The 60,948-nt window shown below is 56.8% G+C and overlaps 1 protein-coding gene across 1 annotated transcript; it reads left to right on the top strand.

Moving 5' to 3' along the window:
* Positions 1 to 7,338: 7,338 nt before the first annotated feature.
* HS3ST6 (heparan sulfate-glucosamine 3-sulfotransferase 6) lies at positions 7,339 to 48,779 on the top strand. Its single transcript, XM_072878097.1, has 2 exons — positions 7,339 to 7,742; positions 47,941 to 48,779. Exons 1-2 carry the CDS (start codon positions 7,375 to 7,377, stop codon positions 48,557 to 48,559), a joined length of 987 nt encoding a protein of 328 aa, XP_072734198.1. The 5' UTR covers positions 7,339 to 7,374; the 3' UTR covers positions 48,560 to 48,779.
* Positions 48,780 to 60,948: the final 12,169 nt, after the last annotated feature.

Here is a 60,948-nt window from a genome sequence, read left to right on the forward strand (position 1 = left end):
CTTTTGCCTTCTGCAAAAGAAGGATGCTGTTTGGTCGCCCGCACCGCTGCGGGAAGGTGCGTCGTGCCGTGCAGCCACGTCCTGCTGTCCCGTGGGGAGTTTTGCAAGGCTGCAGCCAGCGCCCGATGCTGGGGCATCGCTTCCCCTGCTGAAACCCTCGCTCCCGGGATGCTGCTCCCTTCCCCAGACGGGCAGGAGAGCAGCTTTGCCCTGGTGCACGCAGTCTCCGCGTGGCTCGGCCCCCAAATCCCAGCGAACACCAGGCTGGAGCGGGGAGCTAAGGTGGCCGAACGTCCCGGCAGTGGCAGGGGACAGCAGGCTGCTTGGAGTTGGTGGGTGTTTTTGTTGTACAAATGCCTCGCCTTCTCCCCGAGCGGGGCTGTCTCCAGCTCGCTGGTATTGCTATAGCTACGGGCAATTTTCTGTGTTCAAGTTTTGCAAAACCATATTAAGAAAAATCTCGCCCTGGTGCTGCTGGCTCTCCTCCAGGCTGGAAATTGCATTCCCCTGCTTGAAATTCCTCCCGGAGTTTCAGATGGAGAATGTACAACTTCACTTTCCATCTTGAGCTGCTGTCACACATTTTAATAACAGGGGCTGTGCTACACCCCAGAGGTGGCTGCACGCCAGGATTTTGAAGCGAACCCGTTGGAGCGGTTGCGGTGAGGATTTGGACGGCCGCGAAGGCACTGGAGCTGCCGCTCAGCCCCGGCCCTTCCTGCCCCCCAAGCCTGGCTCAGCCTCTTGGACCAAGGATGGAGTTCGCGGGTTAAATTTTCATCCTCTGTGTGAGCACGGTGATGAGTTTGTTGGTGTCTCTTTTGCCCCAGATGATGGGAACCCCCCGGGTCTGGAGGGGATCGGCTCTTTTTGCTGCACCGCAGCGCCTGTGATCCCGGTTAGAGGGAGACACCATTCATTCCTCCTTTGTGCTGGTATCCATCCCAGCTCGGCTGGCCCTGGTGAGCTCTGGCAAAGCCCCGAAGGTCCCGTCTGGGTTTCTCCCTCTGTAAAACCTGCCTCTCCCCACTGGCAGGATCAGAGTAAATCACCCCGCAACATTATGTTGAGGATGGGGTTTTTTTTCAATACCCAGTGGGTAAACCTCAAAGCTTGCCAGGTCTCTGGGGAAAGGTAATGCCACAGACCAGGTGAGCTGGGTGACAAGGGGTGGCCTTTGCTGAGACCCTGGAGGGGACTACAGAGGGGTAGCACTGACAGGGACCTCGGTGGCATCCCCTGTCCAGATGACCCCAGGGCCCCAGCTCCTGGTGGGGACCAGAGCTCAGAGATCCTGTCCCCTCGGCTGGCGGGGCTGTGCCGCTTTAGGGAAGGTCACAGGGCTGCTCTTCCAGCGAGCATCACCGTGCCTGGGGCTCAGGCATCCCATCCCCATCCCCTGTGGTACCCGCATCCCTGGGGATGGGGACGGGGTTTGCCTCCCCTGGCTGCAGGCGCTGGCTTGCCTCTTACCGAGCTCCCTTTTATGGATTGCTCTTTGAACCCAAGGAGTTGTGCTGTATTTGTAAAACACACCACCGTAATCAGGGAAACAGCCTTCCTAATTGGATTGGAACGGCCCGGAGTAATTGGCTGCTTGGGAGCAGCCGTTTCAAATCAAGCTGTGTGCGCCTTAATAAGTTTGCTTGCCTTTATCAGCTTGGCAAACTCCGCTGTGGAAGTGACCTGTTAAATGATCTCCCGTGTTTCTAAAGCATTTTTCATCCCCACTGATCCCTTGAGCCCTTTTCTTTCTTTCTTTGTAATAACAAACTTTGGGAAATCCCAGAGCACCCACGCTGCGGCTCCTGCCTGCTGCGGCGGGCAGAGGGGAGGTCTCTGGAGGAGAGGCTGGGTCGTGGTGCTGGGGTGGCCAGTCGGGATGCTCTGGCTGGTTATCCAGGGTCCCATCCTGCTTAGATCTCCTGGTTTTGGGGTGGGGGAGAGGACGGACAAGGGGAGCGTCGAGCTCACATGGTGCTGTGCTGATATTGCTCTGTTTGGCCCTTGGTGGGACTTGTCACTCGGCTGTCCCAGATCAGGCGTGAACCTCACCTGCTTTGGGACCAGGATTTCAGTCCGTGGTGGGGCTGGCTAACCCCTCCGCTCCCGGTGAGCCCTGGGATGTGGCACGGGGAGTTTCGGGGATGGCTGCCCCGGGAGCCTGCTCTGTCCCAGCGCCTCCTCCCTCCAGGGCTGAGCCACCCCGAGGGAGGCTGGCAGGTACAGCCCTGCGTTCGGAGAGGAGAGGGCAATGCACTTGGCTGGAGGGAGCCCTCCCCCAAAAATAACCCAATTCAACCCAATTCAAACCACATGTATGTGCGCAACGACGTCTGGCATCGGGCTTTCGCCCCTGCGCAGACACACGTCCCTTTGAGATGGTCGCCAGACATTTCCAACTGATGCTCTGCCACAAGATCTGCCAAGGCAGGATCCGGTCCCAAACCCCACAGCCCCCGCTGCGGCGGGGGGCATCTGCAGCCTGGCCGGGAAGCTGCGCCCCGCCCCGAGGGGATGCGGGGGGCCAGGCGCAGCAGCCAGCACTACGGGACTGGGATGCACCCCTCGGAGAGGCGCTTCCCCGCGAGCCCCCATGCCACGCGGGCGTCCCTGCTCACCCCCTCGATGCTGCAGCGGCAGCGGCCGGTGGTTTGGAGGGAGAGCTCACGTCACCGCCGAGCCAGCCAAGCTGGGTAGGGCAGGAGGCAGCCCGCAGCCATCCCGGCCCTGGGGACCACACAGGCAGGCAGCCCCCGGCAGCACGGGGACCCTCGTCACCAAAGCAAGGCGGCCCTGAGGCAAACTGCAAATTTGGCATGGACGGAGCATCACCGTTGCTGAGCATCCCGCATGGGATGAGCGTACTGCTCATGGCTCCTTGGTGCCTCCTGCGAGCCCGGCAGTGCTGGCACCGGCCCGGGTCAGGCCTCTCTGTTGCTTTATTTTCCCCTTTTGCTGCTCACCCATCAGCGCTGGGCATCATTGCCATGGGAGCGCCCGGCCAGCTCGGCTGCTTCTTCTCACCTTTTCCCCTTGGCAGCAACCGAAAGCTCCTTTGGCACCTTCCTCCGCACGGCCGCTGTGCCCCGGCTGCCCCAGGGCTGCTGTAGCCCCCAGTCCCCAGGGAGCTGCCGAGCCGTCAGCCAGCTCACGGGGCTTCCAGGGACCCGCTCGCTCCTGCCGGGACCCCGGGGGGAAAAAACGACCCTTCTCGTCCTTCAGCGGACACAATTGTCTCCGAGGTTCAAAGCACCCTTGTCCCAGCCAGAGGGCTGAGGCAACAGTGATATAGTAAGTGAAACGGCCGGGACTTGCATCTCATCAATCAGGGGTCGGAAACACGGAGGCTCCCTCCACATCCGCAGTGTCTGCGTGCTGCTCCCCGCCAGCACTCGCAGCCCATCCATAATGCTGGTGACAGCCCCAAACACTTTCATCTGCCTCTGCCAGAGCAGCCCGGTGGTTCCTGTGTGCTGAGAGCAGCCCTGGGGACCAGCCATGCCGCAGAGGTGCCTGTGGGGCCGCTGCCCCCAGTCCCCCTGGGGCCGTGGGTGCCACCCAAGGGTGCAGAGCCCTGGTGCCAGGGCTTATGCAGCAATCCAGGGCAGGGACCGTGGTGTGCACCAGCCTTGGGAGCGAGCTGAGGTGTTGGGGTACAGGGCATGGCAGTGCCTGTCCCTGCTTTCCCCAGGGGCGAGGATAATTCCTCCCAACACCGTTCCCAGCCGTGCACTGCAAAGGACCGGCAAGCATGGCCAGCGTGCTGGCTGCACTGGCTCCGCTCCTTGCTGCTTGCTGCCCGCCCGGCTTCGGCTCCTTGATGCAAACACATCGATGCCCATCGCAGCGGCATTGCTGCTGCCCGGGGAAGGCAGCCCTGTCCCCTGACCGACACCAGCACCGCCGGCAGCCCAGCGAGCGGCTGCAGCGGGAGACCTTCCAACAGGATCACCGAACTCTCGGAAAGCTGCGCTCTCCAGTAGGTTCTTATCAGAGCCGCAGACGAAGACGTGCTAACAGAGAGGGAAGACACGCGGCAGACGGTGCGGCCAGGGGATCAGAGAGGCACCGGGCACCGGCCCCGCTGGCCCGCGTTCACATCCCACGTCCCGCACAGCCCTTCCTGGGCAGCCACGGAGACGTGAGGACAGCCGCTGCCTGCCAAGGGCACCGAGCACAGGGAACACCAGAGCTGCTCATTTCAGAACTCCTTTTTTTCAAACAAAATGTCCTAATTTTGCTTTAAAAATTGCACCTAAGTAAGTGCTTGTTGTCCTTAATTGCCTGAGCTGCGGGCAAGGCAGGGAGCCGGTCCTTGTCCGGTGGGGTCTCGGCTGAAGCCGGGGACCCTCCTGCAGGGCCACCCGCCAGCTCATCCGAACGCGGGGCTGGGGAAGCCTCGGGCACAGCCCAAGCGCTCGCAGCGTTCGATGCTTCCCCTCCTCGCTGCCGGGTGCCTGGCCACAGCAGTGAGCCCCGAGCTCACGTGTTAAGCCTTTTTCCCCAATTATGAAGGTGAGAAAGGAAAAGGCGCTGCTCCTCCGACCGTGCCCGAGCGGCGGCAAGCGCTGAGACACGGCAGCGCCCATGGCGCAGGGAGGGAGCTGGCAGTGCCGAAAGGCACCGCTGCACCAGCTCGCCGCGGGCAGCCCCAGCCCTGCACCCCGGAGGGATCCCCCTGCGCTGAGAATGAGGAGGATGGCGGTGCTGTGCTCCCCGCCTGCCTTTCCTGAGCCTCCCTGGCTGTGTTTTGACAGAAGTTTGTCAAAATGGATATATTCTTGCCAAACATTTCCATTTTGACAAATTGGCATTTTCCAACAACAACATCCCCCCCCCCCAACCCAAACAGGGAGCTGGAGCAGTTCCCACCCGCTCTCGCCCGGAGTGAAACAGTTCCTATTTCTAATCGCTTACGTAAACCCAACAAGAGCTGGCAAGTGCCGCGCGGCAGATTTTGGATGCGTTTTTATTTATCAAACTGCTCCCGATAACAGATTCACTTCCTCGTCATAATCTTTCCTCCTCGTTTTTCCCTGGGGAACCTTCGCGTTGCGAGTTGGAAGGGATCTCCAGTCGCACTCGCGCAGTTATTTCCTCTGGTTGAAAAGCTACCGTGCAGGATGGGCCAGGCAGCCCCGGCGCAGCCTCCTGCAAGCACCAGCCACGAGAGGGCACAAAGCCCCGTCCTGCTGCAGCCCTGCAGCCCTGCAGCCCTGCCACCCTGCAGCCCTGCCACCCTGCAGCCCTGCCACCCTGCAGCCGTGCTGTCACGCAGCCCTGCCACCCTGCAGCCCTGCCACCCTGCAGCCGTGCTGTCACGCAGCCCTGCCATCATGCAGCCTCGCCACCCTGCAGCCCTGCCATCCTGCAGCTGTGCTGTCATGCAGCCCTGCCACCCTGCAGCCCTGCCACCCTGCAGCCCTGACATCCTGCAGCCATGCCACCCTGCAGCCCTGCTGTCATGCAGCCGTGCCACCCTGCAGCCGTGCTGTCACGCAGCCCTGCCATCATGCAGCCTTGCCACCCTCCAGCCCTGCCATCCTGCAGCCTTGCCACCCTCCAGCCCTGCCACCCTGCAGCCCTGCTGTCATGCAGCCGTGCTGTCATGCAGCCTCGCCACCCTGCAGCCCTGCCACCATGCAGCCCTGCCATCCTGCAGTCCTGCCACCATGCAGCCATGCTGTCATGCAGCCCTGCCACCATGCAGCCTTGCCACCCTCAGGCTATGCCATCATGCAGCCTTGCCACCCTCCAGCCCTGCCACCCTGCAGCCCTGCCACCCTGCTGCTGTGCTGTCACGCAGCCCTGCCACCCTGCAGCCCTGCTGTCATGCAGCCTCACCACCCTGCAGCTGTGGCACCCGGCTGTCATGCAGCTGCGCTGTCACGCAGCCGGGCAGTCTTGCAACTGTGCCATCATTCAACTGTGCCAACTTGCAGCCATGCCATCGTACAAGCATGCAACGGTGCAGCTGCGGCACCACGCAGCCGTGCCGGAGCATCGCTGCCTCCCGACGCAGCTGTGTTTGCGCAGCTCTGCACCCGCTCCAGTCTCAGGCCTCGGATCTCCCCCTCCCCGCCATGCTCTATCTCTTGCAAGACTCGGGGGATCTAATTATAAAAAGAGCTAATTATATTAATAGGTTAATTAAGGCACTGCTGATTTCAGATACAAAAAAGGAAGGCTTTAGCACAAGACTGGAAATCAGCCTCAGTGTTTTGAGGTGTGGGGCAGGGTGGACCCTGGGAGAATTTCAATGAAGCCGCAGTGGGTCCCAGGCACGATGGCCTCGTGGGACCCCCCCGGCACGGGCACCCCGGGGCCGGGTCTCGGCTATTTTGCGTTCGGTGATGGCACATGGTGCCAGGAGGGCAGGAGCAAGCCGGGATGGTGCCATTGCTGCACGTGAAGCCCAGGCCTGGCCAGCGGTACCCGGCGATGCTGCCTGCACAGCCACCCACCGTGGGGTCCGGCTCCCACGTGTCACCGATGCTGCGGCACCCAGGACGCACCTTTGGGCCCCAGGGAATGGGGGTTCCCCAGCAGCAGCAGGAAAACCACCTCATCCCAGCCCGCCGTCCATCGCGCACCCGCGCTTTAAATCACACCACCTAAACTGCTGCTTTTGGGCTTATTTCGGAAGGCGCAGGGGCCTGGGTAGAAACCCAGGACTGTCCTTCCCACCCCCAACAATAAAAACACGCACACGGGGGTTGCGTTCCCACGCCTGCAGCCTAATTAGCGCTGCTTCTCCGGGTGCCTCTTGCTAATTGCGTGGCACCGGGTGACGGCTCTTTATTTCCAGCCTGGCACCCCGCACCGCCGCAGCCTCCCCTGCGCGGCCCTTGGCCTGGTGCGAGGGGCCGCACCCCCCCGCTGCAGCCCCAGAAATTATGAAAAGAGGGGGAAAAAAGCCCACGGGAGCACACGGGAAAACGCATCCTCCCCGCGCACCGGGGCCGGCGGAGTTTCCCTCCGCCGCGGCTCCTCGCAGGGGGCGGCCGGCCCGGGCTGGCACCCACGCGGGGGCTGCCCGCGGGGGCCGGGGGGTGCCCCGCTGCCCCGGGGTATCCCGGCGGCGCCCCACGCGTGTGCCGCACCCCCCCACCCCCACCCCCTCCGCCTCCGTCGGGGCGTTGCCGCCCCCACGCGCGTGTCGCGCGGCCTCCCCCGCCCCGCGGGTGGGCGTGGGGGGCGGCGCGCGAGGGGAGGGCCGGGCCGGGCCGGGCCGGGCCGGGTGTGCGCGGGGAGGGGTCGGGCCGGGTGTGCGCGGAGCGGCGCGGAGGGGAGCGCGGAGGGGAGCGGAGCGCGGGGGGCCCGGCGGCGGTGCGGGGATGCGCTGGCCGGCGGGGCCGGGAGCGGCCCCCGATGGGATGTAGCGGGCGGCTGCTGGGACCCGTCGGGGGCCGGCGCGCCTCGCTGCTCCTCACCATGATCCTCTTCTTCACCTACTTCTTCTGCTGCCTGCCGGGGCCCTGCGAGCCGCTGCCGCCCGCCCTGCTGCTGCCGCCGCCCGCCGCGCTGCCCGACGGCGCGGGGCCGGGGCCGGGGCCGGGGGCGGCGGGGGCCCCGGGCGGCGGCAGCCGGCGCTTCCCGCAGGCCATCATCGTGGGCGTGAAGAAGGGCGGGACGCGGGCGCTGCTGGAGTTCCTGCGGGCGCACCCCGGGGTGCGAGCCGTGGGCGCCGAGCCCCACTTCTTCGACAGGTGCTACGAGAAGGGGCTGCGCTGGTACAGGTAACGGCGGCGGCGGCGGCGGGGGGGGCGGGCCGGCCCCGCCGCTCGGGAATTAAGCGCCGAGCCGCGGTTGATTGCCCGCCGGGCCGCCGTGGGGTTGCTCTGCAACAGGCTGGTCCGAGCGCGGCGGCTCCCTGGGGAGACGGGGGGGCCCGGGGCTGAGGGGACAGGGAGCGGGGCATGGACGTCCCAGGCGGGGATGCGAAGGGAGCCGAGCAGGGGGTGGCGGCTCCCACCCTCCGCCGTGCCGGGGGGCGGGGGGGGGACTGTTTTTCGGGGTCACTGCTGAAGTTGGGAGGGGGAGAGCCGCCCCCCGTGTCCCCCCGTGTCCCCGTGTGTCCCCCCGTGTCCCCCCGTGTCCCCGTGTGCCCCATCCCGCAGCCCACCCGGCCGGGAGCAGCCCAGCCGGCAGCAGCAATTTGCCTTTTTTTTTCTTTTCTTTTTTTAATTATCCAGGCTTTGCCATTTTAACCTTTACCACTTGATTCTCAGCTGTCCCACAGTTTCCCCACCGGGTTCCTTTAGGAATTATTATTCTTATTATTTTTTTAATTCGAGTGGCTTATAAAAATAAAGGGAGCGAGGATCTCGGCTTGCAGGAGCGGGCTCGATCCTGGCTGTGCCTTACAGAGTGACCCGGGGAAGGGAAGGGTAAACCAGAACGGCCCGAATCCCTCGGTGGGTTCCTGTCAAAGGGCAGAACCGTATTGATTCAAGGGAGCTGTTTGGTTTTGAGGGTTTCAATGGAATTGAACTCTTGAGGCGATAAAAGCGTTGGGAAGAGCAGCTACTGTGCATGTGGTGTCTATTAAACTCCCATCTCCTGGGCCAACTCTGGAGCAGCCGGGCCAAGCGGAGTCGGAGCGCTCAGTCCCTTGAAGGCAAGTGAAAGAATCTGGTCCGTGAGTTTGAAGAGAGTCCAAATGTGGAGATTTATCAAAGCACTGCGGTGTTCTCAGGGAAACATCTGAAAATAATAAAAGGAGTAGCTCTCCCTGTCCTGCCCGCCTCTCCGTACTACTCGCCCCAAACCCCGCGGGAATACTCTTATTTCTTACGTGCTCTTAATGTTTCTCGATGTTTTGGGGGGAGGTTGCAACTTGGCAATCCTCGCCAAAATACCAACCTGTGAAAAGCGGCGATCTTTAATGGAAAGTGTAATTTTAGCGGTAATTTTACCCGCAGAGTTTCAGCTCTGTAAGACCACATCTGGACCGTAAAGTTATTGACTTAACGCACCTTCAAACGCAGTAAGTAGCGCACTTATTTTTATGACTGTATTAATACCACCGTGATTTATTAGCTCATTTCTCTGTTCCGCTTGTATCTACGCTGCTCTAGAAACAATCATGATGATAACTAATCTTTTTGGGTGAGGATTACAAGATAGATGTCACTTGGCAGAATGGGAGTTTAATGCCTGCGAGCACGTAATTAAAGTGCGGAAGATGGAACGCTTTCATATCGCTCGCCGTAGTCCGGCGAGATGTTTGCAGGGTGGACCACAGCGAGAGAAGAATAAATAAATCTTAGTTTTGGATCGCTGCGTAGCGAGTTTTTAGTGCTGTAAGTGCTTGCAGGGAGCCTGGCCTGGTACCAGCGCGAGGTTTTAAGATGGTTCTGCATATGGTTATGGTAAATTTGGAGAAAGAGAGCAGGGAAGGTTTTTGGGGCGGCCAGATGCATCGCAGGGATGCGTACGCTGTGCTGGGAAGAAGTTGCATCCTTTCTAGTGAGAAAAAAAATCAGTAGATGTTTTGCTTTAACTCTGCATAGAGCAAGCGTGTTTTCAATCACACGCCCAACTATTTTCCTTAGTTTCCTCTTCTCTTTGCCTCTCTCGTTTTGTCTTCTTACAAGACCTTGCTATACTGGGGTGTTTTGGGTTTTTTTTCCTGGGAAAGCCAGACAGAGCTAAATGTTTAAAGCTGGGGTGTGTTTGAGTGGAGGAAAATAGAAGTTGGACAGAAGTTCAGGTTTTTCCAATGAATATCTCAAAGTGGTGTAAACATTTTTAAAATATTTGAACTTGCTAGGAAACCAAAATTACACCAACTGCTTCTCATGCCAAGATATTTGGCCCGAAGGCACCTGTAGGTCGTTGCTTGTCTTAAGTAAATGTAAAAAGAAAAAAAAAAAAAATTCCCTTGGAAATATCGCCACAGAATTATTTTGCTCTTTTTTGGTAGTTCAGTCCCGTAGCGATTTCGCTCCCGTGGCAGGAGTATCTGCTTGTGGGTGCCGAGTAGTTTACATTGTAACGTAAGTCGCAGACTGAAACCATTTGTTCTTCCAGAGTGTTTTATTTTATTTAAATTTGAAATAGCCCGAAGTCCCTTTTTTGGAGTAGTTCTTTTTACTAGCGAAAAGAAAATGTTCTGCGAAAGGAGCAAGCATCTTGTATGAAATTCCTTGAGTTACTACAGGTTTAGCTAATTATAAGAAGTTTAAACACCTTTTCTAGACTGCAACATAAATTACCTAATGGATAATCCAAGCATGACGTGACACTTTATCCTAAAGCAAAACACTATTTTAATTTTTTTTGGCACTCAGTACTGCTTAAAGTAAACCTAAATAAAAAGAAGTGATGTTGGCGTGTCTACCCTGCTCACGCAGCGGCTCGGGGAGCGCGAGTGTCCTGTTTGGGAACCTTGCTGTCTGTCTGTCTGTCTGCTTTACGGGAGCGTAGGCGAAGGCCGACATAAGAACTTAATTGAATCGGAGACGTTTGCCGGTGATATTTAGAACTTCGTTGCAAAAACTTGAAGAGATGCTCAGCGCGATGGCACGGGGCCAAATCCTGCCCTTGCTTGTGGGAATTGAGGAAAAACTGCACTTGTGGGCTGGGGTGTAATGGGTGTAACCTCAGGGTGTAACGGGTGTAACCCCCTCGGTGTCTGCAGAGCAGCGCCCACTTTCAACCCAGGGACTTCTCGGTGCGAAGGGGACCGGAGTCGGGGTCACAGGCGGCATTTGGGGTGCTCAGGGCGTTTGCATTTCGTACGATGCCTGCGCAAGCGGGGCTGGGGGCTCTGGGCTCCGGCGGGCTCTCCAGCGGACGCCGCTCTGCCCTGCTTTGCTCTGCTGGTGACGTTTCGGGGACGTAGCTGAGACCTTTGCCCGGGATTGTTCCCTTTTTGGTTGCCAGAGCCGGGCTCGTTTCCCACGCGGCCGCCCGATGTTGCTCAGAGGTTTGGACCGCTCCGTCCGCCTTGCGCCGTAACTCGGCGCAGCCTCGGCAGTTCTGGTGCTGTGGGAAAAGGGCAGGAGAAGCGGTGGATAACGGCGGCTTTGGGGCACAGAGGTGGTGCAGGGAAGGGGCTCTGCAGATGCTGGCTTGCATAAAAGGGAGTTTTGGGGAATTCAGCCCGATGTAGCTTATCCAAAGAAGAGTTTCCTTGTCTCCATCCACTAAAACTTTGCAGCGACACCAGCTCAATACGACAGTTTTGCTCTGTCTTGTGTTTCCTCCTATGATCTATGATCCGTGTCCCTCTTTTCCGTCTCCTCTTCCTGCTTTTTCCCTATAGCTAAAGAAAGAGTTACACAGGAGCGGGGCTGGGCCAAGGCTCCCAGCGACCCTTCGCATCTGAGCGCAGCACACCACAAGAAAGCAGCCGTTGGGGTTGTGCTCTGTGAAACTGCGCCCTGGATTTAATAGGAATTGTAAAGAATTCCTTATTTTCTTGCAGTTTGGGCCAGAATTAGTAAAAAGTACTACGGGACGGCTAGTCACAGTTGGCCAGTGCTTCCTGGTGAGCGGCCAGGCTGGAGCTCCTCAGCCAGCTGCGGTGGCAACGCGGCGAGCGGGCATTGCTGCCGAGCGTCCGCCGGTGCTGCAGAGCCGTCCCAGAGCTCTGACTCTCTCGGAGGCTGAATTTAGCTTTTTGGTGTCATTTCCCCTTTTGAGCCGATGCAACGCATGCAGGTTTGCGTGCCGGGGGGGGAGGAGGAACTTTTCATATGGCTCGTCGTGCTTCCACGGTGTGCTTCTGTGCTGGGGGTGCCGGGGGGGTGTCCCAGCTTGGGAGCATGCGTGTGTCCCCAGGGGAGGTGGACGGTTAGCAGAGAGCTGCTACATGCGATGTGTTTTGGGGTTGTTTTTTTTGTTTTTTGTTTTCTTTCTGCCACCCCCCCCTTCAAACCCATTCATGGGAGCTAATAACGTTCTTGAAAGGCATCCAGGATTTCTTGAGCCAGACTTTGTTATCTCCGAACCTTGCAACCCTGAAGCCTTTGAGTGGCAGGGAAAGGACGCGGCTCCAGCGCTGCTCTTTTGACTTTTGCTGTGAGTATTATTGGCAGTTGAAAAGTAGAGCTAAGTAGATGCCTTGAGGGGTTTTTGTGTGTGTTGTGATTGTACAGACAGATCAAGACACTCTATAGCGCAAGCTGTTGAATAAAATCCGATGTTTCAGCTACTCTGGAGTCACCAGGCTGCGTTTTGGCATGGAGCTTGTATCCCCTTCCAGGGAGAGCTTTTCACAGGCACATTTAAGAAATACATAGGTGGGAACAGACAAAAGGATCTTGCGAGGAGTCAGATGGCGATGCACTGAGAGCTGCTCCAGGACATTATCTTTATTCATTGACACCAGCTAATCTGTTCTGATGGACTCCTGTTTCAGCGTTCCGCAGCTGAGAGTGGCCCTTGTTTGTCTTGGTGCATTTGCAGAAACTCAGTCCTGCAGCACGCTTCTTGGGTTTATTACTTTCTGATCTCTTCTTTCCTTTTTTTTAACTTTCGTTACAAAAATAGGGCCTTTCCGTATCGGCTTCCCCTATCCTCACCCCCAGGTTTGGAAAATAAATCCTAAAATGCAAAGGAAAAAATGCAGGAAACCTGAGAAAAAGCTGTAATTCTGTAACTATGAAGAAGATCTTTTAAAGCTTTTGTTTAATGCACAGTATTTTGGATTTGCTTTTATGCAATGTTTTAGTCCCAGCTCTACACTTAGGACAGGGCTTAAGCGCTGTGGGTGTCCGTGCCAGCCGGACAGGTCTCCCTGTGATGGCGTGCCCCCATTTTACTGCTCCCTAACACGCAGCACTGCCGGTCCTTAGGAAGCAATCTGTAATACGTGCAAAGTTTGCTCTTCTGCAAACTGCTTTCACGTGGGATTAAAAATAGGTTTTACTGCCACGATGAGGAATTAACATTTGAAACCGTTTAAAGGGATCCTGGGCAGATATTATGGAGGGCAGGCGAGAGGGGCTATGCCTGCCTTTTTTAGGGGGGTCTTTCCCACCGGCTCCAAGTTGGCGATGGGGCAAGGAGCATGACTCGGTCCTCCCGCCCCCCACTTCCACGCTGACGTTATTCCCTTGCTTTCACGTGGCAGTTCCCGAGTTTCGTTCCCGATCCAAAGCCCGCCGAAGCTTGTGACATGCTTCTTGCTGATACAAGCAGGTTTGTGAGTCTGAATTTTGGCCCGGCCCAGCCGCAAGGCAAAATTAACTCGGGTTATTCCATGTGTTGTTACGTCGACAGCGTCAGGCTAAAGTGATTAAAACTGCATGTTAGTGTTGGCTGTGATTTTTTTTCAGATAAAAGCTGTGACTTGCAGCGTTGAGACAAGTCGTGGTCTTCCCGACTGAGGAATGCTTTCTCTGTCACTGTCTCTTTTAAATAAATGGTGGTTTTATAGACAGGCTGTGCAGTGGGGTGTGCAGAAGTAACCTGAGTTTCTAAAGGGTTTCAAGTCTGCCAGTGTTGCTATCCCCGACTGCTTAAATAAATATATAAAGCTGGGCACCTAGAAATCAGGGGGCTGGTTTAAAAAATTAGTATTATGGGAATCAATACCTTTGGAAAATACTTCTTCGTTCATGCCCTTTTTCTTGTGCTCGCCTGGTTACTCTTTTGTAACCTCAGGGGCTGGAAATTTAAACATATAAACATGGACAGGTTTTTTATCACCTACATGTAACTCCAGAGAACTTCTGAAGAGATGTCAAATATAATGAAAAGTTCACAAACAGCAGTGAAAGCTGCAGGGTTTCTGTTAGTGGAATTATTGAGGGGCTGGAGAAATAGTCATCACAGAGTAAGAGAGAGTTTTGGAGTTTCTTCTTAAAAGTATTATGGGGGTTTTTTCCTAGATTATTTTTAGATGCAGACAGTGACAGAAGGTGGAAAAGGCCAGTGGGTTTAGAGGGTGCTTTTATGCAAGGAGAGACTATTACTTAGGAGAGTTCAAAGCTTATTTATAAAACAGTAATTACCATCCCCTGAGACGGAAGTGGGCAGCTCGCATCGAGTCGAGGAGGGGGTTACAATAGTTAATTGGCAAATATGCTTAAAAGCTTCTTCCTGACCTTTTAAAAAACTTTTCGCTGAAACAGGCTCGGGCAGAGATTGAAAACCTGACTAATGAAAGGCCAGGTTTAATACCAGGACTTAGCTCTAAATGGCTTTTCAAAGGGCTTTGGAAATCCGCCTGCTTAGGCAGCCGGCTGGCGTCAGAGGGATACTCCCGTGTCCTGCAGGACCCAGAGCGAGAGCTGACGGGGCTCCGGGAGCTGGGTAGGACCCGAGCCTGGCGGCTCCTTCCCCGCACCCCAGCTCTTGGGATGGCCGAAGGGGCTCGGGCAGGCTGGCATCGCCCGGCCGCCAGCCCAGAGCCCCTCGGGGTGCTCTGCTCTCCCCCCAGCCGGGTCCCACGAAGTGACCCCCGCTGCTGCCCTCCTCTGCGGAGCGTCTCGGACGGCTCAGTTTAATTCCTGCCCTTGCTCTCATGCTACATTTATCAAGCATTGGACCAGGCTGCCCAGGGCAGTGGTTGAGTCCCCATCCCTGGAGGGATTTAAAAGCCGTTTGGATGAGGTGCTTAGGGACATGGTGTAGTGGTGGGCTTGGCAGTGTTAGGTTTACGGTTGGACTCAATCTTAAAGGTCTTTTCCAACCTATACGATTCTGTGATCCTGTGATTTCAGCCCTCCAGCGAGGACCGAGCCGTGTGCTGTGGGAGACCGAGATGCTCCGAGTTCCCCAGCACTGAGGAGGTGCCGAGTGGTGCCAGGCGTCTCTGCCAGCCGTGCCCTCCTCGCCCTGCTCCAGCGGGCTAAAAAATCATCGGCTCATCTACCTGGGGGTGGACGGCAGAGGAGCCGGTGGAGCTCTCGGATCTCCCTCTGCGCCTCCCACCACATTTTTCCAGTGCGTTTGTTTAAAAATTTATTACAGTGAGGAGCAGAGGGATGTTCTGGACGGCTTTCTGCGGGTCTTTGAAAAGCACTTGGTCGAAAGCCTGGCCTGTGGCTGGGAGGTGCGGGGTGGAGGCAGGCTGGCCGGGTCTGGTCCAGCCCGGGCACTGCCGGGGCGATGGTTTAAGATGAGTCTTTCCTCGCAAGAGGACGTAGGGGCTGGATGTGGGAATAGGCGGTGCGAAGCACAGTCCTCGCTCCCCAGCAGCTTGTGGGGCTCCAGGGGACGCCGTGCATTGCTCTCACGAGTCAGGGTTTGCAGAATCCGACTCGGACCTCCCTAGCAGACTGTCTTACCCTGGGCTTGTCCGAATTAGTCCCAGCTCTGCTCTGTAATACAGAAATGACAGACGTATGGTGGTTGCACAGAAAAAAATATATTGCAGCTTTCCATAAATGTGCTGAGAGCCCAGAGAAGTGCGGGTCTGATCCTGCACCGCTCTGTTAGTTACTGGGGCTCTGCCTAAACCCCCGGGCACCGTGTGCCTGGCATGACGGCGGGCATCGTGTGTCCTGGGCTGGGGGAGTCTCGTCCGGGCTGTGCAAGCCAGGGCTTTCCCCTTGGCAGGTCCCGATGTGTCGGTGCTCGGGGCACGCACGGTGTGCTCGTGGCTGCTCAGATTTACACGCTCACCTTTTGTGGTAATGGTCCTGGGTGGAAAATTCACAGCAACTAATTTGATTTTGCCTCCTCCTCCCTCAGTGCAGAGACAGCGCGCAGATCACAGAAGTCTAAACGTCTTCAAAATTATTCATGCATCTCTTAAGTGAGTCACTCTTGATCTGAAGAGCCGTTTGAAATGCAAATGGGGAATATTGCAGTCAGTCAGGCCACTGGGGCTGTAACCAGGGCACAGAGGCAGCGTGCCCGGCTAACTGAATTTGAACCTGCAAGTGATCCCGCTGCACAAGGTTGTAATGCCCGACCCCGTGTGCTGCTGGTATTTGCAGACAGCAGGGATGACTCTGCCTGCGGAGATCCAGGCTTTGCACGGCTGAGGTGCTCTAGAGCCGCAGACCAAAAAGAGCATCCCTGTTCCAGCACGCGCTGCTCGGCTTGGGGCTGCTGGTAGCACGACCGCCCTGACGTGGAGCATGCCGACTGCTGGGACCAGCACTGTTCGAGGCTGAAATACACAGTGAAATGGCTGAAATTAGCTTCTCATAAGCAGTTGCAGAAAACTTTCCCTGTTTGGGCTATTAAAGCACCAGCGCAGAAACATTTTAGGTGGCTGAGGGGAATAGCAGCACTTTGGGAGCGGGATGTGCCGCTGGGCTCCTCTTGGGAGTGATTTTTTGTACGACCGAGCGTGCTCTGCCGAGGAAACCCCACGGCTGTGTAGGGACACAAGGGGAATAAAAGTCCTCTCTCCCAGCCCAGCCAGCAGCTCCGCAGCGCTGGGGGCGGCGCAGCGGTCCCGGGCGGCCGAGATCGCTGTGCATTTTAACACACAAAATTGATTACAAGCAGGAGAGAATTACATTAATATAGTCACTTGTCACTGAGGTCCTATTAGTAATCTCCACTCATTAGTCTGGAGAGAATAAGGATGTGACCTTGTTAAGCGTCCTTGCTGGGGGAAAGGCTGACCACTTTGCTATTGATTTATTACTTAGCCCCTAAACAGCGCGAGTGTGCCTGGCCGTGTCTGTGCACACCTACCTGCGGGCACGCGTGGGTGCACGGGAGGTGTTTTTGCGGTTGTAATGAAGAATTGGCCTCTGGGCTAGTTCTGCTGGTGAATTAGCAGCCGCTTTTGGCGGGCACTATAGTGTGCAAAATCAAAAAAAAAAAAAAAAAGGACCTGCCGGTGATTGATGGGAAGGGACAAGAAAAGTGACAGATCCCGTCCCCGGAGGCCACATCACGCTTCTGCCTCCTGCCCGGCGCTGCGTGGTGCCGCTCGGCGGGGGCTGGCGGAGCCCTCCCGCACCGTCCAACTTCCCAGCTGCTGCGGAGCCCGCAGCATCCCAGACCCCAGTCCTGGGGGGCTGTGGGCAGGGCTGGGGGCTCCCCACACCGGCACCCGGCGGAGGGCAGGATGGCTCCTCCGTGAGCCCGGGCAGACTCTCTTCTTGCTGCTGCAGGTGAAATCAAGCCCCCGAAGCAAACCACAGCACGGCGAGGTGGGGACCCGGGAGCAGAGTCCCTGCTGTAGCCGAAGGCAGAGCTGCCTGCGTGGAGCCCGAGCTTCCTCCTGCAGTGCTCTGCCTCTCCGCGCCGACGGGGCAGGATCCTGAAATGCCTCTGCCACCTCTGCAGTCCTACGTCAGATTATTTTATTGGTTTTTTTACTTCCTCGAGGCTGTTTGTGGGTGCCGATCACGCCTCGAAGGTTTCCCCTGCCTCGCACCGCGTGCCGTGCTGGGCCATACCGTGCCGTTGTTCCCGATCCCGCCTGTGCCGCTCGGCTCCCCTGTAATTCCGAGTGACGACGTACCCCCACAGACACCCTGCCAGGGAGGAGATGTCAATAAGAGTGGAAGCCAAAGAAACCCTCCAATTACCGGGAGTGTGGAGGGGGCTCGATAAGTGCCATTGATCAGGTGCTCGTCAGCGCAATCCCTCATCACTGCCACTTGTCAATAGATGCTGCAGAGCGGGAGGGGGCCGCTGGCCGTCCCTCCTGTCCCCGGCCGACGCAGCCCCGGCGTGGCGGTGGCTCTCCGGGGTGGGGTGGGTTGCTGATGGCCGGGCAGAGCTTTTCCCAGCCGCTCGGACCTGGCTGGCCGGGACCTGCCGGCTCCGTCCCTGCGAGCGACAGCCCAGCGGGGCATGTAGCCGGGCCGGGGGGGGGGGTTATTCTTCAACAAGAGCATCGGCCGCTTCCTCCGGCTGCTTTTATATTTCAGAAAGTCATGTTCCTAAGCCACACAAGCCATGAGAAAAATTTCAAGGGGCCGCTGCCAAGTACTTTCGGCTGAGAATTTAGGTTTTGTTGAGGGAAGGGATCGTTTGTCTCCATGAAAAGCCCATTTTGGGGGGAGGGAGGGAGTTGAACGTCCCCCTGCGGTGTCAGAGACCCAAGCGTGACAACCTGCATCCGCTCCGCTGCCACCCGGGCGGCACGGAGCTGCCGCCGGTGCCTCTCCTTCACAAAGGAGCCATCGGGCAGGGGCCGGGCTGCTGCCGGAAAGAGAAGGGAGAAAGGCATCCCCAAGGGCCTGATCCTGCCCCGCGGGTGGGCGTGTGCTGCTGCCGGATCGGGGCGTACGTTGGAGATGAAGGTCTGAGTGCGATGGCGTGAGCATCCCAGCGCCCCGGTCCAGGGAAGGGACCACGTGCAGGAGTGGGACCAAACCTGCCGCGGCAGCGCACGGTGCTGAGCAGCCAGGGCACCGTCCTGCCCTCACCCACCAGGTTTTCCTGGGGTCCAGGCTGTGTCTGGCTGGCTTCTGCAGCTGAAGTCGTGCTTTATTATTTATTTTGAGTTTGCGTGGAGAGGGAGCTTTGCTAAAAGGATGGCAGTGCTCTGCGTCCGCCCGGGTTTGAAGCTCAGACCTCGTCTTAGGTGAAGTGGATTAGATGGGAGGACGGCAGGTTATGGTTTTGTCAGAGGGTGCCAGCCTGGTGTCAGCCCCGGCAGGCGGCTCCATGTCACTCGTGTCCCCTGGCTCCGTGATCGGGGCCCTCCGTGTGCCTGCGCCACATCCCTTGCTTTCTTCCAGGCCGTGATGGAGGGTGTCCCCAGCCCCCCCAAAGCTCTACTGCAGGTCTCTGTCTCTACAGGACGCCTGGGCTGTTTTAGGAGACCACCAGGGACAACCGCTGCCGTGATCACCCAAACCTTGGACCTCGGGGCACGGTGGCTGGGTAGGCATTGCCCCGTGTTGGGCATCGGAGCTCATCTCTGGTGCTTCAGCTGCATCCCACGGGGGAGCGGAGGCGGCATCCGAGCCCGTCAGCCTGGGAGAGGAGATGGGGCCGCTGAGCCCGGTACAGCCCGCGCGGGTCCCAGCAGGTCGCCGTAATTAGCCCGGGCGTGGGCTGCGAGCGCGGCGTGCCGGCTAATTACCCACTGCGCAGACGGGGAGGATGCACGGTGCTGGTGTAACCCAGCCACCGCGTCCTCCCCGAGAGCGCGCTCGGTTTGATCCTGATCTTGTTACAAGGCAGATAACAAGGGATAGCCTTGTTCAGTCCTGATCTTGTTATGTATATTAAAAATTAATATTTCTCTGCTTCAAAGTGTATCGGGAAGCGTGTGAGGGTTTGCTGTATTCACGGGACTTAGCAGGGATCGCAGTAAGGTCTGTGTCGTGTAAAAGGGTCATAAAACTTGAATTACTGAACAGGAACCTTGAATGAGCAATTCCTTTTTAGCATTAATCGCTCTGACGGTGCAAGACCTCTTCTAATTTTTTTTTTTTTTCCTAGGCAAACATTCTTTAAAATAAAGGCAAATTTGGGCTTCAATTATGTGCAAGTCCTGCCAAGGTTTGGTGACCACTTAACTCCAGCTGTGTCCAGCTGTGGGAGCCTCATGTCAGCGTATCCGTTACAGCTCAACCAGTTGCCTGTAAGTGTTAACACACACCTTGCTGTTAGTGGGTTTCTGGTGGCATGACATCATAGGCTGATGAATTACACAATAGGTTGTGTGCGCGTGAAGTATCCAGCTCTGACCTGAAAACAGTCCTCAAACTCCATGCTTCTGTTTGGATGAAGAGGAGGGTAACCAGTGCCCTTTGGAATGAAATCTGGCCGTGAAACCCTCCTGAGCTCAGCTGGGATGCTCTCAGTGACAGATCCTGCTCTTCGCATGGCGGCTGAACATAAATTTTTAAAGCACAATCTGGGTGGAGGGCAGGGCTGGGAACTCTTCCAATTTCGTTATGAATCTCAAGGGACTGGGTGGTTTTTTGTGGAGCTGTAGCTCCTGGAGTCATGAGATGGGGAGAGTCTCAGTTCTTGCTTGAAGCCAGTATCTCCTGAAGACAAGAAAACTGAAGGCTCAGGAACCAGAAGAAAGCTATGAAGAACAGTGGTCCGTATGTATGTGCGTGGCTGTATTTTGAAGACAATCCCAATTTGAGCTGTGGTTTGGCTGAAGGTGGTTAGGGTTCTTCTCACCTACAGCAAAAACTCAGCAGTTATTTCTTGCAGTGTTATGAAACTATCCGGAGACAGTTTACAAGCCCAAAATGAGCACTGGCTGCCTGGTGAAGGATGGTGGCTCAACCATGCTTTGGAGATCTCAGTGGATCAGAAGAAAGCAGTTAGGAGCAGCTCAGTGTGAGGTCCTGCAGAGACATGACTTCTGCAGAAATCTCCTTTCCTCCAGGGTCTGGAGGAAGACCCTTGAAGCAGAAGAAGGTGGAAGGATGCCGAGGTAGCGGCTGGGTGTCCCCACCAGCAGACAGGTAGGTCCTGTGCCGGCTGGGTCACCTCGTCCGTGGACGGCCGTTAGTGTCGGGCACTGCACGTGCTGCGCGTTAGTTCCGAGTCACCGTGCAGGATGTAGAAGAACAACTTGAAAGAACAAGTAAAACTGTTGCCACTTCAAAACTCGTCTCAGAATTGATGCCAGGACTCCAACAGACTGATGCTCCTTTATTCTCCTTTTAATTAATTCCTTTGCCTCCAGTGAATTTCCATCTTTTATTTCTGCTGCAATCAAAGGACTGCGAGCAGCAAGGCTCGCATTAGGAACAGACTGATCCAACCTTTTTTTAATCTTCCTGTATCAGTTACTTGTCTTTTTCTTGCACTGCCACGATGCATCTGAAGCACATATGCCAGGAGATGACTTGCTGAAGGAGAGATGGGGCACGCAAAACCCTGGAGTTTGCTCTCAGCAGATCTCCTTTGCTGGCAGCAAAGAGTAAAAGTCCAGATAAGCTTGCTGAGATACACAAATGGGCAATTACGTGGTCACCTGAGAAGTGCCTGATGATTTATGGCGTTATTAAAAGGTGATGGTAAGAGTAGAAAAGATTTGTAACATCTGCATCAAAAACCCCATCTCTGACCCTCACACCCCAGGTACCAACATATTAAATATCCAAACAGGCATTCAAGCCTGCGGATCGCTTTGCCAGAGATCCCTGCACATCTGGTAACACTTGGCCTGACACTTAAGACCCTGGACAGTGTGTAATTAAACGTAATTCACTTCTTGGCCTGTTGTGGACTCGAAGAGACTATTCCCGCTTGAAGGGCGGTCTTCGGAGGAGCCTCGTGGAAGAGGAACGTGCAGCCAGAGCTCATGCGAAGATGAAGACGTGCTTTGCTGCGGGCCGCTGGGGGATGAGAGTCGTGTTGTGGGAAAGCAGTCATCTCCAGGTGGCGAAAGAGCCAGGGCTGGAGTTTTCATGCGAGGTGGACGCTAAGCCTGATCCCAACCACCAGCTCTATCTTCTTGCTAGTGATGATTGCAGCTCCGAAAGCCTCCGTGGCTCATAAGTCTCTTCCCATGTCCAACACCAGTGTGACAGCGTTGGCCGTCCTTGGACAGACTGTTGGATCTCCTTGTTCTCTTGCCCTCTGAAGACTGTAGAGGTCCAGGGCGATGCTGTTGGCTCGGGCGGTGGGAGCCTGCGTTGCTGGAGCAGTGAAGCATTCCTCTTTCTCGTTTTCTCTCCGTTATTTGCAGTTCTGGCTTCTGGTCCCCCTGGATGGGTGTTCTGCTCATTAGAGGGAAGAATCATAGCTAGAAATTAAAGGTGCACAGAGTGGGCTGATCAGAAAAGATGGTTTGTGGTGCTATACCTTGGCAGGGATGGCCTGGATGTGTCATTGCACGTGTTAGCGTACAGCAGAGCCTGCGTGTAGTAGGGTTGGGGAGCAGCGTGGAATCGGTTTCCTTGCTTTGGTACATGTGTGCTGTGATGCTCCCAGAGAGACGTGCTTTTTGTGGACTCTGGTCCTTCACAGCTGGAGGAGAACTCTCCTTCCAGACCCTGGCTGGCAGGAATTGATCGGATGCCAGTGGCTTCGGTGGAGTGATGCTGCTTTGCATCAGTGGGGTTCCCAACTCAAAATTACATCTCGGTCTGCCAAAGTTGCCTTGTTTTGTGCAAACACTGATTTTTAGGTACAAGTGGGAGAAATCTGTTGGTGGAAGCGGCTATAACGGGCATGTTCACTTGTTAGAAATCCGCACTGTGTGCCGAACTCGCAGCCTCTGCTTTGTGCTGAGCTGAAAATGAGCAGGGAGTGGAGGATGCACATGTTTTCAGAGAACAGGGGAGAGCTGGCAGTGGCAGGGATAAAAGGAACATATGTCTGGTTGAATAAATGGAGAAATGAAGGCCAGATGGCTGGAAATACTAAGAACTGTTTAATAATTTCTAAACTCTTTGCTCTCTGGAGCAAGATTATGGGCACTTGCAATCTTTTCCTCTCTGCTCAATTTGCCTCCTGTGTTGGCTGCATTACTCTTGGCTTTGGGTAGAGCTCTTAATATTGTTTGTGACCTTCAGAAATTTGTGAAATTATTATCTGGGGTATAAATGTTGAGCATCTTCCAGGCAGCAGCCAATGCTTTGTAAGGATGACGCCGCCGTCCCAGGGAGGTGGGGCTTTGGAAGTGCCTTTGTGGCTGTCGCAGTCCCGTATATGTTATAGGGTTTGAACAACGTGGCAGTAATTGGGGTAGGTCCTGGAGGAGGTTGGTCTCTCGGTCTACTTCACGCTGACCTGGCTGGGCCAGTTTGAAAACAGGAGTATCTCTGCCCAATGCTAGCAAAATTGTCCACCCTGGAAGCCGGGAAGGTCTCGGAGAAGCTGGGAGGACCCTCCCTGCCCACGCTGCCTTCGGTACCCCACATCCAGGTGTCCTGGTCTTCCCCACGCAACATCTCTATGGCCAAATATCTCGCCTTGATTAGGGGATGCTAGGAGGTGGTGAACGCGGCGGAACGAATTGGTGCGGGAGGTGGACGGGGTGGTGTTACTGCAGGCTCAGGGCGTGATCAGGGTGGTGGTGTAAGGACAGGGGCCAGGCTGGAGCAGGCAGGAACCCGCGTCCTCTGGTCCATCCCCGCCTTCAACCTCTGGTGAGGTTAGCAGCTGATTTTCTCCCCGAGCTTCCAAGAAGATCTGGAAGTGCCAAAATAAGATGGAAAACGCTGACCGTGCAATATTGCTGGCCAGGACGGGAGAGGAGAGGTTTGCTGCGTTGAGGAGTTGTGCTCTGCCGGGACCACCAGCCAGCTTCCCAGCCGTGGGAGATGGCGACTGTGCAGGCGTGCGGCTGGCTTTGCAAATGACCCAAAGTCACACCTTTCTGAGGGTCCCTGCAATCAGAGGAGCTGCTTTGTGTGGGTGATTCATCTCCTCTCCAGGAAAGCTTCTCGCTTTGGGAAGACACAAATAGAAGTCCTTTGCAGGTCAGCGGGGAAGTCAAGCTTTGGTTTCTTGTGGTCAAAAGTCTAATTTTCTTCAAAGCAGGAGTTTGCATTTTCTTTTAAATACAAAGAAAGCAACGATCTTCCAAGTTTGCATTTTCTTTTAAATACAAAGAAAGCAACGATCTTCCAAGTGAAATCTTGGATTTGCTTGGTGCTGGTGTTTCAAAACTGGGGAGGTTTTGAGCAGAAAACGGACATCTGTGTTTTAGGGGAAAGGCTGATCTTTTTGCTACTTCATAATCTGCTGTCAAGTTTCTCTGTGGATGGTTGTAAAAATACATATTGTTACATTTTTCTCGAAAATATTTGTTGTTTTGCACCAGACAAATTGCACTCGGGGTTGTCGTGTGGTCTCTTCAGGGACAGATCCTGCTGACCTGTGCAGGTACCATTGATTTGAGAGCTGACCCCTCTTGGGTTTTGTGTGCTGCTAGAAGAGCTGTTGTGCTCCTCCCTAAGGTGTGGGGACACTTCAGAAACTAAAAAATTATATTCTTTGGGTGATGTTTATGTATTTTTTAAAAAAAAAGTGTCCTTGGAGGGAAAAGGGATGGTAGGAGCAGAAATTGCAGTTACATTAAGTTGGAAATCCCAAATAATCCAAAAATAATGCAGGTCGCACTTTTTGAAGTTGCTTTCTTTCGTTGCACAATGGAAGGGAAAAAAAATTAAAATCTGTGTATATACCCTGTTTCAAGGAAACTGAATTGCAAATAAGAAAAACAAATTTGAGTTAATTCTTCTTTTCCAAGCACAGCTCCATTCACCGTTTTAAAAGTCAAGGGATTTAGGAATCTGGAGATAGCGTCAATGTTTTTTTGGTAACAAGTACTAACTGTAGCAGGGTTTAAGACTTCAGAAGCTGTTTCTGATTAGTATCTTTTCTCTTGACAACTTTTTTTTTTCTTTTCAGAAAAAAAAAAAAGGGAAAGGGCTTTTTGTAACACAGTTGGGCTAGAGATGGGGAAAAATCTGTTTGAAATATGCAGGGACCTGAAAGAAAGTCTTGAGTGAATAATAAGTTTAACTGACCTTAAAATATCCCATTGCCATGAGGGATTTGAGAGTAATACTTCAAATGGATTTTTGATGAGGCTCTCCAGGCTGTGGGGAATTGAATATTTTACCCAACACGTTTTCTGATCTAAATTTTCACAATAACTAGGAAAAACTATTCTGAAATGCCTAAAGAAGTTTTTGTTTTGTTTTTGTGGGGTTTTTTTACTTTAAAGCTACTGCCATGCAGGGAAAAAATCCATGTACTGTAAGGTGACTTTTCAGAACTAATTTTTTTCCCCCAACATTAAATTTCATCCTAAAGCAGAATTCATCCTGGCCGCAAGTGCGTGTGTCCGCACCCCCGGCAGGTACTCGCCGGCGCGGTGGGATCCAGCGCAGCGTTGTCCCCGTGCCCGCTGGGTCGTGTCCCCGGCGGAGGGGCAGCGTGTCCCCCGTGCCTGGCACCAGCCCGGGGGCTGCGGTGGGACCCCGGTGCGGTGTCACTCTCCCCGTATCTCTGCCCTTCCCTCTTTGACAGAAAGCCCCGGCTGGGGGGGGGGGGGGGGTGGCCAGACACCCCCGGAGAAGTGCTCTGAGTGGGCAGGGCATCCTTCGCCGGGGCGCAGGGGGACCCCAAAATCCCAAATCGACCGTCCCTGTGGTCGCTTCTCTCTGAAGCAGAAACAACCAGTGCTGTCTGGGCTGCCTTGCTGTCTGTCCGTCCATCCACCCATCCATCCATCCATCCATCCACCCATCCGAGGGGCCGATTCAATCACAAGCGAACAGAGGGACGTCCGGTGCCCGCAGGCACGGCGAGGCTCCGCCATGGGCTCCATTCATTCCCACTACCCTGGAAAATGGAGCACAAAGCGGCATTGACGCCCCATCCTGTCCCCCGCCGCCCCTTTCTGCACCGGCCCCTCTGATCCCGAGGCTTTCCTGGACCAGTCCCTGGGATCGGGATGGGAAACCTGAGGGCTCTGCCGCTGCAGGCAGGAGGTCCCATCCGGGGCCGGGCGCTGCCTGCCAGTCCGGCACAAACGCCCCGTGAATTACGGACACGCTGTCATAAGACGGCCGGGGAGCTTTCACAGCGTGCGCCGCTCTTGCCATTGAGACGTTTGACTGGGGGAAGCTGCGATCCAGTCGGATGCCATGGAGAAAATGGGAGCTTTATGCTCTCTTGGCACGGGGCGACGCGCGCGCGGTCCTGCCCCAGCTCCGGCCAGTGTATCTCTCTTTTTCTTTTTTTTTTTTTTATGATTTTTTTGTGTGTGTGCTATAGACCTGTGCAACCCACGCTGAAACCCATTCCTTGTGCTGAGCGTCTCCGGCCGCCAGCTCGGGCAGAGTCCCCTCGCTGCAGGCTTGTCCTCGTGGGTGGCTTGCAGTCGACGGCCAGCGGCTCTGCCCGGCTCTCGGGGCGCTGGTTACGTGAGCTTTTTCAGCATCTTTTTTTATTATGAAAACAAGCTCGGTGAACTTGAGCCAGGTGAGCGCCCTGCCTCTGCTGGCAGATAAAAAATAGATCTGGCTTATCTGCTAACAAAGTTCGAGCTGTGGTGTCGAGGAGTGGAACGGATGAGTTGACCGAGTGGTGTGAGCCTGGATAAATGCAGCGTCGCTGTCGGCATCCCAGACATCCTCTTGGCCTGCGGAGCAGCCGGGGGGACAGGGCCACCGCTCGGTGCCTTCCCGCCCCACTGCCAGCACCTCTCTCTCTCCACCCCTCGCTTTATTTGTATTTTATGTTTCCCGTTGCAGCCGTCCCTTGGTGTCCCAGCCTGGGGCCGAGCCAGTCACTGGGAGGAGAGCTCTGCTCGTGCCCACCGTTCCTGTCCGCACAGACCAGCCCTGGCTTAAAAGCCATTTCCCATCAGGGTCGCTCCACCCCGACTGCAGCTCGGAGGGCCTGAGTGCCCCCGGCGTCCCCGCGAACGCCGCTTAATTTGCCGTCTGCTCTCCATTTTCCTCCTTACGCGGTTGGGTGGAAAACCGGAGCTGAAGGAGAGGTGGCCCCGGTTCCTCTGCCTGTGGACAGGACCCACCGTAATGCTGGCCACTGGCATGCTGTGGGCTCATCGCTGCTGCAGTGTCTTGGTGGTCTGGGGGTCCGTGGGCTGGTCGGACCATGCAGATGGGGCCGTGACGCCGCAGCTCACGGTGGTTCAGTAGGATGCGTCAGTGCAGCGCGCTCACGTGCGCTCGTAAAGCCAGCCAGCGTGAGCCCAGCATTTGCATCATTCGTGGTTTCAGTGTGCTTCTGTGCGTGGCTTTTTTGGAGTGGGGGGAGCTGATGGGAGCATGATCTGACCTCGGGGAGCTCGTGGCTGCCCTCAGCGGGGCAGCTCCTGCTGCCGCTCACCCCAGAGCCCGGCTCTGCCCGGGCCCCTGCTCTATGGGTGGGGGTTCTGGCCGGATCCTCCAGCATCCTCCTCGCAACAGCCCCTGCATCCCTGGAGGCTTTTAAGCTGGTGCTTCCCAAGCTGTGGTTGGTGGCGGCGGTGCGGAGCAGCAAGCCGCTCCCGCCGTACCGTCTGTGCCGGTCGGCTTCAGAGCTGCATCGCGCCAGAGCGCGGCTCCCTGATTTCCAGCCTCCCCTTCCTCTGCGGCTTCAGCCGTTCGATGGGGTGCAGAGAGGGAGCGGGGGGGTCAGCCTGGCGGGTGCCTTTTCCCCATCACCAACTGCGGAGATGGGGACAAGGATGCCGGAGGAAGACATCCCGTGGGTGGGGGGACCGTGGTGGCACCCCAGAGGCTGAGTCAGCGGGTGAGGGTGCTCTGGGAAATGCCCCTGTTGGCTCGTAACGTCCCACCCCACGTGAGTCCAGCAGCAAACAAGCTCCCAGTGTCCTCCCTGCTTTTACAGAGCAGCCGGAGTTCCCAGGCATGCTGGCTGCTGGCTGACCGTGCCTTGGGAGGAACGCCTCTTGGCCTCCCACCACTTAACGCGCTCCAAACGGCCCCAGATTTTTCCTCTGTTGCATTCAAAAAGGGGAAGAAAGAGAAAATTGTGGTCCCGCAGCAGCCCCCGGGGCCGTGTGCCGGGGAGCTTCCCCCACACTTCCCGGGGGCACGCAGACCACGCAAAAGTCCTGCTCGCCTCCTGCCGGCACGGCTAACGGGAACGCCGGCTCCCCGGGTCCCTGCTAAGTGGGTGACCCTGCCGGAGCCATGGGCTCATTGCCTTGTTCCTGGCTGGTGTAATGTTGGCTCTGGGATCTGGCCCTTGCTCTGCCCTGCTCGTGACTATTTTTAAGAGAGATGCTGCTCGATGCACGCGTGAGAGTGGGTGTAGCTGTGCGCGGGGATAAAAGACCTGTCGAGTCAGCTGCGTGGTGGCTGGTGGCTGCTCTCGAGCCCTGGCCAAGGGACACTGGTGGGCCGGTGTGCTGGCGTTGGTGAGCAGCGGGCTGGTCTGCCCCACCACGGTTATTCCAGCACCACCCGGGAGTTCAGCGCTTCCCTCCGTGCTGCTCTAGGAGCCGGTCCCGGTTGCAGAGATGGCTGCGGAGAGGCTGGGCTGCGTCCCGCGGGCAGGAGCAGCCCCTCCGTAGGAGCACAGGAAGCTGTTGCCTTTGCGGGTGCTCGGGTGCAGGGCTTGGGTGCCGGCGGTGCTGGGCTTTGTCGTGGACCGGCTCTTTGGCTGCCGTTGCTGATTGACAGGACAGGGACGGTGGCAGGAGAGCCGGGCTGCCATCCGGTGAGTTCTCTGTGCCTGGTGCTCACTGTCCCCATCAGTTGGGTAGGATGAGGTTTCCATGACTGCTGCTTGTTGACGATTTCTTAGGCTGGGTATTAGCAGAGAAGAGCCCAAATTGCACCGCTACGCTTACTGTGTCCACAACTGTGCTCTCCCTGGTGCTTTTCCTTATCAGCGGCTGTTCATGAAGCTCCTTCACAGCAGGACCATCAGCCGCTGCGAGCCTTGATGCTACCAATCCTTTAAATACAGCTTGTCTCACTGGTTATGTGCCCTGCTGTGGGCTTGACTCCACGTGTCCTCAGGCCCTGCAGCCCAAACACGCTGTCCGGACCTCCGCTGCGGACCCTGGCCCTTGCAAAGCCCCCGGCTGCTCCTCGCCTCAGGCTGGGTTATCGGGAGCGGCTGCCAGGGATGCGGGGATCCATCTGTCCATCTAGCTGCACGCTCCCATCCGTCATCCCTCCACCCATCCATCATCACCCAGATATCGAAGTGTCTAGTTAAGGATGCTAACGCGGTGGCGCTGTAGGAAATGAGGAATAGATTCAAGCTCCTGGCTGGTGGAATTACTGCTGTCCTTCTCACCTAGGCACACCAAACTGTTCCCAGTGCTGTGTAAGTGGGTAAGTGAGTGTCCATGTGGTCCCGTGCGGGGCTCTGGGGTAGCGAGGAGCCCATGGGAACATGGCTCTTGCTTTTTTGTGTCTGCAGAGTGCCGGGTGGCTGTGGTCCTCCCACCTATCGCAGCCAGGTCTGACTCCCTTTGGACTAAGAGAGTTTTGTGCTGCAGAAATTGGCTTGTAGGTCCTTAATGGAGGTGGCCGAGGTGGCCACCAGCCTGTCTGCTGCTGGTGCCGTAGGGGAAAAACGAGCTGGGTTAAAAAAATGAACTGGACTTAAAAAATGAGTTGGGTTTTCACCTCTCCTGGGAGTTACTGTTCGCTTCTGGACACAGCCCAGGGGAGACGGTGTCAGTCCCAGGCAGCCTTGGCCTGTGCCGCCACAGAATCACTTGCTGTGCCTTGCTCCCTCCCTGCTCTGCCAGGCTGTGCGTTGGGAGGGCCTCTGGTGCTTACGGAAACATTTTACTGCTGATAAATTTAGGGACAAAACCTACAGGCTCTGAGAAGACAGCCGAGGGCAGGGAGGGGGGATGCATGGGGCACCCTGCTAGTGCCCGTGCCCCTCCAGTCCTGTCCTGGGGAGGTGCCCGCCCAGGAGGGGCTGCTCCTGGAGCACAGCCACGTTATTAGACACCAGAGAATCCACACAGGCGGCCTCAGCAGGAGCTCACCCACGTTACGAGATGCGAGAGAGCCCACATCAGAGGGTTGGCCGTGGTGATGCTGCGGGGCTGCCTGTGCTTCTTGCCCTAAATTAATCCCCAGGGGTGAGAGGCAGCGGTGTTCGGGGGCCGGTCGCTTTTGGAGGAGCAGCGGTCCCAGCCGGCGTTTACAGCCCGAGGCTCCTGCTCCGACAGCAAAACGTGGCTTGAGGGCAGACAAGCGTTTCCTCCCGCCCCGCCTTGGAGGTCTTGGCAGAGACGTGGTGGTCTCGGGCTCCCGAGGAGCCACTGCTTTCATAAAAACGAGGCAGGGTCCTGTCTGGCTTTACAGGGGCAGACCAATAGAGCCCCAAGCATCCCTACGGAGCAGAACCTCATGCGGTCCTGCTGCCTCGGCAAACACCGGCGGGATGGCAGGGGCTTCCCGGCAGGTCTGGGAGAGCAGCCCTGCCGTCTCTGATGCCCAGCCCCGGCTTGGACCACGCTCGCTGATGGAGGCATTGCTCTGTTTGGCGTGAGCTGGGAGAGGGGTTGCTCACTGGGGAGAGGGGCTGGAGGTCTGGGTGTCCCTCGCTCCGCTGCCGTGCACGGCCGGGCAGTGGCCAAGGGGCTCGGCCGCGAGCCATGGAGGTGGCAGTGTGCTGGCACAGCTGGCACAGCTCTCGGGGAAGCACCGCCTTGGCTAGTCGTTGACTTCCCAATTTCCAAATGTAGAAATGAAAATCAACCTATTGCTTCCTGGAAGCATGTAAAAGTTGATGACTGGAAACAGCACAAATTAAATTACGTATGTTTTATCGTTGCTGCATCGGTGGAAAAGGCGGTGCAAGATTTACTCCTCTCTTCTACAAGGGCAAAATGAAGAGAAGCTTTCTGCTTCTGTCAGCCTCCGCGCTTCAACCCCTGCTGCTCTGCTGGCCACCAGCTTCTCAGCTTAAGACTGTCTCAAATATACACGATGACACATCATAACTTGGGAGCAAATAATGTAGCCTTTGAATTCCTCTTCCCTCTTTCCGAAGCCCCGAGCCTGGGGTTTTGCAGAAATGCCCTTTCTTTGCTGCGGCTTCTCTGCCCCGCTTTGCCAGGGCTGGGCGAGTCCCTCCTGCGCTGCGCTGCCTGCCGCGGAGGTGGCATTTTGCCCGACCCGAGGGTCTTTTCCCCATCGGGAAGAGAGGCCGTGGCAGCGAGACACGCTAACGTCGTGGGGCTGGAGCGTGCTGGGGTGCTTGCTCATTTTTTTCCTTATGAAAAAGGCGATCTGGGGACAAGCCAGCAGCAGGCTGTCCCCGGAGGCTGGCCTTACCCCGGGGTGTGGGGTCGGGACTGTGACCCTGAGGACATCTGGCCTGGCTGCTGTTATTAACTGATGCCCAAGACCTGGCAGAGTCCAGCCCCTGGCTCCAGGGAGGTCTTTCCTGCTTGCGAGCGCAGCCCTGCCCGGTGCGGTGGGCAGGGACGCCTGCCAAAGGCGGCTTTGCCAGGGGACCTGCTTAATGGGAAGATTATTGAGAGCATTTCCGACTTCTGCAAATGAGTTTTAGTTGCAAAGAGCGTATTTCTCCTTCCTCCACAACGCTTGACACCCAAATACCCTGGTACTGAGCAGGACCTGGGGAGCCTGAAGCCCAGCAAAGCTGGCGTGGACGGGGCTGCTGGGTTTTGGGCTGTGCTGGAGTTGCCTTGCCCTGAGCCCAGGGCAGCAGTCGGGGTCCCAGCCACCACTTGGCCACGGCTTTTAATGGAAATGTGCAAACTTCCTATTTTTGATCCTTGTCCTCCATCAAATCCAGCTGGAATCGGCCGGTGGGATCAGACGTGGCTGGGGGAAGACAGGCAGACAGCTGGGCGGACAGGCAGGCAGACCGTGTGATTGCTTAAGCCACATTTCCTTAGGAAGCCAGGCTAAAAATAATCAAAATCCAGTCCTTTCCCACAAACAGCTCTGGTTGCCACAAACTGATGGTTTTCCAGTGAAGAAATGTTTTGTTAGAGAATTCCCATTTGTTCCTGCTGGAGGGAGGGAGCACCGACGCTGGGGTGAGAGACCTGAACCTGCCGGGCTGCGGATGGAGCCCCTCCATCTCCGCCCGGGCACCTCGGCTTCATCCAGCGCGGGCGATGGGGAGCTGGGAGCTGCCAACGGCTCAGCCTGGGCACGGGGCTGGAGAAACCCCCGTATCCTCTGAGCCTTCCCGATGCCTCCGTGGCCCCTTTCTCTAGAGCTGGAGAAACAGCTTTTTTTTGTTTGTTTTTTTGTTTTTTCGCAGCAAAGTGCGTAATCCACCCACGTCTCCCTCCTCGGTGGGGGATTTCCTTCGCCTGGGGACCAGCTGAACCGCAGTGCACGGGGAGGAGGAGGACGGGCGGCTGCCCCGCTGGGCGCCCAGCAGCATCCCCAGCATCCCCGAGCCTTGTTGTCCAGGCTTGGCTGGATTTCTGAGGCTTCTCCCTTATCTGCGGAGGAAACAGTTATTAGCTTCCATGTGATGGGCTGCAGATTGGGGAGCAAAGTCCCGCACACGCACGGAGGTGGCTGAGCAGGTTGTCAGGGAGAATAACCGTTTGGTGGCCGCTCTGGGGCCGCGAGCTGCGTGTCGGGGCTCCTCTCCCAATTCCCTTCGCCCGGCTCCCGCCGGCGTTTCGGCGCATGCCGCGGGACGGGATGGCACGGAGCAGCTCGGGCCGCACGAGCGGTGCCGGCTCACGTCACCGCTGCGCTCCGGGGCGAAGCTCGGTTCTGCTCTTTGCCAGGAAACGGGGCTTTTTCTGATAGCAAAAAAAAAAAGCTAAATTTGTTTCCCATCTTCCCCCAGGCTGTATTACAAATTTGACACAGATGGGGAATCTTTTTTGTTTCTGTGGAAAACTGGATGCATTTTCCATCCCAACAAGAGCAGCATGACAGCATTTGACCCCAGACAAACACCAAACAAACCGTATTTCTGTTTTTTGTCGTTGACAGAGGCAGGGAGGGCAGACGAGCTCCTCCAACTCGGAGCTGTCGTGAGCTGTAGCACACGTAGCACGTGCTTTGCAGAGAGCTGGGAGCTGCTCCGGGGGGAGAACTGGCCGGGTGCAGCAATGGTGGCCATTACAAGGGGGTTTTGGGCCAAAGTTTCCCCTGTCAACCCCCAGAGCCAGGGAGGGAGGGTGCAAACTGCAGCACCAATGCAGAAACTGGGGGGACGCAGGGGTTTGGATGCTATCGCAACCTCCGCTCCAGGGACGGGGCAGACAAGGGGATGGTTTGCTCTTGCCCAGGGGCTGTTGGGCACGGCCTGGGCTTTGCTCTCCGGCCACAGGGTGAAACCTCTCTCCTTTCAGACGCAGTTATGGCTCCCTCGGCCAGCGAAGGGGGCGAGGAGGAGGGCTGGGCAACCCTGGCTCCATCCCTGCCTCCTTGCAGGCAGCTGTCTCAAGGGGCTGGGGGGTAACCGTCGCCTTCGGATGGGTTAACCTGGGGGTAACCTGCTGCTCTGCAGAGCTGCTGCCTGCTCCAGGCCATCAGGCAGCGTGCAGGCAGCGTGCAGCCGTGCCTCCTGCCGGGGCTGGGCAGGCAGCAGCCCGGCGATCGCCCGCTCGAGCTGTCAAAGGCATTACGGCAGCGCTGGGGAGATGGGAACGGCCGGATCCTGCCCGCAGCCCGGCTGCGGCTGGGGACTGGGGGGGGTGGTGGGTGTCTGTGATCGCAGCACTGCTGCCTCAGCACATTTCTGCCCTTCCTGCCTGCGCGCAGCTGCGGCATCGCTGCCTCCTCGTCCTCCCCTCCGCGGGCAGCCCCCTGCCCCACACCTGCAGCGGCTCCTGGGGCCGCGCGCCTGCGGGACATCTGCTCCCTGCCCCGAGACCCCCGGCAGCCCCGCGGAGAGTCCCCGCGCGCCGGCCGAGAACTGTTGCTGCAGATGATGCTGCTCATCTGCCAGCTATTGAACCCGGCCCAGGCGCCCGCGGAGGTTTGTTTAAACTCAGGTAATTGCACCAATATGGTGCTTTTCCTCCCTCGGGCCAAACCCTACAGCTCATGCATCACTTTGGGCTGTTTCCTGAAGCTGCTGCTTGCTCAGAGCAGAGCCGGGCTGGTCCAGCGCCACGCAGCGAGAGCAGGACTGGTGCTGCTGGCTCCTGTCACCCCTCTGCCCCCGCTCCTGTCCTCCCTCGCTGCGCGCAGCCTGGGGCAGCCTCCTGCTCCGACCCCGGTGCCGGCGGCAGCTGCTGGTGACGGGTGCCCAGCGCTGGAGGGTTTTGGTGCTGCAGGGCAGAGGGTCCCCCATGTAGGGTGTCGTGGTTTAGCCCCAGCCGGCAACTCAGCCCCCCCAGCCGCTCGCTCACTCCCCCCCGGTGGGATGGGGGAGAGAATCAGAAGGGTAAAAGTGAGAACACTCGTGGGTTGAGATAAAGACGGTTTAATAGGGAAAGCAAAAGCCGCGCACGCAAGCAACGCAAACCAAGGAATTCATTGACTCCTTCCCATGGGCAGGCAGGAGTTCAGCCATCTCCAGGAGAGCAGGGCTCCATCACGCGTAACGGTGGCTTGGGAAGACAAACGCCATCGCTCCGAACGTCCCCCCCTTCCTCCTTCTTCCCCAGCTCTATATCCTGAGCATGACGCCCTATGGTATGGAATGTCCCTTTGGGCAGTTGGGGTCAGCTGTCCTGGCTGTGCCCCCTCCCAGCTTCTTCTGCACCTGGCAGAGCAGGGGAAGCTGAAAAGTCCTTGGCGAGTGCAGCAACGACTAAAACATCCCTGGGTTATCAACGCTGTTTTCAGCACAAATCCAAAACACAGCCTCATACCAGCCGCTATAACGAAAATTAACGCGCTCTCAGCTGAAACCAGGACACAGGGGCAGCACGGGGGGATGCTCCCGGCAAGCCGAGGTGTCGGCAGGCTGGGATGGAGGGTCGGGGGAGCTGGGGCAGAGCGAGGCACCAGCTCGGTTCTCCTCCTTCGGAGGGCTGGGACGGCGGCGAGCAGGGGATCCCGTTCGCAGGGGGATTGAGGTGCGCAGTCACCGGCGATTTCGGTGAGCATTAGGTTCCCAAATACCTTTGTGGATCCGGCCAAGAGAGCTTAAAACTGTCACTGGAAACTGTGCTGATGGATCCCCGCAGCTTCATTGCAGACCTCAGACCTGGCTCCAGTTCACAAGCGAGGACTGATTTATGTTTTCTTAGGTAGAAATTAGACGGTTTTGGATGCGTTTCAGAACAACTCGTGGTTAGTTTGAAGCTGAAGCTTCGAGCAGGACTCGGTGCTTGTTCAGCAGGGGAGAGCCAGACTGGGAAAGCATTTTTGCAGAAGCCGCCATGAAATGTAGTCGGTGGATCGCCACGTGCTGAATGGGCACACGGTGATGGGAGAGGTGTTACGCCGATGGCAGGGGTCGTGCTCTCGCCTCGCTCGGAGCATCTTTGATTTCTAAGTCATCGGATCCGGCCAGTGCAATTTTAAACTGGATGTGGAAGGTGCTGTGGGCGGGAGAATTACATTAAAATTGCTTGTGTTGAATTTGCTTGGTTTAAAATAGGGACTGTGTGCCTTGCTTTTACTGCTTGATTTACCTACTGGAGTAGGACCCGGGGTCTTCAGTCAGGGAGATGCAGGGAGACCCCCGGCAGCATCACGGCGAGGGCTGCGCCTGCTGAGCGTGGTCCTGGGTCATCTTCTCCCAAAGGACCCCGGGAGGAGCTGCGAGAGGAACCTCAGCTCTCGCCCTGGGCTCAGACCCCCTTTTTCAGCCTCGGCCGGGTCTGCGTGGCATCGTACGCCATGGTGCTGGGGCAGAGGAGCTGAGCGTCCCAGGGGCAACCAGGGAGGGAGTTTTTCTTCATCCCTTCTGCCAGCGGCATTTTCCACTGGCTGTCCAGTTTGGAGCCCGGGCCAGCTCTCCTTTCCACCCAACCCTCCTCATTCGCAGGGGAGACCCGATACCTGGTGCAGTGTTTGGGTACACTGGTTCAGAGGTAACGTCTGGTGGGGTTATGTGTTGGACCGTGGGGGTTTATGGCCAGTTCGTTACTCTTAAAATGCATTAATTGCTTTCTAACGAGCATCCAACCCTTGGTGATGCCAGCAGGACCCGGTGGCCCTGGCACATGGCTTCCGATCCCAGCTCTGGCCCAGCAACCAGAAAGTGCAAAGTTCCCATTTTTGTCCATTTAAAAGAGGAGGAAAGGTAGAAGAGACTTGAAAATGTTGGAATGAGTTATGTTAAAAGTTGCGAGGCTGGGGGGATCTCTTCTCTTCCCCAAAAGCTGCAGTTGGGGTCCCTTCCTCACCCCCCAGCCCGGTGGGATGGCTGTGCAGGAGGTGCGGAGGGAGGATGGAGGAGAGCACGGCAAAGGGCTCTCTCCTCCCCGGAGCACGTGCCAGAGGGGGACAGCCAGCCCTGCCAGCGGTGGCCTCGGAGCGGCCATCTGGAGAGCCCGGCAGCCCCTTCCCCGTCGCTCTGCGAGGGTCCGGGCCGGGGCAGGGTGAGGCAGCCCCATACTGCGATCAAATAAACACAAATACACTGAAATTATTCATGGCTCTGGGGACTTGTCTCGATGCCTCGTCAGCATCTGCTAATCAAATCAAAGCAGCTGTCAATTCGCCGGCCAGCGGGAAGGTCTCGCTCTGGCAGACATGTGTGGATTCCTCCTTTCTTCCTCCCTCGCACGGGCTCCCGCTGCTCCTGCACCTGCGGCGGGGCTGGGACCGGGGCGTTCGATGTGGGGCTTCTGCCCGTGCACCCTCGGCAGGGCAGGCAGGGCAGGCAGGGCAGGCAGGGCTGCCCCGGCTGCTGGGGATGCCCCTCGCCTGCACCCCATGATCGAGACAAGGAGGGATCCCAGGGACCCATCACCGCAGAGGGCAGTGCAGGTCCTGCCGCCGGCACCGCACCCTGGCTAATTAGTCTGAGCTAATTAGCTGAGAGCTCGTGGCTTGGGCTGGCACTGCTCATGGGCTGGGACCGCCTGCAGCCACTGTCCCCCAGGACGTGGCTCTGCATGGCTGCGAGGGGATGGATGCACTCGAAATATTGCAGGATTTTGCCTCAAATTTGAGTATTGCAGCTCTGCGGTGTGGCGGGTGCTGGCGTGCAGCAGCCCGAGGCCCCGCAGGCAACCGCAAAATTATAGATAACTCTTTTTTTTTCTGTCGCCTCCCAAAAGCAGGAGACGCTGCTGTGCCATGTGTGGGGTTAAGCCGTGGGAGAGAAAAACACCGTCTGCCCGGGGGCACAGAGATCCTTGGGATCGTGCATGGGGAAACCCCTGCTCCTGAGGAGCTCCCGGGGCGGAGGCGAGCGCGGCTGCACGGCTTTTCCACCCCTGGAGCATCCAGACAGGATCTGGCCATAGTTCGGCTGTGCGGGGTGAGGTGGAGTCGCGAGGGTGAGGAAGGAGGTGGTCGGAGGGATGGGGGTTGCACTGCTCGTGCCATGACCTGAGAGACCTTGATATCCTTGTGCTTTCTCATTTGTCTCTTAGGAACTGCTTTTTAACTAGAGTTGTTTTCCTTCTGCCCGCTCGAGCATCGGGAAGTGGAAGAATTCCCATTTCTGCTGGCCACGTAACTTTAAACCTGAAAAAAATGAGATTTTTGTGGGCTTTTTATGTCCTTCCTGTGCTCTCCTCCATCTAGGTGGGAAACCGGGAACGATCAGCCCGTTGCTGCAAGAGGACAATTTAGTGAAAACCAATATGTGTATTTTTTATTTGTAATTGAAAACAAAGACCTTAGACATACTTAGAGTGATCTCAGGAATTTTTTTTCTATTTCTTTAAACAGCAATAAATTTTACATCTGAACAGCCTGCCAGAAGCGCACTGCCTGCTCGGAGTGCTCAGGCTGGGGACAACTGGTCCGTAAAAAATAGCTGGCCATTGGAAGTATATAAGTATGCGTTAATCGTGTTATGCCCGTCCGAGCGGCGTGTGCCTTCTCGGCACGACATTGCAATTGCCTGGGTTAGCGGGGTGCTCTCCCAGAGCAGCGGACGGGGGCCCTTCCCCTCCCCAGGCCATCGTGCTGCAGAGCCCCCAGCCTGGCAGCCCCATGCAGCTTTAAGAGTAAATTTTCCTTATTTATTGGAGCGCCCAAGGATCCCAGTTACCAGAGGTATAAAATTTGTAACCGCTGCCTCTGCTCGGGTTGCAGAAGAGCATAATTTGTGTTTCACTGCGCTCAGACAGCAAGTCAGGTCGTAAAACACAAGATGCATGGCGAGGGGGGAGCGTATTTAAAAGGCTGATTCCGCTGAAAGGTGTAATAATCTGCCGGATTACTTGCCGGGGTAGCTGCAGGAAAATTTACTGCCTTGGAAAGAGATTATCAGCAGCCGCTGCTGCCAGCAGATTTCTTCCTTTTCTTTTCTAAGAGGAAGGAAGCTTTTCATTGAATTCCTGCTGCTCACGCCTGCGAGCGATGCTCTCCTCCCGTAGCCAAACCACCGCATCAGTTCTCACAACTTAGAAGGGAAAAAAATAATCCCAACGATACCAATTTTTATCCTTATCTCCCCTCTCAGGTGTGAGAGGGAAATTCGAGGCTGTGTTTGAATTATGCTGGTGTGAGGTTACACGCGACCGGTGCCTTCCCTGCTCGGAGCCTGAAGGTGCTGAGCTGGCGGAGGGAGGTCGGGTCCGGCTGCAGGGGCTGGGTCTTGCTCCGGGGGCATAAAGAGGAGAGGTTTGTTCCAGGCAGCCCCTGCCTCCCTCCCCGGGCCAGGGCTCCGGGAGCATCTCGCCAAGCCCCAGGTGAGCCCCAGGAAGAGGCTTTGCCTGGATGGCACTGGGGCTACCTCCGACCCCGAGCATCCCCTCCTGCGAGCGGGGACACAACCCCAGCATCTGCATCCCCCCGTGCCGGGCAGAGCCGAGCCGGTCCCTGGCCGAGAACGGAGCCGGAGCAGCTTCCCGGGCTGGAGTTCGGGGCCACTCATGTGCCGAGTTTGCCAGTCCTTCTGCAGTGGCCCCAACCATACGCTGGAGGGACCGGACTGGGGCTTGGCGGGGAGGGGGGGGTGGTTTTGTTTGATTTCATTCCCCTGGAAGGGAGGAGGGCGGCGGCGGGCCGGGGCAGCTAACCGCTTTAATTGTGTGCAATGAAGGCTGACAGTGCCGAGGCGCAGCCTTTAAAAGGGGTACTGAACCTTTAATTCCTGAATAAATCATCTCCAGTCTGTTGCTCCTTCATCTGCAAGCTGTTTGAGCGCGGGTACATATTCACTGCTGGGAAGGGTCATTTGGAGATCAGAGCCCTCGACTGACCCGGGTCACAGGCAAGACACCTGCCACAGGCTGTCCCCGCGCCCCCGGGGCCACCGGGACTCGGGAATCAAAGGGACACCGGGGAGCGAGCCGCGAGAAGAGCATTGCTAATTGCCGCCGTGCAGACGCGCTCCATGCCAGAGGGACGAGAGGGCTGCGTGTGCCCGCTGCAGCCCTGCCCTCGCCTTACGCCGGCCCCAGTCCAGCGTCCTGCCAAGGCTGGGCACGTGTCAGCCCACGCTTTCTGTAGGGTTTGGGGGGATTCACAGAATCGCAGAATCGTATAGGTTGGAAAAGACCTTTAAGATCATTGAGTCCAACTGTAAACCTAACACTGCCAAGCCCACCACTACACCATGGCCCTAAGCACCTCATCCAAACGGCTTTTAAATCCCTCCAGGGATGGCGACTCCACCACTGCCCTGGGCAGCCTGGTCCAAGGCTTGAGAACCCTTTCAGTGAAGTAAAATTTCCCAATATCCAGTCTAAACCTCCCCTGGCACAACTTGAGGCCATTTCCTCTCCTCCTATCACTTGTTACCTGGGAGAAGAGACCGACCCCACCTCTCCACACCCTCCTGTCAGGCAGTTGTAGAGAGATTCACGTAGCTATGCTGTTTCTCACCTGGTTTAACCCAAGCAGCAGGTTCAGCTGCTTTCTCACTAATGATTGTTCAAAATATATCTTTGCTTGTTGCAAGCGAAATATTGCTCCTGGGAACACGAGGTTGGTTTCGCTTCAGGTCCCCCTCCTGCAGTTGAGGGCTGCAGGCGGCACCGTCCTGCTGTGACCCCGTCTCGGGGTGAGCTCTGGAGGTAGCAAATGTCCCCGTGGACTGTGGGGTGCCCAACGCTCACTGCTGCAGCCGTGGGCGATGACTCCAGCGGCAAGCAGGAGTCCCAGGGTGGCCAGGGTGGCTTTGTGCCTTGGCCAAGGGGCACCGCCTTCAGCAAGAGCACGGGGGGACCTGTGCGGTGCTGGCCGTGATGGGTCCCTGGTAGACATCAATGAGGAGTTCAGCTGCTCTGCATTTTTGGGGTGACCCTACGTAGCGTAGCTCCACAGCAGAGGAGGGCGAGGAGGGACCGTCTCCGAATGCCGTGGATGCTGACAGGCCAAGCAGCGCTGTCGCTCCCGAGCAGGGAAGGAGCCGTGCCCTTATTAACTCCGATTTCTGCTTTTCATAATCGTATGCCGTTACGTGCATTCTTCGGGAGCCCTTTGGCCTTAACGACCCCGCTGGAATAACCATACAAAGAAAAAACCTTCAGGGCCTTGAGCTGCCCATAATTGCAACCCCCAGCCATAAACACGAGCACGATCGCGATGCAAATGCCGGGCGGTGGAGGGGAGCGGGTCTGGGTCTGTGCAGGAGCAGGAGTGGGTGCAGGGGGCTGCGGCTGCCCTGCGGTGTTGGCGGGGGGGGGAACGGCCTTTTCTTGCCTTCCCACCAGGGCTCAGGACTTGGGGTGCACGGAGGTTTGGATAGATGGACAAAGCAGCCACGGTTTCCCACATGGCCCCGGTTCTTACCGAGGTTAATAACTGGGTGTTGGGTGAGTTGAGAAAGCAGCCACTCTATTAGAAATGCTAACGGGCTTCTCCCCTTGATGCTAAATAGGTCAGAAAGCCAACCGTAAAACTCCCCGGCTCCTGGCCCCTCCCGGACCCCCCCAACAGACCCCATTGCTGTCTCCTCCTGCTTTGCAGCCCATGCCCGTCACGGGACGAAGCCGCCAGGCTCTGCGGCCGGCAAGGGAGCCCCTCAGGAAGGGTCTGCGGGGGCTCGGACCCCGCGGGGAGCCCTGCCCAGCGGCACCGTCCAGCCCATCGCATCTCCCTTCTCCTCTGAGCCTCTTCTGCAGCCTGGCCTGGCTGAATCCCAGCCCGGGGACCCCGTCCCCCGTGGTCTGGTGGTGGGAGAGCTCTGGGATCCTTTGCGTTGGCCAGAGAGCCTCCAGTCGTGGTCCTGGGCTACTGCCCCGGTGCGAGGCTGCTCGGGGCTGCGCAGGGATGCTCTGGCCGGGAGCGGGGCTGTGGCAGGACCCGACAAACCTCCGCGATGTTTCATGTATCAAACTGTAATTAGGAGCAAAGAGCAAGGGGGGGTGCAAAGGAGCATTAATAAATTATCTTCCTTGTTGTTAATTGACGTGTCTCAGATCGTTGAGACGAGGGCTTGGCTCCCCTTCCAGGCGCATCACAGGCTCGTTACTGCCATCATTAGCATATTCAGGTTTCCCTGCTTAAAGCCAATTAGCTCCTGGCTAGGTCTGATTGGGAAGCCATGGCCTCATTTGCACATTTTTGAATTGGTGAAGGAATCAAAAATAATGGAGGCAGGCCTGGGATGGAAAGCGCCCGGGGGGCTCTGCCTGCTCGGGGAGGTGCTGGCAGGACCCGCTGCCTCCTCTGAAGGGGCAGCGGGGACGGAGAGGGGGAAGATCACAGTAATTAGGAATAAAAAGGAACATGGCCTAATTTGCTCCCGGGTGGCTTGCCAGCGAGTTCAGCCTTCCGTGCCTTGCGCTGGGGTTCAACAGATGCCCTGGTGCTTCCTCCAAGAGGAGGTGATGGAGCGGGCTGGGGTGGGGGGTAAGCACGGCTGCCCACGCGTGCCCCCCAGCCCGCTTTGGGGAATGGGGGGTCCGGCATGACCCCGGCAGCCTCGGCAGGAGACCCCAGCTCCTTGGAGGGACACAAGGCTGGATCTGTCCCTCCCGACATCCTATCCCCCTCGCTGCTTTCTCGCGCCTTGCTTCCCAGCAAAGGTGCTGCTATTTTAGCTGCCTCAAAGGAAAAGGCCGGTATCTTAAAGTCTACATAACTGGTTCCAGTTTAACAACTTCATAGCTGCTGGGCGGCCACAAAGGCAGCCTTGTCCCGCCGGGTGAGATAAGCCTGTTGGGGCGATTCATATGCAGATCCGGGTGGTACTGGGTGTCTGCTGGGAGAGGATAAATCTGTCCCAAGCCTTGTTCCCCTCTCCTCGTTCCAAACTGTTTTACATTTACACAAAAAAGGTTCTGTCCCCCATTGAGCCCGGTCCCGGGCAGCCTGTCACCCTGCCTTTGAGAGAGGAGGTCCCCTGGAACCGCAGCCGGACGCCACTGGGTGCCCCCTGCCCAGACGAGGCAAGCGGGGCCGTCACCGGTGCTAAGCTGGGCTGTCCCGGCCGGTTTTGTCCCCCATGTCATCCCATCGCCCATCTTATCGCCTTGAAAGAGTCACTTTCTTTGGCCCTGCAGAAAGCTCTCAACCATATCCCCTCCGGCAGAAATCCCCTCGCCTTTCACTTGCTTTTGTCAGGGGCTATGGAGAGGGTTGGGTTTTTTCCCCCCCTTTTCTCTTCCACTTTTGGTGATAACATAGAACCTGCAAGCCCCGATCCAGATGGCACCCATCACCCACGTCTGCAGTTTATCTGGGGTTTCGGGGCCTCCCTTCACACTCCTAGCACAGGTTGGACCTTCATCCGTGCTAAAGATACTGCCCGGCCTTTTCGGGTGGGATGAATCGTGGGCAGCATACGTGAAGCCGGCGTGCGAGCGGCCGGCGCGGGTGCTAACGCAGGGATGCTCTCGGGCTGCGAGCGCTGCCGCGTTTCTCTACCGCTCAGCAGCGGGACGTGGTGCAAGGTGCCGGCGTGGCGTGGGCTCCAGCCCGCTCACACACACACGTTCCTCCCCCAGACCCCGCAACGTGGGATGCTCTCGGTCTGGAGACTTCTTTATCAGTGAAGTTGTCCTCTGACGGGCACATCCATTACTTTATGCTCTCAGCTCGGTACTGGGAGGAGTTCTCCTTCGTCTGCAACAAAATCATCCCAGAGTCGAGGAATCCTGAGCCAATTAACCCTGGAAAGTTATGTCAGCCCAGTTTTTTGAAGTCTGCTTTGATTTACCTGCCTGCTATAGCTGTTAATCTGTATTTAATGCAGCTTTCTGTGTTTTTATCAGAGCTGTAAGTTACTGCACCTTGCTACCTCAACAGAGGAGGTAATTAATCTAAACGAGGGCCCCCGGGAGCACAGCCGTAATCTGCAATTTCCCATTGACTATAACAGAGGGAACGTCCCGGAAAGGTCCAGCAGCCCTTGGAAATGCACCTCGGCTGAGAGCAATCAGGGGATGTTACAGACGTGAGCTTGTTGGCTCAGCCCCTCGGTGACCGGTGACCGCAGCCCTGGGTTGCGGCTGGCTGCCCGTGCCGAGTACGAGGTGGTACAGCAGCGATGGCACAGCCGCCGAGCGAACGGGTACCGCAGCTTGGAGGGTGAGGATGGCTCGCTGGGGTGGGTGGAAAGGAAACTTGGTGAAACGATGAGCGAAACGGCTCCTGGGAGGCTCTGAAGTAGACGGGGGGCATTTTCCATCCCTCTCCATGAGTTTGCTGTTTTCTTTAAGCGTTAACGGTTTCACGTGTTGAATATCTTTACGTAGGAAATCCCATCTCTGGTGCCTCTCAAGTGCCAGTTGTTTTACTACTTATTAAAAATTGAAATTTATCAGCTTAATAGAAAGGTACAAGAGTTTTATCCCTCCTCCTGGGCACACGGTCTCCTCTTGAAATACAAATTCCCTCCAAGGCTGCCGGGGTGTTCCCCCATTGCAGTGTCATGTACCTGTAGGCGATGCTTAGCATTCCCAAGGCATTTTCTTAAGGTCAATAAGAATTAACTGTAAATTAGTTAAAGTTTCGAGTGCTTGCGCTAAAGTGGAGCATAACAGAAGCCCGGTCTGCTCTTTGCCAGTTTAAGCCAGATCTGGAGGGAGAGAGGGGTTATCAATAATTAACTGGGGTAATTCAGGGGCAAGTATTAGGGAGTTAATGAAAATGTGAAATAGCGTAATTATCTTGCAAGTAGCTGGGAGTGATTGAGCTGCTGAGGAAGAGGAGGTGTTGCACAATTAACTGCTCGCAGGCTGCTGTTCCCGACGCAGTCCCGGGATGATGTTGGGACCCAGCTCCTCGGCCGTCACCCTGACCCCGGCAGCCGGTGGCTCCGCATTAACCCAGTGCGGGATTGAGGGTTTAAAACCAAATCAGCGGCGTCCAGCCCACGGCGGGTCGTGCGCCTTTCGTTCCTGTTGGAAACAAAGCTGTAGATGTGTTGGAGCCTGTGCGAGGGTCAGAGCTTACGGCTCTGACGGAGCAGCCTAGGGGGGGTTTTGCACGGGACATCGCTGCCCCATTGCTGTCCCCAGCGGGGGGACCAAGTATGTGGCTGTGCTGGTGGGGGGGGAAGGCCTGTGCACCCCACCACAGCTCACAGGCACGGGAGCCGTTCGCCTCTGCTTCAGCGGTACCTGTGCAAACAGACTTGGGAATCCCTGCCCCAACATGGTCTTTTATTAAAAATTCTATTTTAATTCGATTTTAATTAAGCCTAGGATGGTGTGGTTGGCTTTAATTAAAGTTAGGGCTGCTCCTGTGTGCTGAGAAGCTCTTGGTCAGCAGGATGAGCGTGGGGAAGGTGCTGGTACCGCTGGGCGTGGGTGAGTGGGGTCCCGGGGGGTCCTGGGGGTCCCCCCGCCCTACAGACCCCTTAGGGACAGCCTCAGCACCGTGGGGCTCAGCCTGGCCCTTGCTGTCCCTCTGCAAAAAGGAAGGGGGGAGGTAAAATGGCTTTTGTTAAAATATTTTAGCAACACCTTTGCTGGGGCATCCAGACTCACGTCGTTCTTCATGGTTGCTGGGTGAGTGCTCTCGGAGGGCACTGCTGTTGCAGGGGTAGCTCAGGGGTTTCCTCTCCGGTTTATGTCCTCGGGAACACCGCAATGGCAACTGCAGCAAACCCAAACCATCGTGGGTTCCGAAAACTGAGCCCAACCATGAATTCCTGAGCTCGGGTACAATCGGTGCTGGTTTGTGGAGCACAGGCTGAGAAAAGCGCTATTTCGGTTTAACATGGGCTCTCCAGGCTCTCGGATCACGTCATCCCAAGCGTTCGCTGTTTGGTAATAAACATTTTATTGCCCATTGAGGAGAGTGACTGTTTCGGGTCTTAAGCCCATGTTTGCTGAGAGAGGGTTTGGGGCGTGTGAGCAGCGTGAGGAAGGAGCTGTTCTGCTGTGCGGAAATCCCGGTGGCATCCGAGGAAGCGCTGCAGAGCGGCAGAAATGCCCCAACAAGTCGCCCAGAGAAGCTGCGTAAAGCAGCCTGGCAAACCCTACGGCAGGTTTCTGACCGTAATTAGAATTAAACATACTTTGCTGGCTTGGCTCGGGCAGGGGGGAGGCCCAAGCAGCAGGTTGGAGGTGTGCGAACAGCGGCGTTCGGGGACGTGGGGTTGGTTTTTGCTTGGCTCCAGGCAAGCACAGCAGGGAGGGGACGGGGCGTGGGGTGCGGGGGCCTGATCCTGGTTTGGGAAGGTGCTTCCCCGCGGGAACCCCAGCAGTCAGCCCCTCTGTTGAGCCTGGTTATTTGGGGCAGGGTGGGGAAAGGTGCTGAAAAGGTTGGGGGAAGCACCCATCGCTGCCCCCAGGATGCGTGTACCCCCGAAGGGCATCCCGCCTGCCCGGGCACTGCTGGTGCCAAACGGAGGGGCCGGGCTGCCGGGTGGTGACACCGGGGACAAGAAGTGGCTCTGAAAACGCTGGTACTGTCCAAAAAGAAAAAAAGGGGGGGGAATAATCCACAAGTGGCTTTTGCCTCTTGTTTGGGGGCGGGAGTTGTGCGGGGCCCAGCATTGCTCACAAGTGCTTTTAATAAAGTGTTCTTTCCTACGTCCAGGGGAAAAAAAAAAACCCCAAAACCTCAAGCCTTTTCCCATTACATAAGGAACAGATGCTGCTGGGCAGAGCCCCACAGCACAGCCCCAGCTGCTGCGTGGCCCGTCCCCTCCCGCCTTGGGGACCCCGCTCCACAACCCTCTGGTGCTGCCGCTGCGAGCAGCAGGATGGGGATCCCTGAAACGCCCCGTCCTGCCCCAAAGTGCTGCTGCCAAGAGCCGGACCCGCTGTGGGACCCAGCCGCAGCCCGGTGGGAGGCTCCATCCTCATCCTCCTGCTCTGCCAGCATTCCCGCAGGGATGCCCCGAGCAGGGTTTTGGAGCTCTCCCTGCCCTTGGGTGGGTCGGCTTGGCCTGAGGCAAGCAATGTTTAAAAAAAAAAATGCTCATCCCACCTGGATGAGGAAGGAGAGGGTGTACAGGGACAGGCTGGGGAAGCTCCTCGCCTTTCCAGCGAGCCCCAAGGGACACGGGGTGCTGCAGCCCCAGGGGGAACCTCGAGTTTCCCAGCAGAATTCTTCCAAGTTCAGGCAAAAGGGAAAGCCCTTCTAGGAAAGAGCCTGTCCAGTCCCAACTCTCTCCTTTCAGTTAAGTGAAATGTCTGGGTTATACTTGATTTGTTTGCTTTATTTTATCCCTTGTCATAGTTAATATTGGGGTATCGGTACTTTTTCCAAGAGACTTCCTGATCCCTGGAGCTCGTCCTGGGATGCCTCTGGGTGCGGAGCAGCTCAGGTTGGATCCCCATGTGTTTGCTGACCCATACAAGTGATTTTGTGTCACGATGGTGGATGCTTGTTGGCTGGATGAATGTAGGCATCTACACAGCAGCTCCTACACAAGCCATGTCACTGCTTGGTGCCTCAGTTTCCCGTTGCAATCCAGCACTTGCCTGCTGGGTTCAGTGCTCTGCCATCTGCTAAGAAAAGTCCTAGGTGGGAGCAAAGCACATGCTTATTCTGTATATTTACTACTTGTATTTCTATGTGCACACAAACATGTAGGTTTTTTTACTTCCGAAGAACTATTGAAGTGGTTTGGTCATTTCCCAAAGTATTAAGCAAACCTCTGAAAGCCTTGTGATCCCTCCCTGTGGGAAAGCAGCCTCCTGCTCGGGACAGAGCCCGTGCAAGGACAGCTGCCCCGGTCGGGGGGGAAGCAGGGCTGAGCCCCTGGCACCGGAGCAGAACGCTGCTGTGCTCTGAGCAGAATGAGTTTCCAGGCCAGGGCTTTCAGCAAGAGACTCCTCTGTTTTACGTGGCCGGGGAGGGGGAGCGTGCATGTCACCCCGAGCATGACGGAGGGAATGGGGACCGTGGCTTGTGACAGCACGGAGGAAATGAAGCCGATTCAATCCCAGATGAGCCCCACGAAGAGCGAGCTCCATCTCTGCGTCCATGTGGGGTCCATCGGCGAGGGCTCCTGTGCGGGATGCCGTGGGAGCGAGCTGCTGGGACGTGGCTGGGACGCGGCAGCAAGAGCTGCCGGGCCCCTGGCCCATCTGCACTGTCTGCCAGCAAGGGAAACCGTGGGGAGCAGCAGCAGCTCGGGGTGGCATTGCATCTCGGGGAGCCACGCTGGGGGCCGTGCCCGCAGGGACCCGTCAGCTGCCTCCCCGCTGGCCCCACGGGCTCGGCTCGGGGGGCTCTGCCGTTGGGGAAACCAAGTTGCCTCTTCACCAGGATGGGCAGAGGGGACATGTCCACCCCCAAGAAGAAGGGGGACGTGAAGGGCTCTGGGCGATGTGAGGGGCTCTGGGGCAGGTGCCTGTGCTGGTGGCAGGGGGGACCCGTTCTGCAGCCCCTGGCTCTCCTCATAGGGTGACATGCCTGGGTAATTTCTCCGGTAATTAATGCCTCATTAAAGTGCACAAGGGAACAATCAGGGCAGTGAATTTTACACAGCACAATGGCTGGGCCCTGAGAGGTTTTCTGCCTTTTTTTTTAAAAGGAAACAGTCTTTTTCTGGCCTTAACTGCTTGCTGTCTGGAGGCAGAGGAGGTGGGAGCCTTGGCGGGCATCTCCATCCCCAGCTGCTGCTTGGGCTTAGCTCCCGTGGGTGCACACCCCCGTGATGAGATTTTTTTTCCTCTTTGCAACCCTACGTGGCGAGCCGGCACCTCCAGAACATGTAATCTGTCTGGAGGCTGGGATGAAAACCAGCCCTGTCCCAAAACACACGGTTGGAGATGCCAGTTGCCACCACTGAAACTCACTGGGGTGGAGGAGGAGGGGGCAGGAGGGATTTCCAGGGCTGGGAAGGGGGTCGTGGGGGACCTCTGAGGGGGACCGACAGCCTGCAAGTGCCCTCTGGACGGTGCTGCTGGCGGGGCAGAGCGACAGGGAGTCCCTTCCTGGGGACAGACCCTGGGGGGGACGAAGGGGAGGCTGAGAGGAGGTGAGCAGAACGGAGAGACCTGGGCAGAGGGGCTCCTAGGAGGGCTTTGGAAGACGAGGAGATGACTGGCGGGGTGTGACAAGGCAGGGTCCCTGCCTGGCAGGAGGGGAAGGAGGGAGGTGGTTGCGTTTGGGGAGCCCCTGGGCATCGCTGGCTGGGTTTTGGGGCTTGCTCCCGCTCGTCCTCGTCACGGCATCAAGTCGGAGCAGCCGTGCCTTAAGCCCTGACCGTGTCCCTTTCTCTCCCCAGGAGCCTGATGCCGCGGACGCTGGAGGGGCAGATCACGATGGAGAAAACCCCCAGCTACTTCGTCACCAAGGAGGCTCCCCGGCGCATCTACAACATGTCTCGGGACACGAAGCTGATCGTGGTGGTGCGCAACCCCGTCACCCGCGCCATCTCGGACTACACGCAGACGCTCTCCAAAAACCCTGCCATCCCCAGCTTCCAGGCCCTGGCCTTCAAAAACATCAGCACGGGACTGATCGACACGAGCTGGAGCGCGGTGAGGATCGGGATCTACGCCAAGCACCTGGACAACTGGCTACAGTATTTCCCCCTCTCCAAATTCCTCTTTGTCAGTGGGGAGAGGCTTGTCAGCGACCCGGCCGGGGAGATGGGCCGTGTCCAGGACTTTCTGGGTCTGAAGAGGGTGGTGACAGACAAACATTTCTATTTTAATGAGACCAAGGGCTTTCCCTGCCTGAAGAAGCCGGAGGGTGGCAGCAAGCCCCGCTGCCTGGGGAAATCCAAGGGGCGGCCGCACCCCAAAATTGACGTGCAGGTGGTCCAGCGCCTGCGGGAGTTTTACAGACCCTTCAACATGAAGTTTTATCAGATGACAGGGCAGGACTTTGGGTGGGACTGAGCCATGCACAGGGCATGCCACCGTGCTGGCACCTGGTCTGCCCAGCAGCGTGCGGAGCCAGGGCTGCGGTCCAGGGATGCTCGTGGCTGCCGTGGTCCAGGGATGCCCGTGGCCGCCCTGCCAGCAACCTCCTCCCTTCGTTCTAATTTATATTGGACCTTTTCCGGTGAGAAACGGACCCTTCTGGAGTAGAGAGAAATATTTAAGAAATAAAACCACAGATGACCCCTCTCCCCTCCCTGACCAGATTAAATATTCTTCCATATAAATCTTGCTAATCTATATTAGCTGTGACCGTTCTCAGTGGCGAGTGGGAGCGTGTGAGTGCACGGGTGGGTGCGTGTGCGTGCATGGGGACGACGGCTCTGCCATCCACAATAAAAGCTTTGGAAACCAGTTGGCCTTTGGGGCGTGCGGCCAGGGGGTTTTTGCTAAAGCAAATTCCGGTGCTGAGCACCGGCAGCGGCTGCTGTTGGGCCGTGGGTGAGGCCGGCCGAGCAGCAGACCCCAAGCGTGGGGTATGTTTTGCAGACAGAAAATAGTCTACAAGAATTTCCTAGTTAAGAAAAACAATTAACGGCAGTAAGTTTTGAATAAATGCCAGGTCCGGGGTTAGGGAGAGGGAGCTGTGTATCACATACCTTCTTATGTTCTTTGAGTAACCCAGATGATAAAGCAGGGCATTTCTAACCCTTAGGATGAAAATCCCTGCTTCTCCCGAATTCACCCAAGCAGAGCAAACAAAAGCTCCAAACTCTGACCTTTCAGTTCAATAATCTCAATAGATTTTCAAATCTGCAGCCATAGAGGGCCATCATGGGAGGCTGCAGAAATTAGTTTAATCTGAATTAACTAGTTTTCCCTTAATTAAAGATGGGGAAAACATGTAATTAACCTCTAATATCTTATTAGTGACTTGTATTTGTCTCTTTAATGAGCTAATTATGTGTTTTCAAGGGCCCTCAGGCCCCGCATTGTTTGCAAATATGCTTTGGCTGCTGTTTCTTCCATCCTGCCGCATCCCAAAGCTGACCATCCTGCCAGGCCTGTCCTGCCAGCCGTGCCATCGCCTCCCCTCCTCGCTGCTGCTGTCCAGGGACGATGGAGGCGGCAGGTACCGCTTCTCCTGGGATGCACACCGGGCACAGGCCCCTTCCATCCCGGCTCCAGGATGGTTTTACACCGACGCGTCGTGCTACAACTCTCCTCGCTCCTGTGTCCCGGCCGCTGGTACCTCCTTTGTGTCCCTTGGAGGTGACGCGTGTTTTCTGTACCGATGCTCCGGGCTGTAGCTGACTGAGGTTGAGCACCTTTGTCCTGTTCGGCCCCTGGACTCATCTGGTCGCTGCAGGGACAAGTGACGTGTGCCAGGACGGGCTTAACGTGATGTTGGAGTTAAATGCAGACAGTTGCCCGGGGAGCGGGGCATCGTGGTGTGGGTCCATGCGTGTGCGAGGGGTGCCGCGGACAGACGCAGATGCCACCGGTGTGGTGCCAGAGCCCGGGGGTTTTATGGCCGGTGTTAAGAAGCTGGGATATTGTAAAAGAATAGTAAGAAGAGACGAAATCAGGACTGGTTTTCTGCTGGTTAAAATCCCAGAGCCCTCCGAGCGATGTGGCCGTTGCCGGGAGGGTCCCAGCACCCCGTGCCCGGTGCGGGGTCCCCCCGGCCCTGTCCCCCCGGGACTGCAAGTGCCCCGTCCACCGACCGACCCACCGGGGGTTGGATGTCGGAGCGGCTGGAGCCTCTTGTCAGCCTCGCTGGCAGCTCCGCATGATGGACTGCGCTCTGCTTGTTTAGGTTTTGTTTCCAGCCACGACATTCGACCAAATTATTCTCCACGAAGGGCTTTAAAGTTTCCCAAGTGCCTGTGAAAGCCTGGAAACGCTGATAGTGATCCTATTTCTCAGCTGAGTGACTGCATTCAGCCCCAGCCATATTGATATGCAAAACGTTAAGGGTCCCGGCTCTAAAGATGGTTTCTGTCTGCCCTGTGAAAGGGAGCCATACTTTTTTAAAGCCCGGGCCTTTCTAAAGCCGCACAATACCATATAGACTATGCCATTTAAAGCATCTGAAGCGACCCAAAATGTATTGAAAGCTTGCTTTGCAGACTCATTAAGACTACTCAATAGGTTCTGGCAAATACGGTGCCAGGGCTGACCGCACGGATTAAGACTTTTGAAGTGTTACACAAACCCCCTGCTTAAACTAATTGCTGCCCCGCAGCTCATGAGGTCAAGTATTTGTATTCATTGCCTCCGAGAGGAGCCACTTATGGGTCTGTCCAGGTGAAGTCTGCACTTCATTAGATCAAGACAATAAAAGCGGCTTTGGGATGGAAGGGGGAAGGTGCCCGGGATGAAATCTCTGGGCTCTCGCTCTGAGCGCAAGCAAGCACAGGCTTAACGTCCACCACGGCAGTTTTGGGTCGTTTCTGTTGCTTTCAAGTGGAAGAGTCCCCAGCGGAGCGATCTGCTTCCGACCGAAGCTGCTCGGTGCAGGATGGGCCCGTGGCTCTGCCAGGATCTGTGTCGAGTTGCTCCCCGGTCACCTGCAGCACGTGGGATGCAGCGCCCACGTCCCACTCACGCCGTCCTGCGGTGTGGGTCCACCCAGCGTCACGGGGGTTTCGGCTGGAGAAGCGAGTTGGCATGCAAGGGAAGGGCTGGGGCGTGGGAAGGGTGGGCATGGCTCGAGCGGTGTGCTCACCGAGCGGTTCTCCATCGTGATGCTTCCTTCCCCGGGGTTGGGTGGGTTCCCGTCACCGGCAGGACGGGGATCCCACCAAGTGCTAATGCAACGTGTGTTTCTCCTGTCTATCCAGAGGAGAAACTGCCTTTGTCATCACTGCCTCACCCCCTAATTAAAAAAATGAAAAATGAAATGAAATCTTCTTCTTAAATGAAAAACGAGTAGCTGATTTTCGGAAGGTGTCAGCCCACAACTCAGCAGAGGCTCTTGTGCCGTGTCACTGTGAGCCAAGGACTACTGAAGGAACTTTGCCCCTTTGTAGGTTCTTTGGTGGAGCTTATTTAAGAGCTCCTTCCCTGGTAACAGGCAGTGGGCTCTTAGGGAAATCTAAGCTCAAACCCCCTTTGCAGTGTCTTTTGTGATCATCGGTATCAGCCCGTGGACCCCATGATGCTGCCCGGGAAGCGGCACTACCGGAGACCGCCGGCCGGCCAGGGTGGTGGGGCTCCGACCGCTCACCGCGGCGCACTGCGGTCCCTGCGCAGGGGGTGCCGCGGGGTCAGGAATCATTTGGAAATGCCCCCCAAAAACTCCGGTGGAGGCTCAGGGACAGGCATCACGCTGTATCTTTCTACACAAGACCTCTGGAAATAAAGTTATAAAAAGATGATGCTCAGCTGCGCTGATGTCTTCTGCGTGCCTGCTATTGCGCACCGCTGGGGCGGGCTGGGGAGGGGACGTAGTCCCACATGGCTGCTTGTACGACTTTTTCCCTTCTTTGTGTCTACCTCAGATTGCTAAAAAGCCAGAAACCTGGAAGGTGATGTCTTCCCCCAGGACAGCAAGTGCTGGGAGAATGGGCTTGAAAACTCAGGCAAGCGGCCGACGTCTGCTGGCGCTTCCTCGGGGAAGCGTTTCTGAGAGCGTTTGGGCAGTGGTGTGGCCTCGTCTGCTTGCTCAGAGGACGATGGAAAGATCCCCCACGCTGCCAGAGCTGCAGAAATGCCTTTGGGGCACCACGTTAAATGGGGGACGTGCCAGAGCAAGAGGGTGATGGAGATCCAGCTTTGCTGCCAAGTGTGAAATGAAGTTTTCATCCCTGTCTCAGTTAACCAAAGTTTTGATTTCTAACCTCATTTTTGTTTCGAAAATCCAGCTATCCAAAATATTGTGGTTCCTGTACCCTGGGCCTCCCCCTCCATCCCAACTGCTCCATAAGCCAAGAAGAGCAGGGTTGCAAGAGCTTTCAAAAATTTTTATTTACTCTTTTTTCCTTTATACCAAATTTAGGAGAACAGAAGGGAAAGAATAAAAATAGGAAGAAGAAAAAAAAGCTCCGAAAGGGAGAAATTAAAACTTCCCTGCCTTTGCATAGGTCTGGCGATACAGGAGAGCAGCCGGGCTGATTTGCGATTACGCATTTCATCTTGATGTGCCCTGGGAATGTTTTATAACCTGTAACAGGGAAAGCCACGCTTTTCCCTGAAAACACCCCACCCATCCCCATTCCCTGCCTCGCTGCGGTGTGTGCGGCAGCACCCATCCCACGCCAGAGTCCCCAGGTGGGGCTCGTGCTGCCGGGGCCGTGGGGCACCTGCGGGCTATAAAGGCAGGGAGGGGGGTAGGGCTGGACCCTCCCTGCAGGACCTGTCCCAGCTGGGGAGGGTGTCGAGGGCTGTCCCAGCTCGGGGAGCAGGATCTGGCCGGTAAGGGGGGGCTGCTGCTAGGGATGTCGGGCATCCTTCGTGCTGCTTGGGGGGGCTGTAGGGACAGCGTGGTGTTTGGGGATGGAGCAGCGTGGCTGCACGCAGCAGTGCTCAGGCAGCATCTGTGGGTGCTGGTGCATCTCAAGGATTCTGGCATTTGTGCTTGGGGATCTCCAAGAGGAGCTTTGTCTGTCCTGTGGTGCGGTCCCGCTTCTCCCCGGGGCCACTGGTGCTTCTTCGGTGCACGATGGCGGCTCCGGGGGAGTAGGGCAGCAAGCAGGGCCGGGCTGTCCCTGCAGGACGTGGCTGTGCCTCCCGGTGATCGCCTGCAAACCTCTGCTTGAGGATGCCTGGAGCCGCGATGCTTTTTGCCGCAGGGTGCACTGTGGTGGCCTCCCTTCCTGGCCAGCACAGAGGAGAGCTCCTGGGAGGGACGTGTGTGTCCCCTCGCAGTGTCCTGCCTTCCCACGAAGCCCCCCAGCACCACACGCGGCCCTTGAGCAGCACCCAGGGTTGCCAACTCCGCCGGCTTCTGCGCTGGTTTTGATGATTTCAATACACAGAATAAACTCATGCCATATTCCCCAATAGACAAGAAAATGCCCACGCTGCGGGAGAGGCCACCGTAATTGCAACCAGGTGCCCAGTGGTGGCTTCCAAGTCATGTAGAGCGTGGGCTGGATCCCACATGTGGGCACAAATAACCACCGTCAGGTGTGGGCAGCTCTGGGGTACGCGAATGTAATGAAGAAAAGAGTACGTGGTGCTCGTGTCTGATGCAGGAGCGAGCTGGGCTGCCTTGGTTCAACCTGTGCCTGGATGTTGGGTGAGGTTATTCACTGGTTTAACTGGAGTTGGGGTGAGATGAGCACAGCCCGTGTGCTCAGCCTCTCTGGAAGCCTGTGAGCAGGCAGCAAGATGCTTTTAGGAAAATAGTAGTTACTTACTGAAATAATTAACCAAATGATTTATTTGTGAGCAACCTGCTGGGATTAGTGCCTGGCTGGACTGGGATGGGGCACGCTGCTGGCATGTCCCCATTGCGAGGGTGTCTCCGCGGGTCCCACTGCAGGCAAGGGCCAGATCCTTCAGCCCTGGTCCCCCCCTGCCACTGCCCAGGTCCCCCCCCGCTGCCTCCAAACCCCATGGCTCCCGAGAGCAAATGTGAAAGACATGCAAGTGGTGTGGCTGCTAGGAGGAAAGCAGCTCCGCTAAGTTTATTTGCATTTCTTGGTTAAAAAAAAAAAAAAAAGGATTCTTTGAGCCATTTTGAGAGTGCAAGCTGCTTCTCCATTTGGATTTTAAATCTTGCCTGTGTGTTCAAAGGGACGTGGTTTCCGAAGGAGGAGGGGTGCCAGCCTCGGCCTCCTCCTGTGCAGGTTTAACTCAACTGCAGGGGCATTTTAAAATGGTTTGGTCACCCTGTTTGTTCTGAGTGCTCGGGGTTGTCTCCATCCTGCTGGTGCTGCCGGCAGGGCTGCAGTGGGTGCATGGGCTCGCAGAGGTGCTGCTGCACATGGGATTTGTGACAAATGTGGTCAGGAAGAAGAAGAAGGTCTCCTTTGCTTGCAGCGTCCTTTTTCCCACTCCAAGAGCTGAGATTATGGTCGTGCGAGGGGGCCGGATCCTGTCTGGAGGCAGCGTGGCCCCGCAGAGCCGCCCCATCGGGCTGTGCACCCTCGCACAGGCTGAGCGCTTCCCTCGGCTAATGCGAGAGCTCCGATTTTTTTGTCTTTGATTAGAAACAGCAACATGTTGCCTCACATAATTAATCAATTTATATCAATAGAAAGAATAAATTGGTGCCTTTCTGGCAAGCTTTCCCCCGGCGGGAGGCGAGCCCCAGGCTTTAATCATGTACCCCCCCCGTTGTTTCCCATGCGGGGAGGTGGGTGCGGGGTCGAGGGAGACACATGGGATGGGGCACTGCCACCGCTGCTCCTTCCCCAGGGGCCACAGACACCCAAAGCGGGCAGGAGGGGGATGGCCGGAGCCTTTGGGGCTGGCTCATGGCGGGGCACCGGGGATGCCACGCGGGAGCCGATGTTAGAGGTGAGCAATGGTGCTGGAGGGTCTGATTCAGCCCCGTTTCTCCCGATGTACCGTGGCTGGCGAGGGATGCTGCAGACCACGGCCAGACGATGAAGGTGATGCTCCCACCACCTGGGCAGGAGCAGGCTGGCACGGCCATGCCAGCTTTGCCCCAGCACTGGCATCTGCATCCACGCAGGCAGCTGCTGCCTCCAGCCACGCCTGAAAGTCAACAGGGAGAGAATTTTTCACTTTTTTTTTTTTTCCTTTTGCTGTGAGTGCAAACTTCCATCTGACGGCAGGGGCTGACTGCTGGAGAGACACCCCGCAGCAGCCGCAGCACGCTGCCAGCAGACGCCAGTGGGAAAGAAAGTGCGAGGGATGGAGGGCAGCAGGGGGAGAGGCCGGGAAACTGGGAAATGCTTCTGGTGGGGATGGGAAGGGGGCTTGTGCAACAGCCAGCCTTTAATTAAGGGTCTTTAAAGTGTTTTCCCAGCTGGTTAACATTGCCTTGCCATATTGGAGTGGTTTAGAAGCAATGCTCCTCAGGAATGAGTCCCTTCCTGTCAGCCCTGTGCGCGGGTGATGGGTCCCCACCCCACTGTCCCCAGTCACCCATGCCTTCTGAAAAATGGGGCCGTGCCTGGGTGGAGAGAACGGGGAGCCCTCTGCACTCGCAGAGGGGCAAGGCAGGGAAGAAGCCCGTTTCTCTGACCTGGTTGCAACACCCAAGTGTCTTTAACGCAGCTCCTGCAGCACCCAGAGCGGTTCGTGGGGGAAGCGCGCCGGTGGCATCGCTGGGCGCTGGGAGGGGACAGCGTGGTCTCGCACCCAGCACACAAAGGCTGGATTGGGAGTGCCAGATCCAGCTCTGGGATGGATATTGGTGCCAGGAACCAGCCCTGGGGCTGTGGGGAGGTCTGGGGACAGGTGTGAGAGGTCAAAGCTACACCTGAAGTGCAGGAGCTCTTGTCCGGCAAGGTGGGCACGGTGAAGGTACACAAATACTGTCTCAATCGAAGTGGGCAAACCCCGCTGCTCTGTGCTGTACCTGTGGCTGCACTGATGCTTTTTGTATTGCCTCTAGAAAAAAAACCAAAACACATAAAACCATCCAAGTTGGAGAAGGGTCAGTCTGGAGCAACCTTCGTGTGTGTGCGTGGCTGAGCCGGTGCTGCGGAGCTGCTTCACACCCAGCTACGGGTGGGAGCATCCTCTGAAGCCGCTTGCTTCCCTTCGGGCACTTATTTATGCCCGGCTGCTTTTGGTTTGGTGCCGTGGGGCTGTGCTTGCCACGGGACGCATCTGCTCTCTCTGCTGATGGTGCTCAGATTCGCTCTGCATGTTTCCTGCCCCTCCTGCCTTGGTGCTGGGTGGGACTGCACTGCCTTTAGGTCTGTCTTCAGGTCTGTCTTCGCGGCAGGTTTTACATATGGCGACACAGCCCTATGCTAAAGTCCACCCTGAAAGGCTCCTGCTCTGCTCTGGCTCTAGTTGCAGCGGGTATCGGGTATCTCAGAGGCCCTTTCTGCTGCAATTCTCATGCTGTTCCCCCCGTGGGGTGCTGCCTCCCCTGCTGCAGGCAGCCATGCTGTCCAGCCCCTCCTGCCCGCAGCCGCAGGAGCCCAGGGCGGGGGTGATGGGCACCCACTGGAGCTAATGGCTCTGCCCTGTTTCTTGCACCTACAATAAACCTGCAGAAATGAGCTTGGGTGAAAGCGTTTGCCCAGCTGCCAGCTGGGGATAGGCTTCGCTTTGCACATAAACATGCATAGGGGTGTTTGTGCTGAAACTCCTCAGGGACTTGTTCGGCCTTTTTAAGCTTCATCCGCTCACCCAAAATCCACTCACCCTCCGCCAAAATTGCCTTGTACAAAATCCTCTTGGCAGTGAGAGCAGAGATGCCCGCTGGCCGCGAGGATGGTGTGGGTGCATGCTGTGATGCACCATCCCTGCTTTGCCAGGAGATTTATTAGTGTAATGAAAGGGAGGAAAGTGCCCCATGAATCACTGTCACACCAGGACATGGCGAAGCACTGTAAATAATGCAGGGAGCTGGTATTAGCGTGGTGGTCTGCTCCGGGGGGCTGCGGCGGTGCCCCCAGCCCTGCCTCTCCTCTTGCATTAGGTTTAAGCTTCTGGCAGCAGGGGCTGGGGCTGGGCAGGGGGTCCCTGCGTCGCCCTTCCTTGCTGCGGGCAGGCAGTGTGTTTCCAGATGGAGGTTATTCCCTCCGCTCCCGCTCCCCCGTGGGCCGGGCTTTCCCAGCGTTTCCAGGCTCAGCGGAAATCTGTGGGTGCCAAACCCTGCTGCGGAGCATGCCGCGTGTGGAGCTGTCTGTGTTTAAAAGCCAGTTTTGTGCGTTTCTCTGTAACCCTAAACTTTTCTCTAGAAATGAGTGCAAACTGACAGTTGTCCCCGTCTGGGATTTTTCTCCTCCTCCTGCTGAGGTTTCAGCCGCCAGCTGCATTTGCAGAGGAGGAGATGATGCAAACCTGGCTGTGTGCGGGCTCAGGGCGTTTTGCTCAAAAAGGGGAAAAATCCCGCTTTTCCAGCAAAACATCCCCTGGCTGCTGGAGCAGGCAGCGCCGCTGCAGTCTGCTCTCCTGGTCCCTTCATCACAGTTGGGGCTGAGTGATGGCACGGCTGAGCACCATCCTCCTCCTCTTCCTCCGTGCACCCTGGCCTTGCCCCAGCGCTCCCAGCTTGAGGCTTCCCACTCTGTCAGCTCCAATGGCGTGGTTAGTGCTGGGGCTCCCTCTGCTTCCGCAGTGCTATTTTATCTTTGGAAAATATCACAATAAAAGCTAAAAAGCAACTTCAATAGTGTAATGTTAAGAAACGGCTGGGAGAAAAGGGCTCCTGCCCGGGGCCAGGGCCACGGCACAACCAGGGCTCCCGAGCACGGATCCACGGCTGCCACTCAGGGATGCAGAAGTGGGGGGAAAAAACCCATAAAAATCAATGTTTTCTGGGCTTGGCTGATGTGTACCCATGCGCCTTGCTCAGGCAGGGGGAGGACAGGCTTACCCCAAGGCTGGCACAGCAGAGATTCCCATTGCCTTCAGGACAGGTATTGGGGTTATTTAGACCTGTCTGAGCTAAAGGCCAGTCATGTACTTGCTCGTGGAGGGATGGGATCCTGGCACAGCCTGCCCAGGGACCGGTGCTGTCGGTGAGTGGGACGGTGCACAACCAGGCAGCAAAAAGTAGGCACAGGCTGAAGCGCTGCCCAGAGCAAGTGCCTGTAACTGGCAAAAAATGTTCCAAGTCCGGAGGGGCTTCGCAATAATTTCCACATTCTGTAATTTTTCTCAAGAGGGGAAGAGAGGCAAGCCTGAAATAATTACCCACACAAGCAGTCATTGAAATGTTCTTTACTGCGAGCACTGATCACTTACTGTATTTAACAAGACAATTTTGGCTCTCAGTGCATAAAAGCAAGCAATGATTAAAGCTCTTGTTTTCAGGATCCGTGAGCCAAAGCACAAAAGTCTATCGCTAGATCCAAGTCTGAGCTTGGCAACCAGCTCCTACCCAGGGAGTGGGCCAAGGTGAAGCGGCTACGCTCAGTCTCTGTGGGGTTTGGGGTGCTGGGGAGTGCAGTGGGTGCTGGTCCCCCCATCCTGCTGATGCTGGGTGCACGGGGGCATCTCCGGCAGCGGGGACTTGTGCCTTCAGCCCTGGAAGTGAGTTGGGGTATTTTGCAGGAGGTGGAAGATGTTGCAGCTCCTTGGGGCTGTGAAAGGTTCCTTGGTGGTGGAAAGAAGGAGGTGCTGGGCTCGAGGGCAGCTTGGGAAATGGGGCCGGCGGGTGTCTGCTGCCGTCTCCCTCTGTGCCTGCGGAGCAAGAGAGGATATTTGGGGGGAGCCTGGGAAGGCAAAAGGCCCTGGTGTGCGCAGGTAGCGGTGCAAAGCAGGGGGGTTGGCTGGAGGCAGAGCTATCCGACAGCTTATGCTGCCCGGAGTCAGGGATCCCACTTTGGTCCCCAGGGTGTCTCGGGCTGTGCTCACCCTCTTTGGGACAGTGACCAGCTAAATTGGAAGGAGCTGTCCCCTGATGCGAGGCCATCAGGGTATCACGCTCGCCCCAGGGTAGAAATTAGCAGAGCTGATGAAAGCACCCTTTTGTGCTGTGCTGTGTACCACCCTGCTCAGAAACGCTGCCCCGAGATGAACTGGGATCAGCAGGACCAGAGCTCTCAGCATCACTGGGGACGTTCCTGCAGCAGCCCCGTCGCTGCTGTCACGCATCAGAGTGGGGGCATGCTGCAAGGTGCGGGGCCCCTGCGTTAGCAGAGGACATGGGGACACTGCAGGTGCCACCAAAGGTGCTGCAGCTGCTGTGTGTGCAACTGTCACCCAGGCAGGCAGCACAAGAGGACCTGTGCACAAAATCCACTCCTGATCCGCAGGTTTGCACAACTCCCCTGCTCCTCTGTCTGGTCCCTGATCGAGGACCTTCTCCGAGACTGGCTTCATGGCTGAGACATGAGTTTGATGCAAGATTATCTTCTCCGGGAAGTGATATTTTTGCAGCAAAGCCAAGAGGAGTTGCCTGTGAGTGCCCTTTGGGACTGTCCCATACGTACCACGTGGTGCTGAGGGTCTCTCCTAAAACCAGGCTGTGTTTAAGATGCGCAGCATCCTGCCATGAGGGGCAGCTGTGCGAAAGCCAGAGGAGCGTCTGCTGCAGCGCATCCCCTTCTGAGGGTCTTTATTTTACCCTGAGACTCTTAAGGCTGCCAATGAGGCAGGATGCTGAGGTCGGTGGTACAATATCTTGGTGTGAGTGTCCCATGGAGTCTGACTGTTGGTGTCGCGTCATGGCTCTGCATTGGGCTGCTGGCAGTCCCTGAGCCGCTGGGAGAGCTGGCATTAGTGGGATGAGCTCTGCCCGGTGTGGACAGGCAGCTCCAGCAATGCTGGTGGCAGTAGGAGCTGGGCATGAATTCAAGCCTAAGAGACTGGCTCCTTCCGGGCATAAATCAACCTCGTTTGGTTCGGCGCAGCTGCGTGATTGACATCAGGTCAAGATCTGGTTCAGATCTTCCTACTTTGCTTGTTAAGCTCCTGTCCTTGAGGATAGCGTTGGTTCACCTTTGAGCTAAGATAAATGAGTCCCAGTGTAGCAACACTAAATCTATCCAGCCTTGTGCTGGGCTTTCCCGGGTCTCTCTCCTTGCTGCAGGACAGGGAGGGCTTCCAGGGGAATACTTGGGACAGCTGAGAGACACAGTTCTGCATGGACAGCATTATGCAGAGTCCCCTGTTGCCTTTCCCCTGGAAAAAGTGCAAGAATTCAGACACTGAATAAATTCCACAGACATTAACTATGCTAATCAAGCAACTGCTTATACACAGGGCTGTTATGTACTGCCTTCCTCTTCTCCCCAAGCATGGTCAAATCAAACCAAACAAAGATCCTTGCAGAGAGCTTTCATTTCTAGCAGTGGTCTCCTGGCTGTCCTGGAGCATGGGGTGTTGAGGGTGCTGTGGGGATCCAGCTCTCGGTGTGGCTGCGTGTCCCTCGGGTGCCTCTGCTCCAGCTCGGACGCAGCCGAGCAGTTGCTTGTCTGTCACTGCCCTTCTGGCATTAACGGGGAGCATCCCATGGTGCGCCCAGGGCTGCATCCCCTGTCCCCGGGGATGTCCCCACAGCACTGGCCATCCTGGCTGGGAGCCCTGTGCCAGCCCAGAGCACAGCTGCCACCGGGACCCACCTGGGAGCTGCACTGGCTCTTGGCTTCGTTTTGGATGAAAAAGAGCATTGCGGGAGCGGCTCTGTCAGCCCTGCGCTGCTGGTGCAACCCTGCCAGCCCTGGAAGGGATGCGCGTCAGGCCCTGGCAGATGGGCAGCCTTCGGCCATGTCCTCTGCTCGCTCAGATGGGTTGTGCTTGTTGGAATTATTTACTTGCACTGATCAATAAATACTATAGGCAGCGGGCTGTATTTCATG

Source organism: Ciconia boyciana, chromosome 13 (genome assembly GCF_034638445.1).
Source record: "Ciconia boyciana chromosome 13, ASM3463844v1, whole genome shotgun sequence".
In the NCBI taxonomy this organism is placed as follows: Eukaryota; Metazoa; Chordata; class Aves; order Ciconiiformes; family Ciconiidae; genus Ciconia; species Ciconia boyciana.

Bases quoted from the DNA above. Each gene is read 5' to 3' on its own strand.
- HS3ST6 (XM_072878097.1), top strand. From the start codon at position 7,375: ATGGGATGTAGCGGGCGGCTGCTGGGACCCGTCGGGGGCCGGCGCGCC. The intron at 7,743-47,940 runs GTAACGGCGGCG...TTCTCTCCCCAG, and splicing joins AAGGGGCTGCGCTGGTACAG to GAGCCTGATGCCGCGGACGC.